General features: G+C 41.1%; 1 protein-coding gene and 2 pseudogenes across 2 annotated transcripts; all 3 read right to left on the reverse strand.

The window, feature by feature from the left end:
- Positions 1-20,156: 20,156 nt before the first annotated feature.
- On the reverse strand, positions 20,157-21,277 carry LOC110076374 (DNA mismatch repair protein Msh6 pseudogene; annotated as a pseudogene).
- Positions 20,202-26,596, reverse strand: LOC140706582 (DNA mismatch repair protein Msh6-like; annotated as a pseudogene). The gene is made up of 3 exons (XR_013544495.1): positions 26,470-26,596; positions 23,401-23,510; positions 20,202-22,069 (listed from the first exon to the last, which is right to left on the reverse strand). The product of XR_013544495.1 is annotated as a DNA mismatch repair protein Msh6-like (transcript).
- On the reverse strand, positions 25,231-54,660 carry KCNK1 (potassium two pore domain channel subfamily K member 1). Its single transcript, XM_020786865.3, has 3 exons — positions 49,921-54,660; positions 31,526-31,921; positions 25,231-29,067 (listed from the first exon to the last, which is right to left on the reverse strand). The coding sequence occupies exons 1-3, from the start codon at positions 50,273-50,275 to the stop codon at positions 28,808-28,810; spliced, it is 1,011 nt and encodes a 336-aa protein (XP_020642524.1). The 5' UTR covers positions 50,276-54,660; the 3' UTR covers positions 25,231-28,807.
- Between the last annotated feature and the right edge of the window lie 17,429 nt (positions 54,661-72,089).

A 72,089-nucleotide genomic window follows, 5' to 3' on the forward strand; every position in this document is an offset into this window, starting at 1 on the left:
ATATCTGCACTGTTACACATATGAAACAAATAAAAGCAGTAATGATGTGTCAAGAGAAAATTTTAATGCATGAAAGTAGGGTTGGCAAACCAAAGAGAAGGAGTAAGGCTCCCCTTTTTAGTCTAATATTTTGAGGGTGAAAAGGGGTTACTATTTTGCTCCTCACTTCTGTTTTTATTTCTAGCAGTTCAAAATGTTACATTTGACTACAGCTCCCATAATTCCACAGTCAGCATGACTGGTGGCCATACTGGTTAGAGAATCTGGGAAGCCATCATTCAAAGTAGTAATTTCGGCAAACCCTGCCTAATATAGCAAAATTGTGCAGGTTCCACTTGTGTGAAACAATTGTCATAGATTTGTCAACACTGATTGCTGTCTTACATAGAAAGATTGCTCTACAGATAAGTTGGAAAAGGACATAGAAAAAGAAGGAGGAGGATCTACAGTAGTGGCCAGAATCCTGTTTGCTTCCATAATTACAGAAGGACAATGACATGAAGGGTTTTCCCTTAACAGTCTCCTCTTTGCTCCCTGATTAGAAAATAAATTGCACAATGGGGGGAGGGGCTGCTGGAGAGTGAGAAAGTGGTGCACAGTTGCCTTTACACATCTGGAAAACATCAGCAGGATTCTGGTCCTGAGGCCACATATCCAGGCGATCATCAAACCACTGCAAATGTCACCCTAAAAACAAATGTGCTGCTGCTTCAGAAGAGAAACATACAGTACATGTATGTTATGAAATATTTGTGTGAAGCTTGTCTGTGTGCTGTCCTTTGACAAACCATCCTGATCACATTCAAATACAACAATCTGAAACACAATTTATTTAATAAATGATAAAAATGTGAAAATACACAACCAGGAAAATGAAGCCTGGGTTCCCGCTGCAGTGATCTCGGTAGATATGAATGCATGTAGCTATAAATCTATGGATGCCATTACCACTGAGGCAGGGAACGAGGACAGCATGAGAGTATTCCTCCAGCGTGCCTATGTTTCTAGCCAGCTCACTGGTTTTGCAGAATGACTTCGTTGTGTGAATTCTTTTGCTACACAAAAATGTAGCAAAATTCTTACCAAGCATATTCTGTTGGTGTAACTTTGCTCTAGTCAATATAAGCAATATAACCAAAGACCTGTCCGTACCCAGCATTCCTCCAACAGTGGCTAAGTAGATGTCATGGGAAACCTACAGATAGGTCACAAGGGCATAGAAATTGACTTCTACTGCTGTTTCCTAGCAACTGATATCCAGAGCTACAAGACCTTTAATCATACAGCTTTGATTGCTAGGAAACATTGATCACTTTATTTCTATGAATTGGTCTAATCTTCTTTTAAATCTAAATTGCTGCTCACTATCATATGCCAAGTGTGGTCACACCATTGTTTTGTATAAAAGCTTTGCAGTACTGGCCACTGGGTTTTTAGGCCTCATTCAGAAGGATGCTTAGCATGGAATCTGCCCTTTCCTCAGCCTTTGCACACCAGTTGAGTGGTTTCATTTAAATGGTTGTTGTGGGTTTTTTCGGGCTCTTTGGCCGTGTTCTGAAGGTTGTTCTTCCTAATGTTTTACCAGTCTCTGTGGCCGGCATCTTCAGAGGACAGCATTCTGAACCATTAGATCCCGGCCGTGAAAGCCTTCGTGAATACATTCATTTAAATGAATTACCATGACCCTAAGACTCCTTTCCTGGCCAGTCACCAACAATTCAGACTCCATCAGTGAACATGCCAAGTTGGGATTGGTTTTGCCCCACAATACCAAAATCTTGGGGTGCTCTTGGGCTTTACTGAGAAGTTCCGTTGTCACTTGTCTTCTGCTTTAATGCCAGTTTCGCAGCCAATTGTATTATTGCAGTATTGGGTTTTTCGCTTGTATGTTTGTTTTCCCTTTCTATAATTCATATTCCTGATCATTTTTTAAAAATGCTACCAATGCTGAACATGATACAAAGGATTTGTTGTGATGTCACTCCCTTCTGAGGGCAAACAGTGACTCCTTGCTCCATCCAGGAATCACTCCCAAATCACGGAGATGCAGCCAACTGCTCAGGTTCGGACAGTTGTCCAAAGTCAGTGTACATGCTGAACAGCTTGCCGCGTTTCAAGGTAATCTCTCAATTTATGACTAGCGGTGCTTTTGAAATGCTAAAAAAATGTTCATGATAATTACTCCCAACACTTCCAGCTCAGTCTTTTTTAGAATCAAAGTATACCTCCATCCTTTGACTTACCCAAATGATGGGTGCAGCTGAAAAACTGTAAATTAATACAAATACAAAAATACAAATAATTTGTATAAATTAATTACAATTAATTGTTAATAAAAGAGAAAAATAATGGTCATTTAACAAGGGCAGTACTCCTCCATAGAGCTGGAACTGAGGCATATTTTATACTTTAAAACCTCTAGTGTTTTGCCAGTAGAAGAAAAGTCAGGCATTAGATGGAACCACCAGCATGGGTGCTATAGAGGCAGTTGATTAGGAAGAGAAGCAGGGAAAAATTTGTGATGGGAACTATATTTAAAAAGAAGGCAGAAAAAAATGGGGGTGTAAAGCATCTGGCACTGAATTCTAAGTGAACAGCAAAGAAAACAGAATCATTAGCTGGAATCAGAGCAGAAATGAAATGGAAAATGACAGCAAAATAAAAGCCAATTGACAAACTGGAGACTAATTATATAGCACTTAACATCATTTTGGATGCCAAGCTAAATACTAGGCACTAGAACAGAGTGGGCAAGCTTTGGGTGTCAGGAAAGAAAGAAAAAGAAAATGGTCAGCAAATAACTGGTATACATGAGAGAAGATATGGATTAGGGCAGAAAGTATGTGTGAGTCCAGATATTGCTAGAATGCAACCTCTCGGAGCCATTTATAGCACAAGCCATGGTTTACTCCAACAACATCTGAAAGGCCACATTTTGCCCACACTGGCTGTAGATATTTAAGTTTAGGACAGCCATAAAATGGAAAGAGCTGATGATGACATTCTGACTAATAAATATATTGCTGACCTTTCACTAAGATCAAGTAGCAGCGAATAATCTATTAATGTGCTTGATATGGTTAGAATAAACTGGAAAGATCTTAGTTTTCCTGTGCAGCTGTCTGTCAAGTGGCAATCAAAAATGACACCAGCAGCTTCTCCATCAGAATGCCCAAGGCTATGTTATGCTTTCCTAGTTCGGAAGATTAGGTGAAGGGAAATTTCCCAAAATCCTCCATCAAATATTCTGAAGAACCAACAGTCTGTCATTCTGCTGCAGGGCATATTATTCATATTGCCTCTGATACTATCAGTCTTTGTGGGACAAGCAAGGAATTGGGGTACATCTAACAACAGAGCACAGATGGCTGGGCTCAAGATGATGGTTGATTGAGATTCACAACATAAGGACTATTCCAGGTTTGGGGTAACTAAAAGGACACGCATCATTGCATTACCAAGCACAAGTAATTGTTAGGTATTCTAACTAGGCAGGGTTAAGGGTCATCCCAAACCTCTAGCAGTCCACGGTCTAAGCATGGGGGTGTCTCATCCTGCCTTTTCAGGGTACATGGAAGTTGACAAAGTTAATTTTTGGACTACACCTTTCAGTGTGGCCAGGACAATGGAGGATTCTGTGAGCTGTAGTAACTTTGCCATGTTATATCTCCAGACAGTACTCCCAATGTCTTCTTCTGAGGAAGGTACCCTGAGAGCACTGTTATTTAGAAAGGTCACAGAAAAAAGGATTATAGCTGCAGAATCTCTGAACCAGCTGGTCTTGCCTTGGAGTGCCAGGAAGATAACAATGGTTACCAACCTTTGGCCCCAGATATTCTTGGACTAAAACACTTGGGCCCCTCAGAAGCACCTTCGTTATGCCTCTGAGGGGCCCAACAGTTGGTAGTGGAACTAGATGCAGGCAGGCAGCTGGGTCGTGCTGAAGATGGATGGTGACAGGGTACATGATCTGCCACTTCTCCTGATCAGTTGCCAAGGTAAATCTCAGGCTGTGCCATGAGAGCCAGTTCTGTAGCTGTTTCACATTAGTGGCAGACTCTGGAAGCAACTAGCTACAATTAGTAAGTTGCTTGTAAATTATTCATGTTTTACTGAAGCATATGAAAGTTATGCTATGATTGTTACACAGCAAGGGAGACCTTTGCCCTTTTTGCAATATAACTGTTTTAGTTTATTTTATAGTACAACTTGCAGTGCAAAACTCTCTTTATATGTTACCTTTCTCTCAGTGTCGTGCCACAAAGAAACTTACAATGTGGTTTAGAAACAGTATCACGAAGAAATATAATAAAAAGTCTGCTAAATGGGCCACTTACACCCGTTTAAGTTCTCTGTCAATCATGTATTTCGATAGAAATTCCTCCAGCATGCAGACCATGCTTCGCTTCTCCCATTTTACAGTGTTTCTTTCCTTGATTTCCCTGACCTTTTTATCCCTCCTCAAACTTCTGGTCCACTTTTGTACCTCTTTGTTCTGCAGTAGATTTCGTATCTTACCATGGTTTCTTTTACAATCTGAGGCTTGTTTTTTTTTTCTGTTTTTTTCCAAAAACAACCCTAGTTTATACCCTGTCCACCCACAGAAAGGAGCATTTAGCATGACTGCGCTTCCTCAATGGGGGAAATCAGGGAAGCAAAGGAATTGACTATCAGAGGAAAAAAGGATGACCAACAACTGCAAAATACACACACAGAGAGAGCAAGCACCTTGAAAGTGAAGAGGATCCTAGGATCTACTGCCACACTTCTCACTACTGCAGTTAACAGGGAAGATGGAACTGGCACTGACCTTCCCTTGGTATTAGACACTTTTGATTCCCCAACAAGCAGAGGTCAATCCTGATGTATTCCACAACTTCCAATAACAAAGTGGAAGGGGCGGGGACAGGACAAGATGATGCAAAAGCTTTTGTATAGTAGAGCCCAGAGTAACAATTATTTAATTATGTTTGAAAACGCAATCAAAACACTTTAAAAGCAGCTCAAATAAGGCAAGGAAGCTTCAGTGGATCCAAGGTGCAGCTGCCAGACTGATTACAGATACTAGCAGATAGGAACACACATATCCCTACCTTCATTGGCTCCCTGTTAGTTTCCATGCTCAATTTAACCTGTAAAGTCCTTAATGATTTAGAAACTCGCTATCTGATGGAATGTCTCTCCCACAAAATAAAGGTCCCACATGCTCCTTGCATAGTGGCACAGAAGGTGGTCAAAAGAGCTAACAGGAACTGTGCTTTCTCAGTCATGGCTCCTTCCTTCTCCGTTTTTAGGAAGTTAATTAAAATAGAATTACATAAAGTCACCTGTTACCAGTTGTATAACTAACTATTGACATGAGATGTTCGAATTTGTTTTAAATTTGTTTAATTCTATTTAAATGCAGATTTTATCGTTTTAGCTAGTGACAGGATTTTATTGTGTTTATTATATATTGCGGCTTAGTGCTGTATGATTTGTAATTATGCCTTGATAGGTTGTGAACCACCCAGAGAGTGTTCACATGAACGGGACAGGATGGATGAACAGACAGACAGACAGACAGACAGACAGACAGACAGACAGACAGACAGACAGACCGACAGACAGACAGATAGATAGATAGATAGATAGATAGATAGATAGATAGATAGATAGATAGATAGATAGATAGATAGATAGATAGATAGATAGATAGATAGATAGATAGATAACATTAAAACAAAAATCAGTGCATTCAATAAAATTCCTGGCCTTAGCAGGAAGGCAATTGCCCAAGTCCTGCCTGAATAGAGATATGCCTACCTGCTGGCAGAACAGCAAGTGGAAGGGGGGTGTATCCATGGGATCAGCCCCAGAGAAGGCCCTGTCTCTGTATAGGCTTGTACAGGAGGATACAGACTTTCAAGGTGTATGGGATGTGATAGTTTACAATTAGCACTTGGCACTAGCACTGGTAGCCAGTGAATGTGTTGTAGGAGAGGAATGACACTTTCCCTGTACAGTCGTGCCCTGCTTTATGATTGCCCCGAATTACGATGAAACCGCATTACGACGATGTTTGTGCAATCACTTTTGCGATCGCAAAACAATGATCTGAATGGGCTTGTTTCACTTTGCAATGATTGGTTCCCTGCTTCGGGAACCGATTCTTCACAAAACGATGATTTTCGGACAGCTGATCGGCGTTTTCAAAATGGCCACCGGGTAAATAAAATGGCTCCCCACTGGATTCCTCACTGCACAGGCACCGAAAATGGCCGCCCTATGGAGGATCTTCGCTGGACGGTGAGTTTCCAGCTCATTGGAACACATTGAAGGGGTTTCAATGCATTTCAATGGGCTTTTTAGTTTCACATTATGACGTTTTCGTTCTACAGCGATTTCGCTGGAACGAATTAACATCATAATACGAGGCACCACTGTAACTGGCTCTAGTCAGTCATCTGACCGCAATGTTTTGGACAGACTGAAGCTTCTGAGCAGTCTGCAGAAGCAGCCCCATGCAGAACATGTTACAGTAAAGTATACAGAATGTAACTAAGGCTTGTGTTACTATACCCAATTCAGACAAGCCTGCTAGAACTGCAGAGCTGGAAGGGACCTTATGGATCATCAAGTCCAGCCCTTGTCACCAATTCCTCTTGGACAACAAAGCATACAACATACAGCAAGGATCAAAGGCTAGGGTAATTGATTAAAAAGACATAAACAAGACATCGAATAATGCTATATTTGCAAATTCATTATCACATTTTTACAATTATGTGTATTTATTTATTTACAGAAATGCTCAAAAACATTACTGGAACAAGCAAAAATTCCCCAAGACCAACAACAACAAAAAAAACTTTGTCATCTTGTGGCAAGTATGGGTTTGTTTTTTGTTTTTTTGGTCAGGTGTTGTCAAGTCAGAACTTACTTACCCTGGCCCAAAGAAGGCTTTCAAGGCATGTGCAACATTTAAGGAGTGGTTTTACCTGTTCTGCACCCCTGGTGAGTATCCTTGGCTGAGTGGGATTTTGAACCGAGGCCTCCTGACTCTGAGTCCGTCACTCTATCCACTACTCTGCACTGGGTATCCCAAGGATTGGGGGGGCGGGGGATGTTTTTTTCATTTGCTATACAGTGGGGTCTTGACTTAAGAACACCTTGAGTTAAGAACATTTTGACTTAAGAACCACTCTCATAGGAAAATATTGACTTGACTTACATACTTAGATTTGAGTTAAGAATTAAAAAAACCCACGTGGGAGGCAGGGAAAGTGCATAATTTGAACTTTCAGTTAACTGTTGGCCAGTGAAAAGGGTGCCTGTGTGCTTCCTCACGCCTCCCAGCGTTTAGACAGTGGATTGGGAGACAGTCTTCGGACTGCCTGGTACTGTACTGCCTGGACTGTATTTTCCCTGCCTTCCCTGAACCTTTCTTGACCTAAGAAAAAAAAGAAACAAAATATCCCCCTCTAGTGGTCGTAGGCAGAATAGCATTTTCCCATTAGTTTCTATGGATGGAAAAGAGCAGATACGGATCAAATGGTTTTCAATGCATTCCTATGGGAAATGCAGATTGACTTGAGAACATTTTGACTTGAGAACCGCCTTCCAATACGGATTAAGTTCTCAAGTCAAGACCCCACTGTACATGGACAAACCAAGTCAAGGTGAAAATATTTTAAATAAATAAATAAATAAATCCCCAGAGTATGTCTGTGTTACACAACAGTACTTGTTTTATACCAGAAAGACAGGAGCCATGAACTGTAAAAACATTCATGAGAACCAAAAAATGGCCAGAGATAAGGATATTGTGTGCTTTCTTCCAAACCATTAAAATAAAATTCAGTCTGAATGCCTAATAAAAATGGTCAGGCTAGAATAGGCTCTGCAATAGAAAAAAAGATTGCCACTGGGCAGCAGATTGTGAGCAGTGGGCATCAATTGCCTGCCTAGTTACTTCCTCTGTGTCCTTTTATGCTGTGCTATATGGAACATTACATTGAAAACCCTATTAGGGTCACTGTAAGTTGATGTACACCCACATGAAATATCAATCCAGGCAACAGTGGTGGTTACTCAAGATTTACACAGGTATTTGTTCAAACCACTCTTTATAAAGGCTTGCTGCTTTTGAAGCTTGAGAGAGTAGGGGTGATACTAGGATAGTATTAGTACTTTTCCTCTATGGCAACTCCTCTCAAAAAAAAAAAATCTTTGTTTCGTTTTGTTTAAGGAGGTTTTTCCAGTTTTATCTGTTTTCCATAAAAAGACCATGGTAACAAATTCTCACAAGATAACACTACAGGCACTTGCGTTGTGCCCTGTTATTGCCCTTTCCCAACACACCCTTGTTTGTCACACACACACACACACACACACACACACACACACACACACACACACACACACACACACACGTGTGCGTGCGTGCGTGCGTGCGTGCGTGCGTGTGTGTGTGTGTGTGTGTGTGTGTGTGTGTGTGTATCTTTTTTTTTTAATCCAGTTACCAGAGGCTTCCTGCTTCTCCTGACAATCAGTCTCCTAGGAGGTCTAAGGTCCACTACCATAAATGGACTCTTCAACCTCTAAACCTCAGGGGAGTTGTGACTTTTTGCTCCCTCATAACTTTCATGAGTGGAGAATCGGAGGCCCTGAGGTACACAGCTGGGTTCAGCTACAATGTTTTTCTCCTGGTGGGGAGTATCTCCTGAGAGCAGCAGCCTCCTGTTTCAGTTCTAAGGGAAACTGACAGCTCTTGTTTCATCTCGCACAGATAATGTGCTGAGGTGCATATTGAGCAAGCCTGAAATATATACTTCTTCTTTTTTTTTTTAAACTACAGCTCCCTGGCCAGCATGACCATACTAGCTGGGAACTGGAGTGCAAAAAAGTAACTTTTTCCAAGTTCTAATTTGAGGCAGGGCCCAGGGTCTTTACACAGGGCTCATTTCTCCCACTTCACCACTCTTGAAGACTATATTCACCCTCATGTTTCCCCAAATTGTAATGATATATCACCTCACATCTACCTGAACTAGATCTGATGTTAATTGCTGGAATGCTACTATGGGGAAAGGGGTGAGATTTTTATTGAGATCCCAGTGGGGGAAGACAGAGACCTTCCATTTTAGTTTTGCTTACTTTTCCATCCTCGTGTGGCTGCTGTTTTATTAGTTCATTAGAGTGCTATAATTGTCATCCTATCTAAATAGGTGGGTCCTCCTTAGCCATTCTATTGCTAGATATCTCTATAGATATCCAGCAATAGAATGGCTAAGAGTGTGTCTGATTCATATTGTTTGATTACAGTATTCATTAGTAGAGAGAGGGAGAGGAGATGCTAGTATCTCTGATCCCAAGCTTCCTGTGAAATGTTCAAAACAGGAATTAATGTCTCTCTGTTTTGTGGTGAGATGTACAATTTCACCAGATGCAGCGCTCCAGGCCTAGTTTAGACCTATAGCAAGTTGTACAAATGCCAATTTTTGGCTATGTAAAAAGCAACTGCAGGGTCAGCCTGCAAGGTCTATGGGTTGTAGAGGATGTGAAAGGGGAATTTAACTCTACCTCTTGTACAAGCTTCCTTATATTTATTATTTCATTTTATTTTATTTTTATTATTGCCGCCTTTCTCCCCATAGGGAGAATGATACAACAATCACTGTTTTAAAAATAACATAAAAACAGTTTTTTTTTTTAAAAAAACAATTAAACATTTATCAATGTTTAATGCTTGTTTGCTTAATCTGGAGATATTTGGATAAGGAACAGGCAGAAAACCACTTCAAATAATGGTAAAAACCGGTAGGTGAAGAAACCAAGTCAATGTATTTAAGCAGTAAAAGGCAAACCAAAGACAACAGCCACTCCCATCAGCAGCAACTCTGCTATGAGTGAGTGGGTAGCAAATGGTTCCATGGAGCAAGTGGTTGTTGTTTGAGTCCCAGAAGGTTCTCTGCTTTCCTCAAAGTTTGGATAATAGGGGCAGCCAAGTTATCCCATCACCTGAGCTAGGATGCAAAACGCTGCGCCTGTCGTGTGGGGGCCACCCCATACCCATCACAATAGATACACAAGGAGCGGGCCTTCTCCCTCTGCACCTGCACCTGCCTGTCAGCTGAGCAGGGAGCGCATATGCAGAAGCAGTGGACTTGGCCATCACAAACTACCAGTTTTTAGCTTCCTGTCCATCTCTATTTTAGACATATGTTTCAGATTCTGCACCAGTGTTGTGTTCTTCCTGAAGCTGCCAATTGGCAAGAAAAAGCAGCAAAGGCCTGGCTTAGTCAAAGGACTGGAACAATAGTTTGATGTGTAGAAATCAGCCAGTGAATTTTTTCATGGCTTAAAATCGAACACTGTCACCTGTTCACTTGTGCAGGCATCAAACCAAAGTTACGTTCACTTGTGCAGGGATCAAACCAAAGTTACACGGAAAGCGGCAGGGACTATGTTTCAAAAGCTGTCAGTGTTACGCCACATGCTCACTTTTGCCCTCAGTCAACAGGAACAAATGAACAGGGAAAGTTAGCTGCTGCTGCTGCAAAGTGAGTTTTCTCAGGTTAAAAAGCCAACCCCTAACTATGTGCCAGCTGTAATTTCAGCTACACCCATGCCAGGCTGCTTGCTGTCTAGCAGGGAGATAACGTCAGGCTGCCATCAGCTTTACCAGCCAACAGAACTAAATCCAGAGAACTTATTGTAGTGGTAAATATGAAAACCCAACTGCTCATCACAATAGTCCACACTTCCAAGAAAGTCCAAGCATGCAGGCAATGGGAACAGTCCATATCAACACATGGGAAACAGGGTGGGTGGGTCTTGTTATGTGTTTTTAAAGTTAATGTCTTTTAACTGTCCATTTAAGAACAAATCAAAGTCAATTATTTTACATCACAACAGGGATGTTTTGCAACAAAATACTGTTGCATATACATCTGTTTTCCCACTAGTGTGAGGATTGCAGCTAAGATCAGAGGGTAAAGGGAAACCTGAGAGTATAGCCAATGGTTTCATGGTCCCTGCTAATGAAAAAACTCTTAGGGTTTTGGCTCTATGAGTCCTGGCCCCACTACTTTACTGGATTCAACATGAGACTGTAGATACAGTATTGGCTTGTGCCTGGCTACAACGGGACTTAGTGAGAGAGAGAAAAAAAAACTAAAATTACACTCCAAGCCAGCAGCAAGTGAAGCAAACCTGCTATTTAGAGCCAGTGATGAGCATGAAGTGCAGTGAGAAAGGCGCCAGCATAGGTTTATGTGCATTAGGATTTTGACTGTGGTAGAAAGAAAGACTATATCATTAGATCCAGTGGTGGGATTCAAATAAATTAACAACCGGTTCTATGTCCTAATGATAAATAAATAAATAAATAAATAAATAAATAAATAAATAAATAAATAAATAAATAAATAAATAAATAAATAAATGCCCAGGACAGTGGGATCTGATGAGGGTTTCTTCCATAGTGGTCTCCCTACTGCCTATTATCACAACTACCTCTCACATGATTAAGACATCTGGATAACTGTACTGTATCTCTTTGGGCATACCACTGCTGTTACCCTCACCATGGGCTTGTGCCAAAAACGCACACACAAACACACACACACCTCACAGTGAGTGCTTATGACCAAGTTTGACAGAGAACTGACACATCTTTCCTTTACCTCCAATTTCGCCCTATAGCTCACCAGTAAAAATTGCTTCCCTCCCCTTTCCTGCTCCTGAAATGACTGATAGCTCAGTTTGTTGTTAACTGGAGGCCACCTCTGCACACCTGCAGAAGTTGTTGCTGACAAATCCATTAAAGCTGTTAATCAAATTTCTATTCCAAAGAACTCGACCTCTCCATTTCCCCCCATATCAAAAATCAAGGAACTGTCATACCCTAGTGACGAACCCTGTCACATCTGCTCTGTGGATCTCTGTACTTCTACTGCAACACACAAAGGAATTTGACCAGAAATTTAAAACTTCAGAAGATTCCTGGTGAAAAGAATGTGAACAACTGCTCTTCCAGGTGTAGGGATTTACCTTACAAAATATCTACAGGGCCCTTTGGCATTACTGAGCATGCGCGTGCACACACACACACACAAAATAACTCTTTTTGAAAACCAGAATTAGAATTCTAGCCGCTTTGGGAAGAAGAAGGAGGTGGACTTTGCAACTTACAGACTTTGCGGCAAAAATTGAGACCAGGGGCAACAGACGTTGCTCACCCCTGCTGTACATAGATATTATATTTAAATTATTCAAGAGAATTATGCTTCTCATAAGTTTCCTTAAACTGCTGTTGTGCTACACAAAACTTTAATTTGCTAAAACCCAGTCTGTGTCTAAAATATAGAAAATTAGACACATTTTTCTCCCCATATCTGCACACATGGGAAAATAGTAAAACCGCATAAGAACCTAAGAGGAGCCCTGCTGGATTAGGCCAAGGGCCCATCTCAGTCCAGCATCCTGGATCTCTCAGTGGCCCCATCAGATGCCTCTGGGAGCAAAGAGACAACTAGACGCCTGTCTCCTGATCCCCCTTCCCTGCATCTGGAATTTGAAGGGACCTTCCTTTTAAGCCTGGAGACCTCAGCAACCACTGCCTCAGGGTCAAGCCTGTAGTTATGCAGAGTGTGACAACTACCTCATGTCATGAAATGGCAGGAAATTATTAGTAACTTAGGGTTACTTGTTGTATTTTTACTGACAGGATTGGGGAGAGATGCTTGCAGGATTTTCTGCTTCACACTACTTCACAAATTGTCTTTGGGTGGCCCTGAATGATTTCACATACCTTCATCAGTACATTATTATCTACTACAGCACTATCTAGTTATGGAAATATACAGATTGAACAAGGAACAAGACAGGGATGTAAAAACATGTTGACTCAGCAGTAGGCTGCCAGACACTTCCTCCCCCCGCCCCCCAATTCACCAACAATGTGGTTGTCGAAGTTCCTCTGGCTTTTGTTCTCTTAACTGCAGTTTAACATTATCAATGACTTGTTTCCATAAATGTTTACTGGAAGCTACCTCTAGACTGCTCCCATTTCATGCCCCAAAGCTACCACATTTGTAACGAAATTGTAGGCTGGTAGTATTAATGATGACAGTGAAGTAGAATTCTCTCCAGAGAAATTTTTCAAGAGAAATCAAATTTTTCACAGAGACAAAATAGGACATGCTTATATGCTTGCAAATAATAACATCCTGACTTTCACAACAACCCTTAACATTAAGTAATGCAATTCAGAGAGGGACAGACTGGGACTCCAGAGTCCTGCATTCGAATTCCCATTCAGGCGTGGAAACTCACTGAGGGCGTGGAACTGGTAAAACGTAAAGCCACTCCTTAGATATCTCAAATATCTTTAAATATCTCACTTGCCTTGAAAGGCCCATTAGGGTCATCTTGAATGGCACATAACACACATGTAAAGCAAAGATGAACTTGAGAATAACTCTCAAATTCTCTGACCCCTTCTGAAGAAAAAGTTCTTACCACAAAGCAACAGTAACAAAGCTTTTTCTGTAGCACAAGCAAGAGAGGGCTGCCACCCTGGGATTTGGAACTGGTCTCTGAACAACGTCACAATCATTTAATCCCTCCCCATTCCAGGTTCTGCAGAAAAGCTGGAGGCAACAGGAAAAGAGGAAAACCAAATGTGAGATGGATTGACACCATCAGAGAACCCACAGGGTTGAGTTTGCAGCAGCTGTGCAGGGCTGTTGAGGACAGCACAAAGGGGCAATGTTGATAGCATGTAACAACAACAGAAGCTTAAAACAGCTTGCTGACACAAAGAGGACTGTCCCAATTAACAAAATTACGATCATCTTTGCAGACACCCTTGGCCTGATCAGATCGTATGGCAGATACCCTGGACTGCCAAAAAAGATGAGTAAGTGGGTTCTCGATCCAATTAAGCCTAAATTATCTCCAGAGGCAAAAAGAAAAAAACCCACAAACAAACAAACCTGAGGCTGTCCTACTTCGGGCACATCATGAGAAGGCAGGCATAGATTGAAAAAGACCATAATATTTGGAAAGGTGGAAGGCAGCAGGAAAAGAGGAAGGCTAAATGCAAGATAGACCTACTCCCTAAGGAAACCACAAGCTTGAGTTTGCAACAGATGGGCAGGGCTGTTGAGGCCAGGCCATGTTGGAGATTGCTCATTCCTGGGGTCACCCTAAGTAGGGGTGGAATTTGACTAACAGAAACCACAGGCTTTGTATGGATTCCCTGCATCTAACTGCCAATTCCAAAAAAGTTGAAAGGTTATTCCCTTAATTGGTTGTTGTGAGTTTTTCGGGCTCTTTGGCCATGTTCTGAAGGTTGCTCTTCCCGAAAAACCCACAACAACCATCAGATCCCGGCCATGAAAGCCTTTGCAAATAAATGCCCTTACCAGCTTTTAAATTTTTTAATCATCATCATAATAAAATATAATGCCATCCCCTCCTCCTGACCAAGCCTGGTTCCCCATTAGTTTTTCCATAGATCCTAAATACTAGATTTCTGCATACCAATGAAAAAAGTGGCATGTTATGCCCTCCCTCCCTGAAAATCTAAACATAGTGGCCTATATCATAAATGTTCATTTTCCCTTGAAAGGACATCACTGGAGGGAGGCAAATTAACTTCATGTTAAAAAGCATTAACTCATGGTGGCAAAATTTGGTTATGTTTCTTGGGGCACCTGATGAACACAATTAAACTTAAGCATGTGTTAATCACAAATACAGGAATAGTCTGGCATATTAGGACTCTGGAGACCAGGGTTCAAATCCTCACTCAGCCATGGAAATTCACTAGGAGTGGAAATTGTAAAATCACTCTTTAAAAACATATACTTTCTTTGAAAACCTAGTTGCTGTAAGTTAATTTTGCATAACTAATTAATCACCAACAGGCTTCTGACCTTTTTTCTCCAAAGTTCAGGTATTTATTTATTTCAAAAATTAGAAGTATCAAATTTTCTAAACTCAAACACAATAACAATTACATAAATGCTAAAAGGTCCTAAAGGGAATCCTGTTGAAATAATTTTCAAAATATATTTTACATGATAAAATATCATTTCATTTTCCTCCTTCCATTTCTCAAGACTGCATGGCAAACAGCTAAGGCAGGGAAATATTTAATAAAAAGCAGCTTTATGCTCAGACATAGTCTGCTTTATGTATTATACTTACCTACTTACTTGAATAATCTTAAAAATGAAAGCTTGTGAAAGCCAGTTTGAACAGTCCTCTGAAGATGCTGGTCACAGAGACAAATGCAGCATGCATGCTTGAATTAACATGCTCTGTGTGCCCTTTCCTCCTCTTCCTGGCAGTCCCTCCGGCCCCCACCCCCACCCCCACCCTGAAGGTCTGGATAGTTCAGATTTCCCTTTGATATGTTGATCTGCTCTGCTTTAACCCTGGCCTGGTGGTAAATCTTACTAGTGTTAAAAAGCTGATAGCTGTCTTCCTGTTTTTGAATGAGCGATCAATGTGTGCCATTTGTCTCCACAGATTGTCAGAGCAACAGCCTTAGTTACGTTTAACTTGGGAAAACAAACATAGCCCCCCTCCCCCCCCGCTCCTCGCTGGTCACCTGGCCTTCAGGAAACGGTTCGGCGAACTATTATCAGATTTAGGAAACGGATCGATGGAACCGGTGCGAACCTGCTGAATCCCACCTCTGATTAGATCACTCAAAGTGCAAATGTTTATGCTGGTGGAAATTATACCAGCAGTTTGCCCCAGTGCATTTATACAAGGATGTGCACAAACAGTATTGTTTCAATCTGCTGTTTCAGGCTGATGTCTTAGCATCTGACCAGGACATCAAGATAAATATATATATATATAAAGGGAGAGGGCTTCTGTAGTGCAGAAGAGGAAATTTGAACATGTACACCTTGTCATACAAATTACACTGTTCTGCTGAACTGATAAGATGCAGGAGCCTTTTTTTGCATCTGGCCTCCCTTGGCAGACTGCATGTATTTGCACGACATCCATGCAACAACTTGTATGCACAGAAATATCTGTTCTGTGGAATTGCTGGATGACCTGGAGTCTGTGTAGAAAGGCAGGTTCTTTGGTCTTTCAGGACAGATCAGGGTTAGCTATTCTAAGGGAAAGCAAACCCCTCTGGCCAAAACACTGAGAGAGCACTGACTGGAAGGAAACGAGACAGAACTTCTGAATAAACACTGTGAAATGATGAAAATTCTTAGGATGTCAGAGCAATCAATCCAGAGGCAAAGAGCTTTGCCTGCACCGAGGCAAAAATGCACTATTGAAATGGAAATCACCTGAAGTATCCAGGGTGACTGGCATTACTTCCTTTTGTTAAGTTTCTGCTATCATGCTTCATAGGATATCCGGGGTCACAAGATATCCTTGTAGGTCCTCATGGGAACACGGAGCACAAAGCTCTCCAAAGGGGGAAGAGGATGAATTCCTCTCACCGTTAATGCAAAAGATTATGTAATTCAGAGCTCAGATTTACGGTTTGTTTCCCCACCCACCCCCTCCGAAATGCAGCTCACACCTTCCTCCTGCTTCAGTTTTTACAATGCATCCTTTTTTCCCCTGACTCCCATCTCTTAAGAAGTGCTGGCCCTTCCCGTTACCTGCACAGAGGGAGTCACCTTGGACAATAAAAGTCTTGAGTGGTTAATAGACTATTTCTTCTGGATGCCATTCAGGATCTGCATTGCCACATCACCTGGCCCTGGAAAGGGAAGCATCCAATCACTATCCATTGAAGGAGCAGCAGCACTGTTGGACATTCAGGAAGGCCTGGTGCAGGAAAGACGGAACCAAAGCTTATTCACACTTTTAGCATATGGAGACTCACAGCAGTTCACTGTTCCTCCTCCTGCACCACTTATTCTGCCAGACTGCACCCTCAGGTTAACGATCTGTTTCCTCGTTCTTGCCTTTTAAAAAGACTGCCTTGCAAAGTGTTTTGCTAGCAGCACATAGCCCTCAAAACCTGTGTTTACTCTGTGATGTGAAGCAAACATCCTGTTCCTGCCTCAGGCACTCAGCTAGGCTTCAGGTGCATAAGGGAAGGGGGAAAAGTCACATCAAAAGAGGATGTTGTGAAATGAATTCTCTCTTTTGCAAGGCTTCGCTTTGGGTTTTTTCTTTTTTTGGCTCTGGCTGTTCTGAAAATGGCAATGACTTTCTCCTACAAGTTAATTCTGTCCTATAGGCTGGTTACCTGGCACACGTTGTAGTTGTACAACAAGTTTAATTTCCCTTCTGACTTCAGCCAAGACATCTCACAACAATGGCTCAAATCACCTGAAGCACCTACACAAAGTGTCCGTGAGCTTCAGTTGAGGTTTTCTTCATCAGCCTGACTTGCAGTCTCTTCATAGGAAGCCATCGTATTGTGTCACTGGACCAGACAAACTATATGGCACCCCAACAGACTTTTGGGGACAGTGTCTGCGAAATTGACACAACTACGGGAAGTAGTGGAAGATAGGAGGGCCTGGCGTGCTCTGGTCCATGGGGTCACGAAGAGTTGGACACGACTAAACGACTAAACGAACGGGTGGAACAGAGATCTTAGTTTACCTCTAAAAAGGTAACAGAAAGAAAGAAAGAAAGAAAGAAAGAAAGAAAGAAAGAAAGAAAGAAAGAAAGAAAGAAAGAAAGAAATAAAGAAAGAAAGAGATATCGTAACTACTGAGTGACTGTAACAACCAAGGCTTGTTTTACTGATCCAAGACAATACAGTAGCTTGGAAGGGCGTTCCTATCACATTCCTATTAATGATAGGACCTTGTGTAGGTCATTCATTCATAGAACTGCCATAAATCATAGGTAACCTGATGGTACATAACAACAATGGGAAGACATTTATGGTGAACCCCATGTCAATGACATTTTATATACAATATGGACTCCATACTTATAACATCCTAGTATAGTATGTAATTTATAACATTAGAAATCTTCACCCCTTGTAATACAATAACATCATCAGGTCCTTTCATGAGGAAATTAAGGGCACTGTAGTTTTTGATGGCTCAGCATCAAATCCCTTTGATATCCGAAGATGAGTGAAACAGGGCTGTGTCCTCACGGCGACTCTGTTTGGGATCTTTTTTGCTGTCATGCTGAAGCACGCCTTTGGAACTGCAACAGAAGGTGTCTATCTCTGGACTAGATCAGATGGAAAGCTCTTTAATCTCTTGAGATTGAGAGTGAAGAAGAATACAATAGCTAGAATCCAACAACAGCACTTAAGCTGACAGGTAAAACCCTGCTGAGAAATACTGCCTTTCTCTGGAAAGAACAGAACATCTTTTGTGATCTGTATCTAATGTTAAAGATGTATGCAAAGTAAGCTTACAAAGTGTGTAATACCTGTCCTAGAAATGGCCACAATGTCCATACCAGATTGAATTGAACTGAGCTCTCCCTCTTAGACATTTGTTGTTTGAAATATTTATATATTGCTTTTTGAGACAAAGCTTCCTCAAGGTAGTTCTCAAAGCTGAAATAGTAAAATAAAAATTTAAAGATAATGAATTTAACAAGAACAACATTTTAAAACGGCCACAATGGCAACAATACAAAAGATGGACCAACACTGACTTAAAAGTAGCTAGGGATAAATCAGGCCTTTAAAGGCTGCTGTTTAGAAATACCAGAACCTTTTCTTTTTCTTGGATTTTAATGGCAATATGAGGCAGGCATGAAAAAGTTACTTTTTAAGACTACAGCAACCAGAATCACCAAGTCTGCCTGGCCACGAGCTAGCCTATTCTAAGAGTTTTAGTCTATAAAAAGTAACATTTCTATGTTCTCAGAAAGGAAAACTCACTGGGTCTCCTTCAGAAATGGAGTTACTTTCTAGACCAGTGCTTCCTAATCTTGGTTCGACAGATGTTCTTAGACTACAAATCCCAGAAATCCTGGCCAGCACAGCTACTGGTGAAGGCTTCTGGGAGTTTTAGTCCAAGAACATCTGAGGAATATGTTAACAATCTGAGGAGCCATTGCTCTAGACACTGTAGCTTCCTGACTCCCCAAGGCAGCAAGGCCAATGACCAGCTAGCTGGGAGATTTTTGAGTTTCTCCTCACATCAGCTATGGTTCAAAAAACAAAAACAAACAAACAAATAAAAAAACAAAACAAAAAGGGGGGGAATACTGTTCCCCATTGATTATCTCCTTCCACTTACACCAAAGAATGTTGGAGGAATGAGGAACAAAAATTATGTAAATATATAATTTGCAGTTTTCTGTAAAAAAAACTCCAGTTGCTGCCTTTGGTTACAATCTGAATTTACAATTGGTCAGCTTGATGTCCAATTCATTTCCACAACACACAATGCAATTCTAGTTCTTATTATTTTAATTTTATTTCTAGAGTTACCTATTCTGTTTATATTCAGACCAGTACTGGTGTGTTGATACCACATGTAGCTGCACCTTTGGTTTCAAAGGAGGATTTACACTAGTAGGAGTGCCGCATTACTATCCATTGCAATGATGATTGAAAATGGGAATTTCAGCATTCCCTCCCCTATGGCTCAGCTTTGGTGAAACATATGTCATGTTAAATCACACAGCCCTTCTGTTATTCCTAGCATCCTATTTGTTTTTGTCAGACAATTTGGAAAATTTGAATGAGACCAGTTAATAAAGGTTTGGACCGAACAATCTCCCTGCTCCCTGAAGAATTTCGGCAAGCAATTTGCTATTATGACTCTAAAGCCTCAGGTTTATTACAAACATAAACACACACAATTAATCATCCAATCACAACAACGGAGGTGGTTTTGTGGTACATCTTTGGAACCAATAAGGTTTTTATTTCATTTTTTCAAAAAAAAAGTTTATTAGATCTTTGTGTTTGCATATTGCATTTGAAAACTGCTGTAAAAACTGTTGAAATTATGGTCAAGTTCAACATGCAAATTAATACATGAGAGAAAGGAGTTGCTTGTAAACTAACCTGCTGGGTAGGTTGCATGACCCCTCCTCTTCTCCTGACCAATTAACTAACACTCTTTCTTTGATAGGCAAGGATGACCTATTGTCAATTGTTTTACTGCCTTTGTTTAGGTACAAGCTTTTGGAACACTATCCAGGAAAGGTTTTTTTTTCTTTTGAGTTCCTCCTCACATCAGTCATTTTCTGTCCCTCAGCCATGCAGTCTGAAAGAACCCACCTTTTGTTTTTACTGTTTTAACCATTTTCTTCATTCCTTCCATTAACCTCTGAAGTATCTTGTGCCTTATTGAAAATTTATGTAACCAAGTTCAAGCCTAAAACTTGCAAGATATTTGAGTAAATATCTATTTTCTTATCTTAAAAGCAATATCTGAGCAATTAATTCAGCTGGCTAAATGTGTGTTTGGGAACTTTCTACTCAATTTTAACTCCTAAAATTACCAGAAATAAAAGACATTCCTCTCTGTTGTTACTACAAAGTCCATCACTCTAATAAAAACTGTATATTGTCTCAGCCATGGAGCAGAGTTAGTTTCTCAAGATCATGTCTCGATACTAGTGCTTCTTCAGCTATCCAGAAAAGATTTCTGAACAATTTCAGCTTGGGAATGTTTCTCTCAATTTCTCTCTCTCTCTTTTTTGTGACCTTTCTAAATAATTTTTTTCTGGAAAGGATGTAGCCTTGTAGCATTAAAGTCATACATTTTAGGGCAAGATCCTTTTATGAACTTGTACAGGAATGTGATTGTTTCTTGGCTGGGATCCTCACTTTCATTTTCTACCATACACACCATGTGTATCAACTGCACAAAAGGACTGTGAGAATAATCCTCTATCAAAGAATGGTAATGTGTTGAAACATTGTTTAACATTTAATATTCTCTGAGAGTTCTTTGACAATTGCAGTAGCAATGGCAGTTCCATCTAAAGTAGCTCTACCTCTACCTTATTCATACAAAAGAACAAAAGAATGCTCTTTTGCATGCTGTAGAATACCAGAAATCGTGCTGAGTGCATCAAAGAATGTATTCTCCCCTGACATAATTGTATATGAAACTCCTAATCTGGTGAACACTCTGTCAACTAGAGCAAGTCTGCAAAATTCAGCAGGTATATAGCAGCCCCACTGGGTCATTATTACCAACAAGCTTGCCTGTATTAGTGCTAATTTATCCCCCATGTTCGGACCAGTCGCTAGAACACAAGGAGCTTTGCTCTCAGAGTATTCAACTTTTATACTGGCCAGGATATCACTAGGGATGAAGTTGTCTCCAAAGAATGTTTTTGTAATGCACTAATGGCTGTCTCATGAGAAGAGAAGACTCCCTGGAAAAGACCCTGATATTAGGAAAGTGTGAAGGCAAGAGGAGAAGGGGATGACAGATGACAAGATGGCTGGACAGTGTCATCGAAGCAACCAACATGAATTTGACCCAACTCTGGGAGGCAGTGGAAGACAGGAGGGCCTGGTGTGCTCTGGTCCGTGGGGTCACAAAGAGTCGAGCATGACTAAATGACTAAACAACAACAACAATGGCATGAGTATTTGAGCTCCAGAAATTGGTGTGTGTTGTCCTCTGGCAGCAAGATTACAGATTGGGACAATGACCCATCACATCCTTAACTATGATGTGCAAGAAACAACATCTAGAATGGCAATGCATTCTAGTCCTGTTTTCCAGTCTTTGCTGTTTCTGTCAGTCGTAGAATAACTTTTTCATACAATCTTTTTATGTGGCTTTTCTCAATTTTTCTGCATTGACAGTGTCATTCAACATCTTCTCTATGGCTTCAGTCCAGTAATGCTTCTGTTTCTTTCTGCTGGACTTCAGTGCATATTCATCAGTGAAGTCTCAAGCCACTGCAGTTTCTGCAGTCTCCATTTGCTAGCAGTTTTTTTTTTGCCTGTTCCCCAATACATCATGGCTCTGACACCCAGTCATTTGTGCTGCTCTTCCAAAGACTGGTGAAGGCATTCCTCAGCGTCACTTATATCCTCTAATGCTTTATTATAAGCAGAGTTAAAGCCAGGTTTTGGATTAACCACACCAGTCTTCCACAATGAACAAAGACTGCATTCCACGTGTTAAGTTCTGCTTTCGTGTCTGAGAAACAGAGTTCCGGATTTTCAAACTTGGCTGTTACTATCTGTTTTAATGTTTTGGATTTAAATCCACTAATAATATCTTCCAAAACAACTATGTACTTTAAATCCTTCTAATGCAGATCAGAAGTCTATTATCTTCTTCTTGCCATACCTTGCCTCTTCATATGTAACAGCCCTGAAAGATTTTAAAAAGAAAACCACCCAGACTGCTGGAGGGCCAAAGACTCTATCACGATGAGTTGTCATCAGCTTGCTGAGTACTGAGTGCAAGAATCTCTCTGTCTAGTATAGCTGTAAAATATATTATATTTATCAAGTAGACTTTGTCCTGGATCTGGCAATTAATTTGCATACAGCTGTGTCAGCAAGTCCTCCTGCTTACTGTGATAATTTGGTGCTGTGCAAAAGCTCTTTTGTTTCGCAAGCCATGGGCAGTTCTCACCCTTTATGCCATGGTTCTCAACCTTGGATAACCCAGGTGTTCTTGGATTGAAACTCCCAGAATTTCTGGGCAGCACAGCCAGTGGTGAAGGTTTCTGGGAATTGCAGTCCAAGCTCTGCTCTCTTCCTGTTAAGAATATCCTTTACTTACTTTTACTTTAATTAGATTTATACCCCGCCCCTCTAGACCAGGTCTACTCCATTCCATTCCATTGTACTAAATACTAGATATATCCACTGCCAATTGCAGCACCCAACTACATGAGAAAGAAGAGGTGTGTTCATAAACAAAGAGCATAGCTAATAATGTACACAGTTTCTTGTACTGAAGATATACAAATGTAGTAAATTCATGCTTTAAAGGGGGCTTAGAAAGGCTGTTTCTAAGCCTGAGAGGACTCCCTGGAAAAGACCTTAATGTTGGGAAAGTGTGAAGGCAAGAGGAGAAGGGGACGACAGAGGATGAGATGGTTGGACAGTGCCCCCGAAGCAACCAACATGAATCTGACCCAACTCTGGGAGGCAGTGGAAGATAGGAGGGCCTGGCGTGCTCTGGTCCATGGGGTCACAAAGAATCGGACACGACTAAATGACTAAACGAACGTAGAAAGGCTGTTGGCAAGAAAGACAGCTATGTGACAACCTCATAGCTTATTGTATATCGTTTCTACGTTGTATTGGTACAAAAGTGCAATGGCATTTTGTGCAGATGAACCCAGAGATGAGGGATCTCTCTCTACATGCTGCACAGAAAATGAAGTGGCAAATGCCTTGGGCCAACACTGCATTTCACGTTGAAATTCTGACCATGGCACTGCAAATTCTCAATATTTATTTGTCTTGTATGTAGAGTTGAGAAGTGCATTTACATCAGGCTTGCTTAACCCGCCCTCCTCCAGATATTTTGAGCTAAAGTCCACCTCATCATTAACCACTTGCTGTGTTGGCTGGGGCTCATAGGAGCTGAAGTTCAAAATATCTGGGGAGCATGAAGTTGGGGAAAACTAACGATATCATTTTCATCACGTTTTGCTTTCAGGTGAACTCTTCTTGGGTAAGGAAGGATTGTTGTGGATCCATGTATCTGTTCTCACTGTATATAACACAAGACAGGTCCTAAGTGGTAGCAACAAATAAAATGAAGCTGGGAGTCATTGTTGGACTCACTAAGGGTACTTGTAGCTGCCAGGGACATTCTGCATCAGCTAACCACTCAAGGTAGGCAACATCCTGCAAATGACCTGATAAACTGTAGGCACACATTGTAGATTTTTTAAACGTGCATAAAATTAATATTTTTCCACAGGGAAAACAGTACATTTTCCTTTGGAACATGTGTACAATGCCTGCAAGTTTAACTTTCTCTGGCAAAATAGCTTTTAAAATGTTTCTAGTTATAAAGAGAGATCATTCCTTCACATTGAGAGATGTTCTTTGGATAACTCTCCCCAACCCTGCCCACCCAAATACTTTGTTAAATTCTTTCTGCAAGTCCAGTAACCCTGATTAATGAGGCTGATGGTTCTGCACCAAACAGGTGATCGCTGCTCTTAGTTCTGCTGTTCTATTTGGAAAAAGACGGAAGGATTTACAAGCACAGCACAGAATCATAGAGTTTGTATGAAAATAAAAGGATCGAGTCCAGCCCTTTGTCAATGCAGGAAACCAGTACCATAAAGTATCCCTGACAGGTGATCATTGTATCTCTGTTTAATAATATCCACTGAAGGACAGTCCACCACCCTCTGAGGAAGTTGATTCCATTGTGAATGACTGTCAAGTTATGAAATTCTTCCTAATATCTAGTTAAAATCTGCTTTCTTGTAACTTGAATCTACTACTTCTGGTCCTATCCTCTTTAGTTGCAGAAAATAAGCCTGCTACATCTCCCACATGGCAGATCTTGAAACACTTGAAGACGGCTATTATATTGCCTCTCTGCCTTCCCTTCCCCAGGCCAAGTGCCTCGGCTTTTTCTCATAGGGCATGGTTTCCAAACCTCTTACCCATTCTGGTTCCCTTCCTCCAGATACATTCCAGCTTTGGATATTCCTCTTGCAGAGAACTAAACACAGTAATCTAGGGGAAAGCTGACTAAAGCAGAATAGAGTGATATTATTGTTTCCCTTGATCTGGGCTCTGTACCTCTGTTGATACACCTTGGTATAGTATTTTCTTTTTTCTTTTTTTGCTGCTGCATCACAGTGTTGCCACAAGTTTAGATTGTGATCTATTAAGGGCCATAGATCCTTTCCGCATGTACTACTGCCTATCCAGTTCTAACCCATTTCAATATTGTGCATCCAATTTTTCCTGTCTAAGTGCAGCACTTCACATATTACCCCATTGAAATTTGTTTTGTTTGCATTAGGCCAGTTCTCTAATTTATTAAAGTAATTTTGAGTCCTCCTTCTGTCTTCAAATATATTAGCAATCCATCCAACTTTAGTGTCATCTGCAGATTTAATGAACCTCCATGTCCTCAACCAAATTATTAATAGACATTGGACAACAATGGGCCTGGAACAGAACCCTACGACACCCCACTGGTCACTTCCCATCAGGATGAGAAGCCACTGGTGAGCACTCTTTGGGTGTGTCAGCCGGTGTGTAGCTATTGGCTGCCCTGAGATACCTTTCAGCTCTCAGGAAGCATTTTTATATATGTCATTAAAGAACTCACTCAGAAAATGGAAAAGTAGAGCCACACTTCATTTATTTCACTTTAAAAGTCTGAGATGATGATTGCTACTATACAACACAGTTATGGCATTTGCCTCTTCAGTTCTGTGCTTTAGTATCTATCTTCACTGCAACTGAGCATACAGTACTCTTTAAAACTGCTTATGTAAGTTCTACCTTTTCCCATGTAGTAAATGTCAACAGAACCTCACTGAAAAACAAAATTCCATGGTGCAGTAACAGTGAAAGCTACAACATTCAAGCTACTTTGCAGTAGCATCATGAAAAGTATAGGCTCAGCCTATCAAAAAGTTAAGAATTTAACATTGTAACTATACCAACTTATCTTTACACATTCATTTGGTCAGGATTTAAGTCATTTTTTCCAGTGCCACAGTTCAAGTAAATGATTCTCTATAAAGAGACATCTGTGGGTGAAGAAGTGTTCAGAATTTCGAATCTGGGATATTTAAGTGCTGATAATCTACAACATATACACAATCGATAAATATATTTGTATATTTATGTATACAAAGGATAAACATTATGAACGGAACAAACACAGTCTGTACAAAAATAGCCACTTTGATGAGAACATGCAAATATGCCATACTTGAAATCAAGTTTAAGAAGCATCTCTGAGTTGTTTTCTTGAATATAAATTTCTGCTCTCACAGATTTCAAAGTAGGTTTATCAAGAAAGTCAATTGTCCTATTAAAGGTACAAAATCTATTAATAAATATTAACTAAAGTCATATGTAGAGCTTTTAGATGATACAGTTTCAAGTATTTTTGTCTTCTCACAAAAGTCTAGATATTTCTACATTTGGCTCATCTACTACTTTATATGGATAAGGACCCATGATTCTGAAACCATTTGGCAACAAATAGCTTGAGAATCAAAGCCTATTGGATAAAGACAGAGCCAAAAATGTGTGGATAAATGCTAAGGAAGATGGCTTTCCCCTGTGTTGTGCCTGCAGTGCTGTATTTGCTGGTGTTCATGGGTCCTTTATCCTGTATATCTACTTAAATCAGTTGCAAAATGCCCTTCTAATATTTGTTTGTTTGTTTGTTTAAGGCCAGAAGGAAAGCACCCAGATATAGAAGTCTTGCTCACTAATGGCTACAGAGAGGAATAATGTTTAATGAATGAAATCAGACATACATTCACAGTGCGCTTGGCATAAAGCAAGTTAAGTGTTCGATCTACATTCTGTCACACATTAGAATGTCTGTCTGTGTTTGTCCATACCAAGATGCATATCCAAGATGAGCAGCTGTACTCCAGCATCACAGTGAGAGAGGCCACCCAGAAATGATACAATGCACTTGGCTGGAATCTTTAAGCTCTTTAAGGTGTGAGTATAGGCACAACTCATGGTGCATTGACCCCTATATAACATTAAGTAACCTCACTGAAAGGCAACTGGCAAAATTGTACTATTGTTCTTCATGAAGGAAAACTACAACAGTATTTCCTCCCAACTCAACACTGCCTGGAAAGCATGATGATTTCTTTCAAACATTTCTTAAAAACTCTTCAGTTTCTGCTCATGTACCTGAACCATCACAAGGCTCATTATATATTGATGAGTCATGAACCTTGGAGGATGAAAAAAGGGAGTAGGGCTGTGATCCCCAACGTGACATCTCTGTGTGCCATGGTACCCACAAACATATTTCGTGGTTGGGGTATATGTGTGTGTTTCAGCCTTGCATAACTGTAAGAGATGTAACCAGACAACACCTTTCTTACCTTTCTCCAGAATATCTCTGAACCTGACATGGGCCCAGAAGCATATCTGAGGAATGAAGATAGTAGACAGAAAACAGGCGCTTTGCTTTACAACTGAAACCTAGCACACAATAAAAGAGAGGGAGGAGAAATGGGCCCTGTTGCTTCTTGCTTGTCTCATAAGCCTGGGGTGCTGCATACCAGAGAACGGTGCAAGGTGATGGGGGGATGAAAAATTCAGCTATGAGGTAAACTGGGGACTAGCAGAGAATAGAGATCATGGGCTTCCATAATAAATAAATAGGGTACAAGATTATGCATCTGAATGTATGATTAAAGAGTACCTATGCCAGCCTAGCAGTTCGAAAGCATGTAAATGCAAGTAGATAAATAGGTACCATCATGGTGGGAAGGTAACAGCGTTCTGTGTCTAGTCGCTCTGGCTGCGTGACCACAGAAATTGTCTTTGGACAAATGCTGGCTCTATGGCTTGGAGATGGGGATGAGCACCGCACCCTAGAATCGGACACAACTGGACGAAATGTCAAGGGGAACCTTTACCTTTACCTATGCAAGAAAGAAAAAAATGTACTTGGGGAGATGTAGAGGGGGAGGGAAGTTGAGGGTGGTAATTCTGTGAGAGAAGATCTGTTCAGGCATTATGCATGTAAGCCCTATTCTCTTACAAGAACTTTTTGTTTAATATAAATATCTACAAAGGAGCCTGGAAGCATTTTCAGTAATTACAGCACACCTATAATTGGGAGCCCTACCTTTTCAAAGTTCCTGGTCATAGGAGCATCGTAACCTTGTTCAGTTGAACACAGTTACAGACTCCTTTTCAGACTTCATATAAACAAGAAAAATATCCTGCTGGCATCTGGATAGGTTGCGGACATGGGAGTGAGGCTTATTTGTTTACTTTATTTATATTCTGCCATTCTCCCAGGGAAGTGACTTATGTACATAAGCCCATGCTCACTAGCCATTTAGTCTTCCATTTCAGGCATACTACCCGATTAGGGCTACAGAATAGCTCTCTTCAGGTAACTGCCCAGGAGGGAATCAGTTATAATGGTAAACCAGGGGTACATGCTTGGGTTTTGCCTCTAACTCCCAATATTGATGAGGAAGATCTGAAAGACAGTGTAACATTTACAGTGCTCCACAGAATTGGGAACCCTGCCCAAAAAGAGCTTGTGCATGAACACATTTGAACTGAGAATCAACAGAATCCTGTGTGTTTGCTCTGTGAAGTTGGAGAATAAGTGACCTATGGCAGAATGATGCCAAAGGAGAAAAGATGACAAGGGAATTAGAGATTCAACAGATAGGATTGTTTCTTTTGAAAATTACACTCCATCTCTGTCTTGTATTCAAATTCTTGGGCAAGATGTTTAGTCCCATCAGTGTGCCTTTCTATGAAACTGGTGTTTCGTGCCCATCAGAACAATCATTTTAAATATGGGTACCCCCCCACCCCCATGATAGCCTTTTGGTGATGGCACCCCTTTAGTTCCAAATCTGTTTCACCACTTCATAAAGACTGAGGATCCCTGAGAAAGGGAAATGATAATGGAGCTATTTTTCAAATCTACCCCTACCTATTTTACATCCTAAATGTACACCATGGATTCAGGGCTCCCAAGCTGCACACTATGTTTCAGTGAACATTCCCAGAATGTAGATCCAGCTAAAGAAAACTCTATTTAGCCATTACACTGTAAGACATCGTCAAACGATGGATACTTAATAATATAGCACAGCCTTCCTGCCTCTATAGTTTCATTAATGGTACTAGTTCTAACTGCAAGAATGCTCAATGCACTATTGATATTAGGACAGACACCTTCTGTTAATTGTTTATACAGCCATCACAATTAACCATAGACTGAGGAGTCACAAAAGGCTCATTTACTTTCTGATCTTCCTTCATGGAAGCTGCTTGGTCAGAAATTGAAGAGAAGGACAATTGGTCATGTTCCATTATATGCACTTGGTCCTCTTCTTTGTCTTTTTTCACATAGAACATTTTCCTAAATTTTTTGAGTTCATGAAGTTCACAGAAAGTTTCAAGAACCACCAACATTGCAATGAGACCCAGCAACAGGTAACCTAGGAAGGAATGAGAAGAATGCTTAAAATACGATTTGGTGGTAATAAAAATAATAAAAATAATAAAAAATAACAATAACAACAATAACAACAATAACAACAATAACAACAATAACAACAATAACAACAATAACAACAACAACAAGAAGTCAATTCTGACTTATGGAGACCCTTTTCGGGGGTTTTGGGGAGAGAATACTCAGACTTTGCAGCTTGCCCAGGGTCACACGGTCTGGCTCTTCTGAGATACACAACATGGAACTCCCAACCTCTGGCTCCACAGCCTGACAACTAACTCAGTGAGCAATCTATAAAATGTGCAATCTATTTGAGTTTATATCTTGCCTTTTTCTTCAAAGAGATTAGAATAGTATTTTATACTGACAGTTTGCATTAAAGCCTAAAATCACCTAGTGATTTTTTAATTAAGATTATCTACACCCCCAAAATTTTACTCCAATTGCCACATTGCACTGGATCAGTCAAAAATACCTCTGAGACTCATGATCATGTTTTCTGCACATTTTTAAAAATAAAATTGCAATTGCTCAGTTTATTATATATTCAAATCCTGGCGAAAAGCCTACCCAAGGTCAAAGGTTTAAAATACTGTACATAATAAGCATAAATGCATGTGATGAACAATTCAAAACAATGAGGGCTGAAATTAGCTGTATGTGTCATGAGTTCTTTCTCTTGCTAACCTCTCATATCTTTGTAAATCATGCATTTGCAGCCCCACAAAGGAAAAAATCACCTAGTGTGGAGAATTCTCAGTACGAGTTAAAGAGAATCTAAGAAAAGAGATGTGCACTTTGTTGCTTCCTGCTTTTATTCTTTGCAAAACTGCAGCCTACTATGGCTGCTTTTCATTAAAAACAACAACCCCGTTTGACATTAGTCATATACCTGCATTTAACATGGCACACCACCTGTTGGGCAGATGACAAGAGAAAGAGCAGGTTACTGTTGAAAATAAAGAGGGAGGGTCTAAAGGCTGCAGCCTATCTTAAAATGCTAGGAATCTTTCTACTGGTGGCAGACCCATTTTAACAATGAGCATGGAGCACAGTAGGTCAGCAAGAGCCAGAAGTGTTTTAGCCTCTTTTGGCCAGCAAAGGAAGTGAGCCTATTTCAGTCTTAGTGAGGTTTGTGCATAAAAATAAGGGTTGCACGTATATGGTGCCTCTGGCTAATGGCAGAACCAAAGAATCATAGAAGCAGCTCTGTGGTCCATCTAGGTCAGCATGCTACATCCTACAGTGGCTAACTAGATACTTCCAAAAAACCTACATGTAGGGCATGAAGGCAGTGCCTTGAGTTCTTTAACCACAGCAGCTGCTATTCAGAGGTATAGTACCTTTGAACATGGATATTCTATTTCATTCAAATGGCAAGCAGCCATTAACATAGCCCATCTCAATTTGTCTCCATGTTTTTTTAAAAAAAAATGCTGCTAAAACACATGGTCATCACTACATCTTGAGGCAAAGAATTCCACAATATTTTGTGTGAAATAGTTCTTCTATTGGTCTGTTCTGAATTGAAGGCTGTTCATTTTCACTAGTGAGCCTGAACTTTGCTGTTGCGGGAGAGATGAAGGAGGGGGAAATTATGTTCTCCTCTCTCCATACTATCCAAACTTAAAGAAAAAACGTGTTCATGCTCCCTCTTTAGGTGACCTTTCTCTAAATTAAGAGCTCCATTAAAAACACACACACAAACTTTTTTGTGCAGAAAAAGTATTCCCATCTTTTCATTTCAGTTACATTTCAGTTTTCTTTCCATTGCTATAATATCCTCCCTAAAGCTGGGCAACCAGAAGCTTTCCCAGAATCCCCCACCATATGGGACCTCAAATGGCCATGAGCCTGAGTACAGTGGTTCCATGTACCTATCCTGGAGCCTATATTTTCTAACAGTCTATATATTTTCTAACAGCCATTGATAGAACCATCCTTCATTGATTTGCCTAATCACTGAGTAGGGAACACACAACTCTCCAGATGTTGCTCGAATGCCACATCACTAGGGCCTTATCGGAGCTAGGGCCAATCGCAGTGGTACAGCCAAATGATATAAGCCAATGCCCATCATAAGTAACCTTAAATTGCCTAGTTGTGCTATGATTTATTGATTAATTGGTTACAGTAGATTAACAGGAAGGCAGGTGGATCTTAAAAATTTGTGCCAGAGTCCAATAAACTGATTGACTAACAGGGTTCTATCAAAACTGATACAGCTCTTTCTACACCATTCTGGAGTTACATTTGAAGAAGTAATTCTATTCAACGTTGCATGAAGGTGCACATGCACACATTCCTAACACAGTTTGATAACCATTTTGAAAATCACTTTTGGATTGTTCTTTATCTGCTGCTATACAAGTAACTGAAGTCAATAAGAAGGGAAATGTGCCAGCTAAGTCTCAGTCTTTACCCAGTCATTTGATACTCACATGTAATTCCTAATTTATACAGCTCTCTGAATTTTTGGTTATAGCCTTCTCCTGGAACATAGTCACCAAGGCCAATGGTACTCAAGGAAATGAAGCAAAAGTAAAAGGATTCCAGGAAGTTCCAATCATCTTCAAGGACAGAAAATATCGCTGCCGGGATAAAGAAAAAGCAGGAGACCATCACAAAGCCCAAGGTCACAGCATGGATGATGGCAACGATTTGTTTTGAGAAACCCCAACGAATGTGGAAATATAGAACAGGCCGCCTGGTCACATAGACTATCATGCGTTGTACGACTGCAGTCAGGAAAAGCAGTGTGAAGGGGATTCCAATGACAGAATAGATGATGCAGAAAGCCTTTCCTCCATCTGACAAAGGCACTGTGTGGCCATAACCTATAAAATGATAAAGAAGCATAGGAGTGAGACTTCAGGGGAAAATTAGACACCTCAAATACAGCTTACTTTTTCCATCTTCTGTAATTCAATAGTACGGCTGACTACATGGATTTGTAATTCAAAGTTTGGAGTGTCTATAATATGCATTAACAGCATTTTACTCTGCTAACTATATTCTAGATGATTATTTGTGACACAAAATAATGAAGATCAAAGACAGTGCATCTTGAAATCTGAGGAACTGTTTCTACCCCTTTTTCTGTTGCTGAATATGGATGGCTTGTAGTCTAAGCAGAAAGAGGAGCCTCCTCTTTATTACAGGGTGATGCCCTTCCCACAACCAGATGAACCTCTGCAGTTTCTAAACCAGACATTAGACACCAGCAAAGGGCAAGCCACATTTGAAAGGGATGAGCATTTTATCTCCTCTGGAATGGGAACAGCTATAATGCAAACGGATACCAGATCATCATATTGCAGCTATTATTTCAAAGACAGCTACTTAACACCTCTTAAGTTCCACATATATTAATTCTGTAATTTCACTCGGAAATAACAGAATGACACAGGAATGACCCTTCCAAAAATGGTAACAGAGTAAGTCCAGCTTTCTTTTGCCATGTCCTCATCCAAAAGGGATTCTCAAAACTGTTTTCCAAAAGGAGATCTGCAAAGTTATTACAATGCTTGATAATTTATGACTGTAAAGTTCAAAATGAACTGTAACATTAGTTCTCCTAAAATTTGATTAAAGCTATTTTCTTCTTAAACTGAATTGAAACAGAAAAGGTGGAATGAAAGTGGGTTTGTTTTTTAAAAAAAACATATGTACTTCCTGGCCCTGGGTACTGATACTTGCTTTCAACTACATGTCAAGACTGCTCCAGCAGTGCCTTTTCACGTGCAGTCTTCTAAGCTTTAACTCGTTTATCTCTCTTATTAGACTGTGGGCTTGTTCAAACGGGCATTTGACCCACTGTTTGGTGTGTTGATGGGGTGGATTGGTTTGCTCTTTTTTCTGGCAACCACACGACATAATGACTAGAGCAGACCATTTCAAATTGAACATTTTCCCTGGTCCTCTGAGGAGGGGCAGAGGAAAGGAAATTGTTTTGGCTCTACTAGTCATTGCTGTTGCACTGAATCACTTAAAAGTAATTTTTTTAAAAAAATGTTTTATTTGCTTTTGTGTGAAATGCCAGCTGTGGCAAGTGTCTTCATTGGTGTTACACACAAAGCAAAGAGGGGAAAAAGTAGTTTTGAGTTATTCAGTGCATCAAGGATGGTCTAGCACAGGCAAAAATAAGAATTTCACTTCCACTGCACCTCCACAGAGGATCAATGGAAGTGTTCAATGACAGTGGAAGGAGACAGAGGGCTGCTTGAGGTTGATAGGCCATTTGCATGTGAGGATCATGCCTAATGGCATATTGCTTCTCCCCCTGACCTCAAGCGACCCAGCCCCCACTAAAAGGGCCAGTGCAGTCGCACCTTGACTCGTTTCAACACTCATTTGAAGCTATTATGATTTTTCCTATTCAGGCCACTTTCTAGCATATAACTAAACATGCTGCATTCCATTTCAGAAATGGCTCCTTGGGAAATCTATCAAATATTCTGAGGTAGTAAGACTATTTAAGGTGGAATTCTATGACCTGCTAAGAGTTTAAGCTATCTGGATTTCTCCCCCATGACAAGTTTCTTGGATGATTTTCCTTTTCTTTCCTGAAATTTTATGTAAGCGATAACAACACTGCATTGCAACAACCTCTCTTTGATCTCTCCCATGCCCCATCTAGTAAGTCTTGATGCTTCAGCAGGAATTGTATGACTGGCTGTCCGTTGCCGGTGGCATGCCAGAACAACTGAAGAGTAGAGAAGTTTCATGAATTAAATCACTGCTTCCCAAAACATCACATTCCTTTTTAATGTCCAACAAATGTTTATGCATCCTTATCTCTCCTTTAACCATCACCCTACTCTATTTTTAAAAACAACACTGCACTCTAAATTAAAAATTAAAAATAAGCACAGCAAGAATTATTTTACTTTAATTTTGTGTTGGAAAATTTGAAAATAAAAAAATTCTTTGGAGCTGGTGAAAATATTTTTCATTATGCAAATCTCACAATCCCACAAACCCCTTGTAATTTCTTCACATTCCTTAAGAGGATTCCCTCCCCACAAGTCTGGGAACGGATTGAAAATCCAGTAAATGCAATATTGCACATATTTCTCTTTAACATGTGTTCACAAATATGTAAGGAACAGCTCACTCAACTGGGTGTTTTTAGCCTGAAGAAAGGAAGACATTGGAATGACATGATGTTGTTATGTGCTGTCAAGTCACTTCCAACTTGACAGCAACTCTGTGAATTAGCGACAGCTCCTCAAAAGTCCTATTATTAACGGTCTTGCTGCTCTCTTACAAACTGAAGGCTGTAGGTTCCTGTACTAAGTCAATCATTTTTTTTCTGCTCCCTTCAACTCTCTTCTCAACTTTTGTTTCTAGAGAAAATCCAGACTTGATTTATCATTCTTTCAGGTGGTTCATAGTAACATGTAAAACTTTCATCCAATATGGCACATCAGATGAAGTGGTGTTTTTTTTCACTGACAGCTTTCTTCAGTGTCCAGCCTTCACATTTGTACACATTAGTTAGGAATACAATTAATGGAATACAATTCCAACTGGTAATTAGTAATTCCTAATTACAATTAGGAATACAATTAATGGTATGGATTATCTTGGTCTTGGCTGACACGACCTTATTCTTAAGGATAACCTTTCCCATAAGGATAGTGATATTGTAGCCCTCTTCAAAGGACTTTCATGTGGAAGATGAGACAAGCTTGTTTTCTGCAGCTCCAGAGGGCAGGACCTGACACAATGGATCCAAATTATGAGAAAGTAGATTCCTAAACACTAGGAAGTACTTCTTGACAGTACAAGCTATTCAACAATGGAATGGCCTTCTTAAATGGGTAATGAACTCTCCTTCTTTGGAGGTTTTTAGAATACTCTATTAAAATTCTAATATTATAATTCTATTATAATTCTAATTTTGACAGAAAATAGAAATGCACATCCCTCCTTGTACAGAACAAGCTTAAGTGAGGGAAGGAGAAACGAGCCTAGTCCTAATATGCTATGCCCGTGATCAGATGAGCATTTAGCCTGCTCTTTGGTTCACTGAGGGATCCGGCTGGTTTGCTCCTTTTTCTGGTGATCACACAACATAACTCAACATACAATATCAGCACTCAGGGTACTCTATTAAACAACTGTAATATGGACATCTAATTAACAAGTCTGGCTGAAAAGAAGCACTGCAGCTGAACAGATAAAAACCTGAAGAGGAAAGAACTCAATGGAGTTTCTGTGACTACAGCTGTTTTTTTAAGGACATAAGATAAGAGTCTAAATTTTGGATTCTGTACCAATGAATGGGGCTGTGTATGCTACATTCTATAAAACAAACATATTATTGTTCACTTGTGCAATTGTTCCATGTAAGCCTAATATATATACTGTATTGCAAAGATTTCCTGCAGGTATGATTTTTGCTTTTCTAACAAGTAATTTCTCTTAAGGCGCAGGACTGTGGTGCAAAATTGTAGATCTGAAAACTGCTCATATCAAAATCATGGCAAAATCTTGCTGGTGCAAAGTTATAATAGCATAAACCAGATCTGATGCAGGAAATAATTTAAACTAACGGAACACTTTGTATGCCCCTTTAAGGTTCTGCGATTCCCTAGGGCTCCTTTTTGTCATCCAGCAGTGGTTTTTGACAACTGCTTCCTGTGAGTCACACAAAAGGGACTCTTAGGGAGCCTTGGAACCTGAAAAGGGTGTGTGTGAGGGGAGATAGGAAGCTTTCGATTAATTTGATTTAATTATTTACTGCACCATGCCCAGTTTATGCTGACATAACTTTATGCAACAGGATTTTGCCCAATAAAAATCTTTTGAAGAACTGTTTTGATTCTTTCCTTAACATGCAATCCTAAATATTTTTAAGAATGCCAAATATGTATCACAGTCCAACAAATTGTGAACTCCAAACAGGACACACAGAGTTAAAGAAACCGAAAGACGTGGACACTTTTACAAACCAAAAGGCGAATATGAGGAACTGTGTCTTTTTCATTGTGTCACATAGTTTCTGGAATAAAGTGCCAACAGAGATATGTCAGGCCCCTTCCATCCTTGCATGTAGAAGGATAGTAAAGACTGAATTATTTAAGGCTACTTTTAACAACTACATTCCAGAATACTGACAATAATAAATTTTATAATAACAGAAAGCTTTGTCAAAATCAAAAAGGGAGGCTCTGGTTTTCAAAAATATAGTAATCACTTTCCAGACTATGAAAAGTAATGGCACGCACACAAGCACACTCACAAAGACACAAACTATGTAGGATACAAGGAAGCAAGAATGCAGTGTGAGTTATTTACTTTTGACCTTGATCAAATTTATTCCTCCAGGTATTTCAAAACTATGGGTTCAACTGTTGAAGAGTTAGTATTAAATGGTGTGGACACTTTTGCAAAATTTATTTATTATTATTTATTTATTTAACTTATAAGCCGCCCACACTATCCAAAGGTCTCTGGGCGGCTTACAGCATTTAAAATACAATAAAAAGCCAAAATAAAAGGGCAAAATAATTAAAATGCAATTAAAAATATATATTCTAAAAATTGCCATCACACCCACAGCTGATATTATTTCAAAAGCACAGAAACAGTAGGTAAATTTAAAATATATAGAATTTATAGAAACATAAAGTGTGTAACAGGTTTTTTCATTACATATTTTCCTGGTGTAGGACCATTATAGCTAAACAAGGCATACTGCAATGGGACAATACATTTTTGGGTATCAGCCTTTCCAGTAAGGCTTTAACAAACATAAATTAAAGGGAAATTATGCCAACCCATTTTCACACTACTTTTAAAACGCATCATAAATAGTATACAGATAGGAGTGTACTAAAACACTAGGACTATAAATCACAGTAAAGAAAACCCCCCTATAACCACTATCTGCATGCAACAGCCAATTAAAACCTATTAAAATGCAATTGCCCATTTTAATTCCTTCTTTAGTCTGATAGTTTCCTTCTGGAGCAATTTAAAAAAATCCTTTGGAGGTCTAATTCAACTGCTGCTACTTCTACACCTTTGAAATAACAGGTTTTTAATTTCAACATTTAATTTTTCCAGAACTAAGTATATCAAGAAAATTTTCATCTATTTGCATTTCTGCAGCCCAACTATGGGGACTCACTAATAAAACTAATCTTATACTATGAAGTCCAAATTTTACTTTCTGAAAGCATGAAAGGGTTTTATATATCTTGGACCTAATTCAGGAATTAAAAAAAAAAAGAATTCTTCCTGATTGTGTTTTCTAAAAGCAGAAAGACAGAAGGATACTAACATTTATTAACCTTGTTGCTGTGCATCACAATTTCTATTACAGAACCATGTCTTGGTAAATGAATGTAAATTGCTTGCAAATATAGCATTTTTTAACCAAACAAGTCAAGTGTATCTTCCAAAATCAGTGTTAAATACAGAGGGGAAAATTCATTTCTTCACAGAAAAGAATGGATAGAAGATTTCTGAATACTCCTTTGAGAATATGGACTAGACAAGTCATAATTTACTAATTTACTGGTTCACCTACCTGCTAGGCAACAAACAATCAAAAACTTTTTATCTGGGTGAGGTTCTCACTAACAAAGCAGGGTGTAGCTTTGCATGGCTGAATCAATAAAGAGAAGGTAACTACAACTTTACAAGGAGTATAAAAAGTGCTCTGGAGAGAAGGAGAACAACATGACAAATACAGATTGAGCTGCTACAATAGTTTAATGTAAAAAATATTACAAGTAATCCCAATAAAATTTACACCAGAAGCAGTGTAAATGAGAAAGGAAAATTTGGAAAATTGTTCTGGATCTTCAAGGTGTTCTTACATCATGACTCATCATCCTAGGGCTCCCCAAAAAATCTTCTGTTTTGTACAGGTGATGAAAATAACACATATGTGTTACTACAAAGCTATTAACCAGCAGCAATTTCCTCATCTGCTATATAATATAAAGGAATATGGAGTGTCGAGTGTCTTTTTGAGGGAGTAAGATAAGTTTAATGCTATGCTTTTTCATCTCCTGCAGCAGCTTATGCAAATATACATCAATTTTTAATGTTCATCCTAATTAAACTAAACTCTCAAAAAACACTGTTTATTCCTAATGTACTGGGGGTTTTGCCAGCTTGTGGAGATAGCTGCTGCTGAGTGAAGCACCTGTGCAGGATGGTGACTCTGTTGGGGATAAGAACAAATGTCAGGTGCAATTAATCCAGAACAGCTTCTAACATTGCTATATGACATCTGTCACCAGCCCTCATTCAATATGATTCGCTCAACAGCTTGATATTAATACATTGCCATCTACTGATATATTTAACAATTCAAGCATCTAACAAGTTATGAATTAATTATGTAACCTGGGTAAATTATTTTTTCCTGTAATACAGGCAGCATAAAACCTGCAATAAATAAGCTGTATAAACAGTACAGGGGATGGGATGGAAAACAGAATACAAGAGGTGTTACATGCTTCCTTCTCCAAATCAGAGAGAACACAGGTTGTAATATTTTCTAAACGGAGCAACACATTACCCCTTAGTTGGCATTCTTGAGGAGTAATATGCAACCCATTACTCATTTGTACTGCGTAATGTAATGTAACACATAACTGCAACATGATTTGAAATGCTACTGTTTAAATTGTGTACCGAAAGAAAGAACCCTACTTTAAAAGGTCAAAAGAAGCTCAATCCTCCCCCTCCATTAAAGTTTATGAAATGAGTTAACATTACTCATGGAGAGGGTAATGTTAATATAATTGTTCAAGTATTTAACAATAATAATGGTACCCCTTGTTGTTACAAAAAGAAAGAAGGAAAAGAGGAATGATGTCACTTTAAAGACTACTTCCAAGCTCTGAGTCAGAATACTTGAATTTAATTTCAAGCAGAGGAAACAAATAAGACAAAATCTGGTACTAGTGATGGTGAGCAACATATAAGCAAATTCAGGAATGACACAATGAAATCCTGTTGTGTACCTATACAGATGTAACTAGATTTCATGCCCGCAGTAGCTACAATTATGCCAAGACAAAATGCTATGCATGAAGCACTTCCATCGTTGCATTGTGCAATTTATCACAATTGGAACCCCACAAGCAATCATGCAACTGAATTGCACAACTTATTTTGCCTGGGAAAGTTACACCAGCGTAATTGCAATGAATTGGATTCCAGCTGTAAGAAGGCCAGTTCAAGTTCCTTTTGTGCTTTGTATGCAACAACAAATGAGGAATCCTAGATCAAATCAAGCCTGAATTCCATTTAGAAGAAAAATTATAAAATAACAAGACTATAGTACTTCAGGCACATGATGACAAGACACATTGGAAAAGGCAATATTAGGAAAAGTTGAGGGAAGTAGGAAAAACAGAAGATCAAATAAGAGACAGATCGACTCCATAAGGGAAGGCACAACCTTTCAAGAGCTAAGCAGGGCTGTTAATAACAGGACATTGTCATGGAGAGGAGAAGGGGAGGTATGGCCAGCCTACCTCATACTTCCTTTTGCCTCTTCTACCTGCATGCTTCTCTATGACTACAGCCTTTCCTTGACATTCAACTATTTGTATTTATTTAAAAAAATAACTAAAATGTAAAGAAAGACAATATATTAGTAACAGGTTACTAACATGCTACTCTTTATGAGTAACTTTAAAGATAATGGCCATAATGCCAATGGCATAAATTTCAATAGCAAATTACCACTAGTTAAGAAGTCAATGTTTGCATTTCTTGTCATGTGCCAAGTCTCACGGCTGGCGGCAATCACTGACTTCTTGATGAGTAGCAATTTGGCATGAAAATTTATGTTGCTGCACCTCTGCCAGTAAGCATATGTTGTAAGATTCTGGCCAAAGAAATTAATAAGGAAAAAACTATGTTCCTACAATTCAAAGGAGAGAAATTCAATGAGGCATTCATGTTTGAAAAGTCTGTTTGATCAGAATGCACTATGGCAGGGAGGAGATGCAGTAAATAAATAGACTGGCTAAGGTCAGCACTTTGAAAACCTCAAATACATTATTTCCTGTATACTGCTTCATCTGAGAAATCAAACTCCCAATACGTAGTTGCAAAAGTTCTTGTGTAATATCTGCAGCATTCAGCAGCTGACACCTAGCCAGCTATGAGGCAGCAAGATCCACCTGCATTGAGAACATTACATTTTTTAACTCCTAAGGTTCATTAACATTGTTCCATGCTTAAAATTATATTTTATCGAAACAATCAACAACAACATTAGATGCAAAAAATATTGCAGTATAAACATATTTTTAGGAATGTGGGTAAAAACAAAGTCATTTCAGTGTGTTCAAAGACTGTATTTTTCCCACATTCCTTTTCTTTCTGGGTTCAGGTTAGACACACATGCTTAGCCATAGCTAAAACAAAATCTTTATATATCTCCAGTGATGTCTATCACTTCTGCCCCAGGGACATTTTAAAATAGTTTTTCAGTGCATACCAGGAAACGAGATAGACAATTAGACTGTTCTGTCCATGCTTTTTAATATCCACACATTTCCTCTTCACTCCTCTTCACCCAACCACTCTGTTCCCTTCCCATCCAGTTTTCATTTTTTCCTACACATTCTTTTCCATCACCCCTCCAACTACTTTGGCCGAAGATTTCTCTACCAAGCTTCTATCCTATACTAATTTAATCAGCAAAAAGCCCTAGGTAAGCCTCTATAGTCAACTCCTTATTAGAGATGGGGGTATTCATATATGAATATCTCCACACAGCTGGAGTTAATGAGGGTCTGGCCTCTGGGGCTGGACCATCCACTCAACACATTTCCTGGCGCCCCCATCTTCCTTCCAATTGCTCTGGAGAGCCACTTAGCTAGCCACTCAACAGCCTTGCAGGGAGACTCATCCTCCCTTCCGCTGCCAGGAGTGGCTAGATGACCGGGAAGAGAACGGGGTTCGGGAGTGATTGGAAGGATGACATATGAGTAGATGGTCCGGTCCCAGGGGCCCGACCCTTGTTAACCCCAGCTGCATGGGGATATTCATATTCATATATGAATACCCCCATCTCTACTCCTTATCCCAAGTTGGTAGCCAGAGTGATCAAAAATCCAGCTCTGGAGTCATTCAGATGGGTACTGGACTGCTGTTTGGTTCACTGTGAGGACAGACTAGTTCACTCTTTTTTCTGGTAACTACACAATGTAACTGCTAGAGCAGACCAATTTGCCCCAGAGCACACCTACCTGCTCTGGGCCTTTTTGAGCCCTTTTCAGGGGTTTCTACTGTTTGATGTGGGCTGGTGCACTCTAGTTTAGTCTGTCCCAGTATGTGCTATCACTGGGAACAGACTAAAATTGAGACTTGCAGCTGTCAAGGCTCCTTCCACTGCCAATTTCCAGTATTGTGAAGTGGCTTAATAACCAAGCTAATTTCAGATATTGACAAATTAAACACTCCCCTGCTCTTCTGCAGCAGGGCAGGTGAAGTATTATTATTATTATTATTATTATTATTATTATTATTATTATTATTATTATTATTATTATTATTATTATTATTATTATTATTATTATTACTACTACTACTACTACTACTACTACTACTACTACTACTACTACTACTCTGTGAGACTATCACTGTTGCAATGAATCGCTTAGATTAAATTTTTTAAAGAAAAATTTTTGCCTTTGTGTGCAGTGCTGATTGAAACTGCAGCTGCAGGCAGTTTCTTGATCAGCACTACACACATGGCAAGAAAAAAATTAATTTAAGTGATTCAATGCAATGGTCTAGCACAGGCAAAAATAATAAAAATTGGATGGTTTAGTGAGATCTTGAGCAATGTGATGCCTTTTCGCAGTACCTTCCTCTGATGGAAGTTCACCCTCTTCCCACTTTGTGCATTCTCTCACCTGGCATGCACAAGGGCAGACACAGAGACACACACACAGGTGCACACAACAGTCAGGAGGAGGGGGAATCCACCTGACTCCTTTAGGCTGTTTTCCCACTCTCCTCTCCCACTTGTCTTCCCTCTCTTCCTTTTTCTGCTCCCTTCTTCCTTTCCTGACACAGGAGAGATAGGGCTCTGAACTTATCCATTTGGACCCAATATGGACCAATCTAATCTGATTCAGACTCCATCCAAACCAGTCCAATTCAGTTTGGGAAGCAGCCTAATAATTTGCACAGCTGCAAAGTACTACTTCTGGTTTATGCTTTCATAACTTTACACTAAGAGTGTAGTAATTAGCAAACCTAGGTTCTATTCTCTACTGAGCCATGAAACTCAGTGGGTGAACTTGGGCCAATCACATTGACTTCTGCCTCACAAGCTGGTCATTGTGAGGATAAAGTGGCCATTTGAGCTCAGTGGGAAAGATAGATAAATGTAGCAAATAAAATAAAGTCTGCACAATTAGTTTGTAGTTCAGTGTTTTTTAAAACATAATTCTTGTCATTGCTTGTGGTGTATATGAAAATGTGAAGTGCTTTCTAACAAAGTTGTACCACAGAGCCTTGACAATTATAATTCAGAATTAACTTTTCATTTGAAGTATTCATACTTTGTGAGTCATATTTTTAAAACCATTTTGTATTCTTCATTCAAACCTTGTTAAACTGTTTCGATGACTCATTCTCCTGCACATTTAATTAGCACTCCAATTTTTCCCTCCATTTTTTTGGTCAACATTTATACTTTGTCCAAAGATCTGTCTTAAAAAAATTATATTGTTCAATATATCTTTATTTTTAATAGTGATTTTCTTCATTTCCGTATTTCTTTTACTATTTTAAACTCACAAAACAGTAATCAGACAAACCAGCTGAAGTTTCAAAGTTGTTAAACTATTCATGATAGCTGGAAAAGTGTAAGTGATACAGATGTGAAGCAGAATGAAGCAAAGCCAAAACTTTCCCTTGGTTGCCTCTAAAAAGCTCCTTGAATTCCACTTTATTCACTGGTCTCCACTTCTATGAACAACACAGCATATTCAGATCTATTCTTGCTATCCACTAGGGCTTAGAATATCTATAAGCTTCCTGCTTACTGGGGAAAAAAGCCTTTTGGGTAGGCCTTTTGATGATACTACCACAACTCTAGTAAAGAACAGTAAAGTAGGGGGTATCTTCCCAAGTAGGGGATTGTCTTTTCTAATGGCTATCAGAGATTACCATAAATGGAAACCTTTGATCTGCTAACTCTGTTCTTAGTTCACTATCTTTGAGGATGCCTGAAATAGTATAGTGTATATGCCTTGTCTATGCTTTGTATAGTGCAAAGTACTTGCCCTTTATAGTGCAAAGTATTAAAGCAAAGTATTTCAATATCACTGCCATCAAACATGTGTAAAACATAACAATTATGTGTAATCAGGACAATTTGGACCCATTATGACTTTTGTCAGGGTTTCCTGACAAAAGGAACTGACTCACCAGTTTCTCCTTCTGATGGTGCTCCAGGACCATGCAGCTTGCCCAAGCCTATGCAATCCTGGCTCTTCCCACAAGAAAATCAGTGGAGAACTGAACCTCTGATTCTGCAGGCAAGTGCTCTAAAGCAATGACATAGCCAGTCAGCTACACACACACTAGAGGTAAGTGGGTACCATCAAACCCAACTGGGGGAATTGGAAAAGTCACAGCTAATGCTGTCATCAGCCTGACATAGTCACTAATAACCAATTTCAGCCACCAAATACCAATTCAGGTGCAGAGTTACCTATCAGTCTGAAACTGGGCTGCTCAACATTAAACAATGGTGTCCCCCTTACTCAAGGAAGCTCCTTCATGCATAAATCAGAAAGGATCCTACTTTCCCCCTATAGTCGGGAACATAACATATTTTCAGCATTTCTAATGAAGTAGAAAATATACTTCAATCTGTACAACTTTTGAATCCTTAACAGTGTTGCCACATTATAATACTTCTAAAAACACAAACACAAAGAAAGCAGGCCATAGGCTAAACTGGTACAGTAATGGAGCACCCTAAATTGCCATGTGGCAGGAAGCCTTTGATGTTCATGTGAACATAAATTACTGCATCCAAAAAAGGGATGAACAATGAATGATGCAGCTGGCATAGGTGGTTTGCAACCAGAGTATGGGGTACCCACCTCAAACTTTGGGGTGAGCCTCCCAGGAGTACAAGGATATCAACACTTCTGTGTAAATAAAAATCAATGCTGCCAAGAGGACAAATTCAACCATGGCAATTTCCCACAAACTTACATTTTAGGGGAAAAATTCAAAAATTTGATATTTAGATAGAATAAAATTGTTTTTTTAAATGTGGGGTTCAAATGTAACTGGACTGTTTAATTCAATTAAAAACAGAAAGTTCTTTCAAGCACTGAAATTCATAGCACAATGTAAAAAAAAAGTAGCTAAAAGACCAAAGCTATTCAGATTGCAAGTATGTGATGAATTAGTTATGGTTGTGCTTTTCAGCCACCCACGGTGAGCAATCGGTTTTTCCACTGTAACAGGAAATACAATACCCATGTCGTCACCAGGTCACCTTATTCAGAAGCAAGAGAAACAAACTAGCTGGCATGCATCCTCTTAGACATTCATCCAATTAGCATTGCAATGTAGTCTCTGCTTTTGAGAATACTTGCAAAACTTCTGGCTTCATTCTGTAGAAACAGAGGCTTCTGAACTTTCCAGTTCTTCCAGTTAGCAAGATTGAAAGCATTTAAACTAAACAGACTCTTATCAATTTATCAGTTGGCACAAAACAACTCCAGATGTTTTGCTTTTCTGCACAGGGTGGAATGGATGGCAAGTTTGCTGTTTTCAAAGACAAATATGATTACTGACAGAGTGTAAACAGTTTAAATGAAAATCAGAAGCATGAGGTAGTAGGGACAAGTGTTTATGCTCCTCAATCAACATCGCTCTGATTTGCAGAACTACAAAAGGAAGTGTATTGTCTACCAGGTGAATTTGAAAAGAAAGAAAGAAAGAAAGAAAGAAAGAAAGAAAGAAAGAAAGAAAGAAAGAAAGAAAGAAAGAAAGAAAGAAAGAAAGAGCTCATTGCAGTGTAGAACCTGTGTTTGCCTGTTGTACAAATAACATTTTAGACATCTTTAATGTCACAAAAGTCTTTTCCTTCATCTCTTTTTAGTAACAGAATTTATTTCACACGCAGCTTTCATTCAATCATTGTTAGAACAAGAGCCACACATTCTCCACTTCTGTTCAAGATAAACATGCACAGAACTGCACTGCAAATTTCAGTACAGATTCAAACCTTCCCAATCCAAAGGAGTCTTAAATTTCTTATGTAAGTAGAAATGAACTGTGATAAATTCTAAATACATGACTTTAGTATTGGGGTGTACATTTCTGAAAGTATTTCAAGATGCAAACCTGCAGCTCTGGTTTTCTAGGCATAGGCATCCTTCAGTCTCGAGAGACTATGGTAACATGCTCTGAATCGAGGAGTGTCCTCTCCAGAACATGAAGCCCGGGTAAGGTAATATGGAGGATAGGCTGTTACCCAAGCAGCAGATCCCCCCTCTCCACATTGCTGAAATGGTCCAATGGAAAGGCAAGAGCCAATACGACTGGTTCCAGCAATGTCGCAGGAGTTGGCAGAACGACACATGCTGCCTTCGGGACTCCAGCTCCGGAGTTTGCCTCGAGGTTAACTCCTGAAGCCTTCCTGAAGCCTTTTCCATGAGTGGATATAGCCACAAGGCAGTGGAGGTTTGAAATCGGAGTTTTCCTTCTCCTAGATGGGCTGCCTTCCATGGCTGACGAGCCCCACCTACCCGGCTTGGTTTTCTAACAATATGTTTATAGCATAATGAGAAAGCTAGTAACAGAGAGATTGTGGCTGCTAAATCTTTTATCAAGAGGAACATCAACAGAATTGTTCAAGCTCCAGGTCTTCAGTTCAAATGACTGAGTAAAAAAACAAAACAAAACAAAAAACAAAACAAAAAACACACAGTTGTACAAAATATATTATCCAAACTTACATACAGCAATTAGCCCTGAATTTCTTGATAACTATTTATTGCTCCTCAAATGCTGCAGACCAATCTAGATGAACAGTAAGCTGTCACTGCAAAGTTATTTTTCTGACTGAACACTGAAATCGAAGAGCTGAACACAACAAAAGTTTGCTTTAAAATATTAAACTCTGTGTGTGTGTTTAGTCGTTTAGTCGTGTCCGACTCTTCGTGACCCCATGGACCAGAGCACGCCAGGCCCTCCTGTCTTCTACTGCCTCCCGGAGTTGTGTCAGGTTCATGTTGGTTGCTTCGCAGACACTGTCCAGCCATCTCATCCTCGGTCGTCCCCTTCTCCTCTTGCCATCACACTTTCCCAACATCAGGGTCTTTTCCAGGGAGTCTTTTCTTCTCATTAGATGGCCAAAATACTGGAGCCTCAGCTTCAGGATCTGTCCTTCCAGTGAGCACTCAGGGTTGATTTCCTTTAGAACTGATAGGTTTGTTCTCCTTGCAGTCCAGGGGATTCTCAAGAGCCTCCTCCAGCACCACAATTCAAAGGCATCAATTCTTTGGCGGTCTGCTTTCTTTATGGTCCAGCTCTCACTTCCATACATCACGACAGGAAAAACCATAGCTTTGACTATTCGGACTTTTGTTGGCAAGGTGATGTCTCTGCTTTTCAAGATGCTGTCCAGATTTGTCATCGCTTTCCTCCCAAGAAGAAGGCGCCTTTTAATTTCAGGGCTGCTGTCTCCATCTGCAGTGAGCATGGAGCCCAGGAAGATAAAATTTGACACTGCCTCCATATCTTCCCCTTCTATTTCCCAGGAGGTGACGGGACCAGTGGCCATGAGCTTAGTTTTTTTGATGTTGAGTTTCAGACCGTTTTTTGCACTCTCCTCTTTCACTCTCATTACAAGGTTCTTTAATTCCTCCTCACTTTCTGCCATCAGAGTGGTATCATCTGCATATCGGAGGTTGTTGATATTTCTTCCGGCAATCTTAATTCCGGCTTGGGTTTCTTCCAGTCCAGCCTTCCGCATGATGTATTCTGCATATAAGTTAAATAAGCTGGGGGACAATATACAGCCTTGCCGTACTCCTTTCCCAATTTTGAACCACTCAGTTGTTCCATGACCAGTTCTAACTGTTGCTTCCTGTCCCACATATAGGTTTCTCAGGAGACAGATAAAGTGGTCAGGCACTCCCATTTCTTTAAGAACTTGCCATAGTTTGCTGTGGTCCACACAGTCAAAGGCTTTCGCATAGTCAATGAAGCAGAAGTAGATATTTTTCTGGAACTCTCTGGCTTTCTCCATAATCCAGCGCAAGTTAGCAATTTGGTCTCGAGTTCCTCTGCCTCTTCGGAATCCAGCTTGTACTTCTGGGAGTTCTCGGTCCACATACTGCTGAAGCCTGCCTTGGAGGATTTTGAGCATAACCTTGCTAGCGTGCAAAATGAGTGCAATTGTACGGTAGTTGGAGCATTCTTTGGCACTGCCTTTCTTTGGGATTGGGATGTAGACTGATCTTTTCCAATCCTCTGGCCACTGTTGAGTTTTCCAAACTTGCTGGCATATTGAATGTAGCACCTTAACAGCATCATCTTTCAAGATTTTAAATAGTTCAACTGGAATGCCATCACCTCCACTGGCCTTGTTGTTAGCCAGGCTTTCTAAGGCCCACTTGACTTCGCTCTCCAGGATGTCTGGCTCAAGGTCAGCAACTACATTGTCTGGGTTGTCCGGGATATCCACATCTTTCTGATATAATTCCTCTGTGTATTCTTGCCACCTCTTCTTGACGTCTTCTGCTTCTGTTAAGTCCCTCCCATTTTTGTCTTTTATCATGTTCATCTTTGCGCAAAATGTTCCTCTAATATCTCCAATTTTCCTGAACAGATCTCTGGTCTTTCCTTTTCTGTTATCTGCCTCTATTTCTTTGCATTGTTCATTTAAGAAGGCCCTCTTGTCTCTCCTTGCTATTCTTTGGAAGTCTGAATTCAAGTTTCTGTAACTTTCCCTATCTCCCTTGCATTTTGCTTCCCTTCTCCTCTCTGCTATTTCTAAGGCCTCGTTGGACAGCCACTTTGCTTTCTTGCATTTCCTTTTCTTTGGGATGGTTTTCGTTGCTGCCTCCTGGACAATGTTACGAGCCTCTATCCAAAGTTCTTCAGGCACTCTGTCCACCAGATCTAGTTCCTTAAATCTGTTCTTTACTTCCACTGTGTATTCATAAGGGATTTGGTTTAGATTATACCTGAGTGGCCCAGTGGTTTTTCCTACTCTCTTCAGTCTAAGCTTGAATTTTGCTATGAGAAGCTGATGATCAGAACCGCAGTCAGCTCCAGGTCTTGTTTTTGCTGACTGTATAGAGCTTCTCCATCTTTGGCTGCAGAGAATATAATCAATCTGATTTCGATATTGCCCATCTGGTGATTTCCATGTATAGAGTCGCCTCTTGTGTTGTTGGAAAAGAGTGTTTGTGATGACCAGCTTATTCTCTTGACAAAACTCTATTAGCCTTTGTCCTGCTTCGTTCTGAACTCCAAGGCCAAACTTCCCTGTTGTTCCTCTACTGAATTAAAAATGTCTATCCTTATGACCTACTTTGCATTTCTTATTCTACATGGTGCCCCAGTTCTCCAAAGTACTTTATAAAGGCATCTTCACAAGCAATGCACCTTTCACTTTGAAATGTCCTATCTTACGAATGCTGTTAATGTGGGCCATAGAGGAGAAGAGATTCGGTTTTAAAATCAAATACTGTACAAACACTTGTCAATGCAGAGATCAGATCTGAATTACAGATGGGGGAAATATATAAACCTTTGTGCTAAGCACAGTTTGTAAGACACTAGGGATACAAACAAGGCAAGACCATTTCCACTGCTGATACTAACAGTGAAAATATGTTTACTTAGAAGTAAGATCCTCTGTCATTCACTGGAGTTCACTCTTGGTTAAACATATTTAGCTGAAAACCACTTTTGAACGCTTTCATGGGGCATATCAAAACACAGAACAGAAATTGTTAGTTTTAAAGTATAACAGCACTGCATTTTAAGGTATACAGAACTCTTGAAAGAAAATCCCATTTAAAATGCTCCTTCCCACACTGTTATATGCATTATCAAGGTTGTTCCGGCTATTATTTTAAAACTGGATGTAGAGCCTAATCAAGACAGATGTTATTATTTGCATAATTGAAGTACATGCCCATTTAAACATTAGGTATCAATCAACCCTAGCATCTTGTGCCTTGCTTCTTTGTAAATTACTCCCAGGATGAAGCTGGACCCTTAAATGCCTGAACTGTTTGCTCCTTAAACCAAAGGGGCTGGGAAGCAACCTGAGAGAACTCTGCGATGAAGCTGACACTTTGCTCTGTTTGTTATTGTTCCACATAGGCTTTAAACAGGTGCTCAGAACACGATCCAGGAGACCCCGCAAGCCCTAGTGCAGATTAAACCCAGCCCTACTCTGCAGTTTCCTACGCTCCGGGCAGGCCCAGCGCCGTTCTGCGAACCGAGAACCAAGAGGGATGGAAAAAAACACCCCTAAGGACTGGACGCGGAGGATTGGGGGAAGGAGGGCGAAAGAGGCCGGGGCTGAGCCCTGCCTGGCAGTCACCCTTGGACTCGACCCTGGGAGCCACTATCCCTCGCGAGTGGGTCTTCCACGGCACTCCGAAGAGGCCGGCCGGCCCTCACTTCCTTCACGAGCTTCCCGGGCTTAATTCGCGCCTCCAAAGGCTCTAAGCAGGAGTCACCGCGAAGGAACGAGAGAGAGGGCCGGCTGAAAGAGAAGCCATTCAAACGCGTGGCGAGGCCTGAGCGAAGGCCGCCGCCGCCGCCGCCACGCACCGCTCCTTACCGGTGGTGGAGAGCACGGTGCTGGCGAAGAAAAGGGCCGAGGTGAAGTCCCAGTTCCAGTTGCCGGAGGCGTTGCTCAGGACGGACACGCCGTAATTGCTGGCTTCCAGGACGCGCGCCAAGAAGCTCTCGAGCTGCTGCTCCGACAGGCACTCGTGCTCCTCCACGAAACGCCGCTTGAGTTTATGCAGCTCCTGGCGCAGCAGGTCCTCGTAAGGCAGCTCCACCGAAGAGAAGACCACGGCGCCGAAGACCAAGTAGAGCAGGTAGCCCAGCACCAGCAAGGCGAAGCACCAGGCGGAGCGGTGCTTCTCCACCAGCCTCACGCAGGAGCTGCCCGCCAGCGACTGCAGCATCTTCCCCCGCCAGAGCCTCAAGGTCTCGTCCAGCGCCAGCCCGCCGCCGCCGCCGCCCTCAGCTTTCCGACGTCTGCGGCCCCTGAGTGAGCCGGGGAGGGGAGCTGCGCGCGGGAATCCTGGCGGCCCTGAGCGCGCGGGCTGAAGCGAAGGAGCTCGAGGGCGGGAAGGCCCGGTCCGGGCGCTCGCCCAGCCACTCGCAACTCGAGGGAAAGGAGGCTCCGAAAGCTCTCCTGGACCTCCGTCTCCGCCCGACCCCTCCCGGAGCCTCAAGCTCTGCCCTAAAGGGACACGCGCCCTCCCGTCGCCTTGGAAGGGGCTCCACTTCGCTCGTTCCCCGGTTTCCTCTTGTCTGTGGCTCTCAGTATGGAAAGCCTCGATGATGTGGCGGCGCTCACGTGGCTTCTCTGCTCAGGTAACCGGCGGTGGGCCGCGCGTCAGCAGGAGCTGCTGAACTGGTTCCAGCCGAGAAGCCACCGTGCGTAACAGACGGAGGACACACTCACCTCCCCACACCCATGGGGCGGGAAAGGGGGAACTAAAGGGCGCAGAAAGGGATAGCTGCTGGTGCAGGAAACAAACAAATTATAATTACACTATGAATTCATGGAAGGCAGCCCATCTAGGAGAAGGAAAACTCCGATTTCAAACCTCCACTGCCTTGTGGCTATATCCACTCATGGAAAAGGCTTCAGGAGTTAACCTCGAGGCAGAATCCAGAGCCGGAGTCCCGGAGGCAGTTTGTGTCGTTCTGGCAACTCCTGCCACGTTGCTGGAACCAGTCGTATTGTTTCTTCCCTTTCCATTGGACCATTTCAGCAACGGGGAGAGGGGGGGATCTGCTGCTTGGGTAACAGCCTATTCTCCATACAGTATTACTTTACCCAGGCTTCATGCTCTGGAGAGGACATGCCTCGATTCAGAGCATGTTACCATAGTCTCCGGAGACTGAAGGATGCCTATGCTATGAATTCTGCATTCCACCCCAGGCTTTAATTTTTGTGTGTAATGATTCTGGGCTGTTTGGTCCCAACTTTTTTGCATTTGAAGGTACACCTTGCCATTTTATCTATATAGGGCTGCTCTGTTTCAGGATTCCTGTGTGGACTGTAGACTTTTGTGTGGACTGTACTCTTCAGAACACAAAATAGGGCTGTTGAGAATAGAAGGCTACCCAGGAAGGAGGAGAGAGAGACCCACAAGGTAGTTAGCCATCTCTGGGTAATAGTTGGATGGATGGATAGAACGACAGATATCTCCTTAGGGGGCTCGAGATGACGCACAACAAAATCATACAACTATGACAAGTCGAAAAGACTATTCAGAACTATATATTAAAAAACAAATAAACATTGGCCAATGTTAAAAACAATTTTAAAAGCAAATACGAGTAGAGTGCTCCCTAAAACACTACTTATTGCTTGAAAGCCTGTCTGGAAAAGAAGATCTTTGCCTGAAGATAGAAGAAGAGAGAAGGCCAGTTTGGTTTCTTGGGGCAGGGCATTCCAAAAACTCAGAGCAGCGCCTGAGAAGGCTCTCTCTTGTAGCCTCACTTCACAAGATTGGGAAGGTGGTGGGGCTGAGAGAACCCCTCCCCACACACACACACACACCAGATCATCTTAAAAGCCTGGTAGGCTCATAAGGGTTAATACGATGCTTCAAATAGCCTGAACCCAAGCTATATAGGGCTTCATACATAATAACCAGCATTTTGAATTGAACGCGGAACAGACTGGTAACCGGTTAAGCTGTCATAATGAAGTTACATGCTCCCTGTAGCCAGTGCCAATCAACAGTCTGGCTAAAGCATTTTGAACCTGCTGATGTTTCTGCATACTTTTCAAAGACAGCCCCATGTAGAGCACATTGCAGTAATCCAAATGGGATGTAAATAAGGCATGTGTCACCATGGCAAGATCTGACATCTCCAAGAATGGATGCAGCTGGCACACCAGTTTTAACTGTGGAAAGGCATTCCTGGCCACTACTAAGGCTTGTGTATCCCATGTCAGGGTTGGACTATATGTGTATCATTAGTTCGTGTTTATATTTCCTGTTGCAGTCATTAGCATGTAGGCCAGTGAGATTTTGGCACCAGCATCTGTATAATGGGAATCAAATGTTTACATTCAGATGTTTACATTCAAGTAAACATTCAGGACATTTTCCTGACTAAGGACTATTGTTAAGATATTGAAAATAGGTTATCTTAGAAGTGGACAGACTGTCTTTGATTGGATGGTGTTTTTTTAACAAAGGTTGGAGGACTGTCTGTTAGGGATGCTTTAGTTATAGATTTCCTGTTTTGTCAGACCTTTGGGAGTCTCTTCTACCTCTACACTTTCATGGTTCTATGATTCTATACCCTGAATTAGAGACAAGTAAACATGCCCTTTAGTCAACAGCACTGCCCATAGATTTTAAAGAGCTCCCTTTCTCTCTAGTTGTAGAACACACAGTCATAGAAAGCTGCACTGAGGTGAACCAATAACTGCTGTGGAATCTGCACAAGTGGATGTGCAGGCTTGTTATGCTGCCATAATAGAAATGGTAAATTGCTACAATGTTAAAGATTTGAAATGTTGTGTTTAGTTGGGTGTAGGTGACTGCTCTGTACAGTATCTGTATTTTTTCTGTGCTACATAATGGATCATTAGCATTTAACAGACTTGCACTGGATTGTGTTGCTGGCACAATGGCACAATATGATGTATAAGGTCCTCATATGTTTTCCAATGACCAATGAAAACTATCCAGTCCCTCAGTGCCACACATGACTCATCTCTACTCTCAGCGTGTAAGTAAATGTATCAAATAATATGGAGGGAAGGAGGAAGGGAGGGAAGGAAGTAAAAAGAGAGAGAGAGGGAGGGAGGAAGAATTGTAGAACTATCCTACCATATGCTAAGAAATAAAGTACAGTACCTGGGGAAATTTGCCATTGATGAGAAAGGACATAACCACCTATGTTGCACTGTGTCAACAGATGATCGCTATACACATTATTAACAAGGGGCAGAAAAGTGTTGTATCTTCTGTAACACTATTCAATATGTCTGTCACATAATTTGAGGAAGCAATGCTATGGTCTTTTGATGTCTAGGGAAATGAAGTTACAATGAGCCTCGTGGCGCAGTGGTTCAAACACTGTACTGCAGCTAAAACTGTGCTCACGACCTGGGGTTCAAATCCCAGGTAGCCGGCTCAAGGTTGACTCAGCCTTCCATCCTTCCGAGGTCGGTAAAATGAGTACCCAGCTTGCTGGGGGGGCAATGTGTAGCCTGTATAATTAAAATTGTAAACCGCCCGGAGAGTGCTTGTAGCGCTATGGGGCAGTATATAAGTCAAAAAAATAAATAAATAAAATAAATAAATTCACACCAAAGGCATAATTTAATTATGTCAAACCAGACTTTTGCTTTCAGAACAGGGTCGTAAAAGTCCCTGTCTACACATGTTCCCATCTGGCCCCAAACAGAGCCCAACTCTAGAGTAGATCTGGTAGGTGAACCCAAGGCTGCAGGGAAGAAAGGAAATACATTCCACCAGTGGTTTATGTTCTGTTGATTGAGCCAAAGGTAAGTGAGCTTTATCTTGTGAAAAATCTTTCACAAAAAAAATGTCAAATGGGGGTTGCAGGGTCCATTTGCATCAGTCAAAGAAAGATTTTGTTTAACATTGCCGATCAGACCACAGTGTCTGAAATCTGAAGGTGCACACAGTGCAGAAAGATATATGTAGGACATATTTACATTAAAATATCAGAATACCTGATCTTGCATTTTGCCTTTATCTTTACATAATGACAGCCAACGATAAATGGAAGTAATCTGATAATGACTGCCAGTTTCTGAAGCAATGGTACCATGGTACTTTTCACCATATATACTATCCTCCCATGATAAGGTAGCTTTGGATGAGGGGGAACAAAGAAGAAAGGCAGGTCTAGCTTTCTGTAACCTTTGGACCATCAGCCATTTTGGGCTATATCTCTCATAATCTCTTATCCTTATGCAGCTGTTGCATGGGGCTGCCATGGCCACAACATCTGGAGGGCCGAAGGTTTCTCAACCATACCTTATATCATACAGGTGCTGGCAAAGAAGGAAACAATTGGAAAATTAACAAAATAATAGGTATTTTGAAGGGGATCCACTATTGTTGGCAGGCCTTTTCTGCTCCTGTGGTTGAGATGAGCAAATTAATGTAAAATGAAAGAGAAAGCTGAATCACACTTCTGCACTAACGCTGCCTCTCTAGCAGCTGTTTTGTAGAAGCAGAGTTAGCACAGTGGACAGTTAAGTTAGGAAACTAAATGCTATGTATATAAACAGATGTAAAACGTTACAGCAAATTTTAAATAAATGTTGTAGATGTATTTTTTAAAACTCCTTCATGGATTGCTGCCTTGTTGTGGCGAAGGGGCTTGAGTAACTCAGAGAAGGTATGGGCTATGCCGTGCGGGGACACCCAAGACGGACAGGACGTAGTGGAGAGTTCCGACTAAACGCAATCCACCTGGACTAGGAAATGGCAAGCCACTCCAGTATCTTTGCCAAGAACGCCCCATGATCAGAAAGAAAAGGCTAAAAGATATGACGCTGGAAGATGGGACCCTCAGGTCAAAAGGCGTCCAACATGCTACTGAGGAAGAGTGGAGGACAAGTACAAGTAGCTCCAGAGCTAATGAAGTGGCTGGGCCAAAGCCGAAAGGACGCTCAGCTGTGGACGTGCCTGGAAGTGAAAGGAAAGTCCAATGCTGTAAAGAAAAATACTGCATAGGAACCTGGAATGTAAGATCTATGAACCTTGGGAAGCTGGAGGTGGTCAAACAGGAGATGGCAAGAATAAACATCGACATCCTGGGCATCAGTGAACTAAAATGGACAGGAATGGGCGAATTCAGCTCAGATGATGATCATATCTACTACTGTGGGCAAGAATCCCGTAGAAGGAATGGAGTAGCCCTCATAGTCAACAAAAGAGTGGGAAAAGCTGTAATGGGATACAATCTCAAAAATTATAGAATGATGTCAATACGAATCCAAGGCAGACCATTCAACATCACAATAATCCAAGTTTATGCACCAACCAGCATTGCTGAGGAGACTGAAATTGAACAATTCTATGAAGATTTACAACACCTTCTAGAACTGACACCAAAGAAAGATGTTCTTCTCATTCTAGGGGACTGGAATGCTAAAGTAGGGAGTCAAGAGATAAAAGGAACAACAGGGATGTTTGGCCTTGGAGTTCAGAACGAAGCAGGACAAAGGCTAATAGAGTTTTGTCAAGAGAATAAGCTGGTCATCACAAACACTCTTTTCCAGCAACACAAGAGGTGACTCTATACATGGAAATCACCAGATGGGCAATATCAAAATCAGATTGATTATATTTTCTGCAGCCAAAGATGGAGAAGCTCTATACAGTCAGCAAAAACAAGACCTGGAGCTGACTGCGGTTCTGATCATCAGCTTCTCATAGCAAAATTCAAGCTTAGACTGAAGAGAGTAGGAAAAACCACTGGGCCACTCAGGTATAATCTAAACCAAATCCCTTATGAATACACAGTGGAAGTAAAGAACAGATTTAAGGAACTCGATTTGGTGGACAGAGTGCCTGAAGAACTTTGGATAGAGGCTCGTAACATTGTCCAGGAGGCAGCAACGAAAACCATCCCAAAGAAAAGGAAATGCAAGAAAGCAAAGTGGCTGTCCAACGAGGCCTTAGAAATAGCAGAGAGGAGAAGGGAAGCAAAATGCAAGGGAGATAGGGAAAATTACAGAAAATTGAATGCAGACTTCCAAAGAATAGCAAGGAGAGACAAGAGGGCCTTCTTAAATGAACAATGCAAAGAAATAGAGGCAGATAACAGAAAAGGAAAGACCAGAGATCTGTTCAGGAAAATTGGAGATATTAGAGGAACATTTTGCGCAAAGATGAACATGATAAAAGACAAAAATGGGAGGGACCTAACAGAAACAGAAGACGTCAACAAGAGGTGGCAAGAATACACAGAGGAATTATATCAGAAAGATTTGGATATCCCGGACAACCCAGACAATGTAGTTGCTGACCTTGAGCCAGACATCCTGGAGAGTGAAGTCAAGTGGGCCTTAGAAAGCCTGGCTAACAACAAGGCCACTGGGGGTGATGGCATTCCAGTTGAACTATTTAAAATCTTGAAAGATGATGCTGTTAAGGTGCTACATTCAATATGCCAGCAAGTTTGGAAAACTCAAGAGTGGCCAGAGGATTGGAAAAGATCACTCTACATCCCAATCCCAAAGAAAGGCAGTGCCAAAGAATGCTCCAACTACCGTACAATTGCACTCATTTCACACGCTAGCAAGGTTATGCTCAAAATCCTGCAAGGTAGGCTTCAGCAGTATGTGGACCGAGAACTCCCAGAAGTACAAGCTGGATTCCGAAGAGGCAGAGGAACTCGAGACCAAATTGCTAACTTGCGCTGGATTATGGAGAAAGCCAGAGAGTTCCAGAAAAATATCTACTTCTGCTTCATTGACTATGCAAAAGCCTTTGACTGTGTGGACCACAGCAAACTATGGCAAGTTCTTAAAGAAATGGGAGTGCCTGACCACTTTATCTGTCTCCTGAGAAACCTATATGTGGGACAGGAAGCAACAGTTAGAACTGGTCATGGAACAACTGAGTGGTTCAAAATTGGGAAAGGAGTACGGCAAGGCTGTATATTGTCCCCCAGCTTATTTAACTTATATGCAGAATACATCATGCGGAAGGCTGGACTGGAAGAAACCCAAGCCGGAATTAAGATTGCCGGAAGAAATATCAACAACCTCCGATATGCAGATGATACCACTCTGATGGCAGAAAGTGAGGAGGAATTAAAGAACCTTGTAATGAGAGTGAAAGAGGAGAGTGCAAAAAACGGTCTGAAACTCAACATCAAAAAAACTAAGCTCATGGCCACTGGTCCCATCACCTCCTGGGAAATAGAAGGGGAAGATATGGAGGCAGTGTCAAATTTTATCTTCCTGGGCTCCATGATCACTGCAGATGGAGACAGCAGCCCTGAAATTAAAAGACGCCTTCTTCTTGGGAGGAAAGCGATGACAAATCTTGACAGCATCTTGAAAAGCAGAGACATCACCTTGCCAACAGAAGTCCGAATAGTCAAAGCTATGGTTTTTCCTGTAGTGATGTATGGAAGTGAGAGCTGGACCATAAAGAAAGCAGACCGCCGAATAATTGATACCTTTGAATTGTGGTGCTGGAGGAGGCTCTTGAGAATCCCCTGGACTGCAAGGAGAACAAACCTATCAGTTCTAAAGGAAATCAACCCTGAGTGCTCACTGGAAGGACAGATCCTGAAGCTGAGGCTCCAGTACTTTGGCCATCTCATGAGAAGAGAAGACTCCTTGGAAAAGACCCTGATGTTAGGAAGGTGTGACGGCAAGAGGAGAAGGGGATGACCGAGAATGAGATGGCTGGACAGTGTCTGCGAAGCAACCAACATGAATTTGACACAACTCCGGGAGGCAGTAGAAGACAGGAGGGCCTGGCGTGCTCTGGTCCATGGGGTCACGAAGAGTCGGACACGACTAAACGACTAAACACACACACACATTTTTAAAAAATCATTGTTGATGCCATTAATGTGTAATAGCCATAAATATGCAGTGTGCATTTCAGGTCACCTTAACGTAGAGAGTACGTCTGGTTGCTTACAGTCTGAGTGGACAATGGTAGAAGGAACTGATAGAGGGGAGGGATGAAAGAGTAATATCTTTTATTACCTAGATATCATAATTGTGATAATGAAGTTTTGTGGTGAGAAATGACATTTGAATCCAGACGTCTTTATGAAAGCCTTATGAAACTCACAAAAGGCATTGCCCTAATCTGGATTGATCAACCTAGTTATCATCCTTAAAACAAATCCTGATGAGAATTAGCATTATTCTTTATGGACTTCTCTCCAGAAAACACCTTGATTCAAAGTGCGGTTAGTAATGATTTCTTCAACTTTCACCTACAATATTACTGCGAATTATATCTTCAAACTGGTTTAGCATCTAGTAAATGTTTTCAAGTCCATCAAGGGAGATTCCTCCAAAGAATCTGATGGAACAACAGGGGCATTCTACCATGTAATTATTATCCACTCTCTGTTGAACTGACCAGGTGCGTCTTTGGATGTGAGAGTTACTGATCCAGGCCATGACTATTGGCCTAGCCATTTTGTTAATTCAACAAAGAATCCACATCTCTGATATGCATAGTTAGAACTGGATAGTCTTTGGTGATGAGATTAAATTGGTAGCCATACGAAATCATGATGATCAGAAACACAGTTGTGAACAACAAATTTTAATGTGACAGATGTTGATAAAATAAGTGTTAATACTCAGCATCATGCAAAATTCTATGTAGTATTTACAGACTGAAGTTTGGTTTAGCACTGAACAGTGAGACAACAAAAAATACAGTGTGTATTCATTGTTGATTTTACAATATTGTTAAATAAGGATGTGTTTTGGTTTTTTTACATGCAGCATGTGTGATTCATAAAACAAAATTACAACAATCTAATTTGGTTTAATAGGGCACTTATGGAGAAACAGTTCAGAAAAATTATACTTAAGAAGGCAAGTTGCTAACTAGATGCTTACAGAGTCAGTCTTTCCCGTCCTCTCCACTGCATGATAATAATACCACCATTCTACTCTGTGTCAAAATGACTCTAATTTGTCTTCCATCTTCAAGCAAAAGGGCATCCTATGACCAGGGTGTTGGGGCAGAGAGGTATCTTGGAGTGATCAGCCCATCAGACCGAGCCCAAACAGTTGATTTTCCCTTTTGGAAAAAAAGCTTAATTTTGGCTTGCTTTATTTTGAGGGGCATTAGAGGATCTCTCTGGCAAAAAAAATACTGCTCCTGAAGGAATGGAAATAGGCTATTTTGCAAAACCAAATGGGATAGAGGAATTCAGCATTTTCAAATTTGGAGATCCCTGGTGGCTGCAATGATGCCCATTTCTAGCATATAATGAATTGCTGTCATTGGCAACACACAGAGGAGGGCCTTTCCAGCAGATCTTAATGCTCAAACAGAGATATGTAGAGAGAGGCACTCCTTCATGCATTGAGGCCCCAGGGCATTTAAGGCTTTAGATATTATCACCAGCACCTCGAATTCAGACCACATTTATATTAGCAGCCAGTGTAATTCTTTTAAAATTTTATGACTTTAAAATTAATGTACTACATGGTTCACTTACACTCTGTGTCTCTGTGGCTACAGAATGTTAATATGGCCAATAGATTAAGAGAAAAATCCAGTGTTCCTTGGAAATATAGGCTACAGAATGATGATGCAGATATCTGTCTCCATGAGTGGAGGCTTCCCGCATATGACAATGGGAAGGTCCTCCATGATTAGTGTTCCACCCTTGCCATTCCAAGGTTAATGGATTAAGAAATGCAGTGTTCTGTGGACAGATCAAGTAAGGCCATGGATCCTTAGAATCCTGTACTCATCCTTTTCCTGATATGCCCAAAACAAGAACCAAAAGCTATGGAAACCTTGAAGCTGACATAGTCAAGTTCCATTTGTGTCAGCAGAAAGAATGAAAAGGAAAGACCTCAAAATGGTAGGGAACTAGAACAGAACCTCCATTGGCCGGTATGAATCACCAGGATTTAGGAAGTAGTAGTTTCTCTGCCGTGAATTCTATCCTCCCTGCCCCACCACTCCTCCAGGATTTTCCTCCCTGGCTGCAACCTTATACTGGATTTCCTAAAACTATGCCCCATTTAACTCTGTGGGAATTGATTCTGAACGGACATTTATAGGGCAGTGCCCTAAACCAGTTGCAATACTGGAGTGATCAGTTTATGGCCTTCCAGATGAAGTTGCCCTGCAACACCCATCAGAGCCAGCATAGTCAATGGTGAGAGGCAGTGGAAACATGTTCAGCATCAGTCTGGAGGGCCACAGATTCCCCACAAATTCGCCATTGACCCTGAGTGAGTTAATCTCCACATTAAGTTCTCAATGTGTGTTACGAGTAGATGTGCTTATTTCTTTCACATTCTTAAATGCACGCTCCTTCAAGATAAGTCATGATTAAATTCCCCCACCATATTAGATAAATAAGTGGCCTAGTTCTGCTAGTACTTGGGAAGTTCATTTTCTAGCCTAGCATGCTAGAAAATCAATAGTAGTAACAAAGAAAAAGAAGGGAGTAGTATGAGCAAACATCCTGCAGGTTTTTTTTTTTTAAAAAATTATGCTGACATGGTTGTACATTATTTGGTGTATAGAGACAAAGTACACTCAATTGAATCGCCTTGCAAAAGGACAGGAAGTAGTAATTCTTTTAAAGCTTCCAACAAACAATTTGTTCTTCTGAAAAGAAAAGTAGTCGATACACCTATTAGAATTACCTATTGTGAAAGCACATCAGTTCAATTGATATTTTTGCACTCCAAGAATTTTGAAGAGAAATGAGAATAAAATGCCACAATATTAAAAGAAAAACATTTTTCTTGACAAAATTAATACAGCCTATTATTCCGTTCATTATGTCTGTTAATCCAAGAATCATCCTCTTTGTCCATTGCAGTTCCACTGTGAATTCTGTATACCTTAGGGCAGGGTTCCCGGTCTATGGCCTGGTGCTGATGCATGGCCTTGGCAGGACTGGGCTGTGGACAGATGTCCCACACACCCGCAAACACACACCCCTCCATGCATGCACGGGCCCACTGGCATGCACAGATGCACGCCCCTGCGAGCATGCCCTGCGCCTTGCACACATGCATGCAAGTGCCCCTGCAAGCATGCCCAAGCGCCCTCCATGCATGCACCCTCTCGCCCCTGTGAGCACATCCTGTGCCAGGCATGCAAGCGCACCCTACCTGCACAAGCACACCCCATGCCATCCATGCATGGACCAGTTGGGCATGCGGGATCCATGTGCCCCCGCCTTCCACACATGGACCCCACATGCCCAACCCATCCATGGGGTGAAAAAAGTTGGGGACCACTGCCTTAGGGCACTGTTTTTCAATATCTCGGTCTTGGATTGTTTTCATTCTATTATTTTCATGCTTAGAATGTTAACCTTATTATTGTCTGCACAGTACCATTGTGTTTCCACACTCTTGTAACCAGTCATCTGTCACATTACACATTGTAGTGTTTCAAGTTGTCACCATTATCAAGTTAGAGATATACAGTATAGGAAAATATTATCTGCTTCCCTCTAGTGGCTGATTCTCAGATTACAGTCGGAAAATTCTGATATTTCATGCTGACTTAATACAGTGGGGTCTCGACTTACGAACTTAATCCGTATTGGAAGGCAGTTCTCAGGTCGAAAAGTTCTTAAATTGAATCTGCATTTCCCATAGGAATGCATTGAAAACCATTTAATCCGTATCTGCTCTTTTCGTCCATAGAAACTAATGGGAAACTGCTATTCCGCCTTCTGCCACTAGAGGGGGATATTTTTTCTTTTTTCCTTTTAACCTAAGATGACTTAGCTTTTAAAAAAAGGAAAAAAAAGAGTTCATAACTCGAATCTAAGTTCATAAGTCGAGTCCATATATTCCTATGAGAGCGGTTCGTAAGTCGAAACGTTCGTATGTCGAGCCGTTCGTAAGTCGAGACCCCACTGTAATGGAAGCCACTATCTTGAGTTTCCAAGAACTGTTAATGATAGGATGTTTTGGAGGTCACTCATTTATAAGGTATCCATAAGTTGGAGGTGACATTATATAACTTGGAAATATCCTGTCAACATACCTTAAAATGACCTTTTAAAATAGTATTCTGGAGTAACTAGGTTTCAATTGCTTCATCTAATTGACCTGCTATACCTAAAAGTAATGTTGCAGCTACTAGGTCCAAATTGCTTACTACTCCCCAGTTAACTAGTCACAAGTAACTACATTGTTTGTAACTATTGGTAACTAGTTACTTACAAGCTCTGCTTGGAAGCTCCATTGGCACTAATGCCTGATGTGTCTTACTGGTCAATGTGCACGCTTTAAAAATAAATAAAGTGGAGAACTAACCAACTGCATGGTACACCCATTCTACATTCTCTGCAGAGTCCACTACCTCTGCTTCTGGTGCCTTATCCCATTCATTGTCATATTGATTATTTCATGGACTGTTAAGAAGGGAAAATAGAATTACAGATGCCTAAAAATGCTGGTCAAATGTATCCATTCTGAAGGAAATCAACCCTGAGTGCTCACTGGAAGGACAGATCCTGAAGCTGAGGCTCCAATACTTTGGCCATCTCATGAGAAGAGAAGACTCCCTGGACAAGACCCTGATGTTAGGAAAGAGTGAAGGCAAGAGGAGAAGGGGACGACAGAGGATGAGATGGTTGGATAGTGTCATCGAAGCTACCAACATGAATTTGACCCAACTCCAGGAGGCAGTGGAAGATAGGAGGGCCTGGCATGCTCTGGTCCATGGGGTCACGAAGAGTCAGACACGACTAAATGACTAAACAACAACAATACTTGACAAGTTCTGCATCCATCACATGGCCATTCTAGGAGTTATGGTGGAATGAAAATTGTCATTGGAAACAGAGGTCCAAATTGGACAATGTCCTTACTGCGTCACTAAACAGTTACAAACAAGGGAGGTTTTTGAGTTTTACCAGAGTTCTACCATAATGCATAGGTGGAGTAAAATTTAGGAATGGGGAGAAAGCAAACAGCTTTTTAAAATGGTTCAGATGCTACACCTTTGGTTCTTGACCACTGGCAAGGCAATGTGGAGTTTGTAATTTCAGCTGAGATGGAAACACATGTGGCTTTTCTTTGTGCATGACAGTCACTGTTGTGTAGCGGGCAGGGCAGCTTCCTAGGACAGGAGACCTGAGTTCAAATCTCTGCTTGGTCATGGAAACTCACTGGGGGTGGGGATGGCACTGATGAAACCACTCCTTAAATATCTCAGATAAAGCCCTACTAAGGTTGCCATAAATTGGATAAAACATGATGCACAGAATACACAACTTCTTTGTGCAGACAAAAGCTTGGCTTGGATCTCTTATGGATCTGTCTGTAGATTTGGGGAGGAAGGCCGTCACCTTGGTTAGCTTGGAGCAGAAATACATGGAGCAAATAGCAATTTTTAAACTATTTGCTTCCTTTCTTGTCCCCAAGTTTTATACTGAATCTGCCTGATGAAGAGTTCTGGTGGAACTCAAAACTTTCCTTGTTTCTAACTTTCCAGTAATAAAAAAAGAGGACTGAGGTCTGTCCCACCAAAGTCCCACCCATGGCGAGTGCAGTCTTCTATGGTGCCAGTAGCCAGTGGCCTTGTGAAAGCATAATCTATACCCCCTGAGAGTGGAAAGGAGGACAGTCCCATGTCTGAGGAGTAAGAGAAAAAGCATGATCCTGATGGAATCAAAGCAAGGGCAATGCCTGGAGGAATTGGGTGATGGAGCAGACCCTGGCAAGGGATTCATAAAAGGTGGCCCACATCCAGGAAAGGGGAGGAAGCGGAAGGTGAGGTGGAGTGGGCCAGCATGAAGAACTTACTGGGGCCCTATTGGAATTCTTGGGGAATGGCTCTCAGGGGAATTACCTGAGTTCCTTCTTAGTGAGAGGGCTGAACCCGCCCAGGTATGCAACTGTCCCTGGCCAAGGATGCATCTGGCTCTGTCCAAAAAGATCACAACTGGGCCTGACCCCTACCTACTCCGCATCCAGTCAAAGACAGTGGTGGTGACATAAGTGCCAGCTCAGGAGGCTGATGAAACTGGAACAAGTTCTCTGGGTGGAGGAGCCAAAAATCAATCCAGGGAGCCAGCCAACTATAGGATATTATGAGCCCTCTAGCAATGCTGACCTAAGGGACATTTCTGAGGGAGTGAAGAACTTATCTTCAGGGTTGAAAGACCAGTCCAGAAGTCCCAGAGCCTTGTCATCCCTCTCGAGAGTGAACATAACCATTCAGGGGGTTAGTGACAGAAAACTGTGGTTTCCCCAAGGTGGTGATGAATGAAATAAAATGGAATTGAACACACCAGTTCAGTGTTCTATGTCATTATAACAGCTTCTATGTACCTGTTCAACACATCCTTACCCATGGAACTCTTGGAGTCATGCACATATACCTACACATGCATTTGAAATGGATGAATAAAAATGTGAAGAGAGAACAATACTTTATCCTCACCATGGCCAACAACTTTCCTCAGCTAGTTGTTTATGTGGGTGACGCTTACTGCTTCAATGAAGAACATGATGAGCAAAATCGTGTTGTGTAACTTTGTGTCTGGTGTCACCTGAATCTGGTGCCAGAAGCATTTGATGTGCACTACCTAAAAGCTTCATATCCTCACATTTTAGGTTCCAACCCTCCCCCCCCCTGCTCCTATTTGCAGTAGAAAAGATTTTGGGAGGCTGCATTTAAAAGTAAACAAAATTGCCATTAAATCACTGCTGCTGGAATTGGGAGAGCTGTCAGTGGTCCAGCAGTGATCTTTGACTTTTAAAAGTGCCCCTCAACTTTTCTCAGCATGGTTGTATATTTCATTGAGCCTGTCTTTCAGTGTATCTTCTTATGATAGTCCCAAATATAATAGCCTTGTTTTCATTTCTAGGGGAGCTTGATTTGATCTAACACGCACTCATATTTCTCTTCCTGGCAGCTCATCTGCAGCTAAGAAATCAAAGGAAGACTGAAAGTATAAGTAGACGGGGAGCAGACCCATCCACTTCCCATCTACTTGTGTTTTCAATCTTCTTCTGATTTCTTTGCTTCAGTCTCCTTATGGATTGATGATTGTACCAAGGTGTAAAAAATCTTTGACAAGTTAAATTCCCTCATTGCCTGCATTATGTTAAGTTGCATAGTTCTTATGTAATGATTTTGATTTTCTTAATTCTTGATTTTGATTTCTTAGCTGCAGATGGGTCTGGTTTGCTTCTTTTTCTTGTGATCACATGATGTACCAGCCATTGTAAACCAACCTGTCCCTGATCTATCTTTATCTGCACCCTGTCAGGGGATACTGGTGTTTTTTTTTAAGCGGAAGTAAGATCTCCCCATTTTGGTTTGTTTCCAGCATGTGTGGTTGTTGGGATTGAACCAAGGCAAATAGCTTAAGCTGCTTCATGATCTTAGGGAATTAATTACTTCATCCTGCTCCCCATGAAGGGGAAGAGACAGGAAGCAAAACAAACAAAAAACAGCACTGACATGCTATAACACTTACAATTTTTTAAAAAAAAAAATCAAAAGCTTCCTCCTGCTCACCCACAGAAAAGGAGAGAGGAGTGAACAAGAAGGGGCATTTTATGTTATTTTTTCTTTCTTATCTTTCCTTTTCAAGGGAGGAAGGGCTAAATAGGATCACTTGAGGTGCAGTCTTGTTTCCTGCCCTGAAACCACCTGATCCTTGTGTGTGGATGCAAGGTTTATCTCAAATGATTTACTTCACCTCAAAGTGTCCCTGTGTAGCATGATCCAGGCTCTGATAATTTGGCCCTTTAGTTGCACCTGAGACTCGGAAGAGCAGCTATGAAGAAATTAGAAAAAAATCCACAAATGTAAGGATGTTTTGCCAAAGACTGTGATTATTCATATTATAGTATTACCAGTTACCATACATGACTTTGAAAGCTGGAGGGGATGTACTCACTTCTGTGATATACTGTCGTTATTGCAATGTTAGGCATTTCATTTATTTATGACAGGAATGCATATTGAACATTTCCAGTCTTTGAACCATTGTTTTCTTTTCTATGTTGGCATGTTCTTGTTTAGCATGTTGATAGAGGCAGTCGCTATATCTTCAGATAGCTCTATTAGTATCCCATTCATTCCTGCTGGCCTATTTCTTCCAAATGTTTTCATAGAATAGTGAAGTTGGAAGGATCCCTATGAGGCCATCAAGTCCAACCCCCCGCTTGATGCAGGAATACAAATCAAAGGATTTCTGCCAGGTGGTTGTCTAAGTTTCTCTTGAATGCCTCCAGGGTTGGAGAACTCACCACCTCTTGAGGTAATTAGTTCCACTGTCTTATTGCTCTAACAGTTAGGATGTTTTCCTGATATTAAACCAAAATTTGGTTTTGTACTTTCATTTCCCTTTGGTTAATTCCCTTTTTTTGTTAGGGCTTTCAGTTTAGAAATGTGTTTATAACCCAATGTCTTTATAACCAAATGCAATACTATAGGTACATGCCTTTTACTGCATTGGCTCTTTCAGTTCTGGATTGCAGTTCCTACCTGACCTTTGTTTCGGAGGCTGCACAACATACTTCTCAAAATTTCAGGAATTAACCCCAACTTCACTCTACCTTGAATCATAAAACTGAAAGGATCTTGACCATGGTTCAGTATCTGAGCTGATAAACTGATGAACTGATAACTGCAAAATTGCTGGACAGCTCAGTGGTTTAGCTATCTGGCTACAGATCCAGAGGCTGGGAGTTCAATTCCCCATTGTGCCTCCTTGACAGGAGCTGGATTTGGTGATCCATAGGGTTCCTTACAGGTCTGCAGTTCAAAGATGGTGATGATTATGATGTTTGCATTGGGACCAAAAAAAGAGAGATGCCTTTGCAAAGGAGAAGCAAATACAAGGGGGTACTGATAAATGCTGAGCCTTTCCCAGAAAAAAATTGAGCTAGGAAGCTGTAACTGCCACGCTATTCTACATATTCCCTGAGGAAGTCAATGCAGTTGTGACATCTGTCCTGCAGCTTTTTAAGTCCCTGCAAATAAAAATCTTCCGACGGCTGGTGTAACCACTCATTTGCAGCATTAGTTGCCTCCAGAACACTCCCAAATCGTTGTCCCTTTAGGTGTTTTTTTTGAGTTTGAGGAACAGATAATAGTTAGAAGGAGCCAGGTTGGGAGAATAGGGTGGATGGGGCATCACTTGAAAGCCTAAGGAGGTCAGTTTTGCCATTATTTCACCTGCAGTGTGTCACGAGGTGTTGTCATGCAACAGGATGACACCTTTGGAGAGCTTTCCTCAACGTTTTTACCTTAATGTTTTGCCTCATCTTCATCAATAAAGCACATTAATATTTTGCACTGATGATTGAACTCTGTTGGAAGTAGTCCACCAGCAGAACTCCCTTCTTATCCCCAAAAACCTGTTGCCATTTGCTTCTGCACCAACCTTTGCACTCGAAACTTCTTTGGCTTGGGGGAACCACTGTGCCTCCATTCCTTAGACCAGTGGTTCTTAATCTTGGGTTACTCAGATGTTTTTGAACTGCAACTCCCAGAAACCTCAGCCAGCACAGCTGGTGGTGAAAGCTGGGAATTGCAGTCCAAAAACACCTGAGTAACCCAAGGTTAAGAACCACTGCCTTAGACTGTTCCTTTGTCTGAGGATCATAACAGTAGATCCATGTCTCATCACCAGTTACCAGTTTCCCCAGGAAATCTGACTCATTATTTGCAAAATGTTCCAAAACAGCCACCGATGACTCCACACGTTTCTTCTTTTGTTTGGTTGTCAAAATTTGGGGAACCACTTTGCTGCCAGCTTTCTCCTTTTCAAATCATTGTGGATAACGGTACCAAGTCTCTCACATGATATTCTCAGATATACAGCAATATATTTTGCTGAAATTCGGCGATCCTCCATGATCATGTCATGGATGGCTTTCACATTTGAAGGCACAGAGACAGAAACAGGCCTTCCACTGGATTTCTCACTTTCAACATCGAAATGGCCAGCTTAAAAATTGACAACCAAATGTTTAACTGTTGCATATGAAGGGCCACTGTCACCCATAGTTTGTGACATTTCATCATGGATCTGCTTTGTACATTTCCCTTGGAGAAACAGGAACTCGATTATGGTCCTATGCTCTTCCACACTGAACTTTTCTGGAGGTGCCGCCATGTTCACTTTGGACTAGAAAATGAAAGTTAAGTTAAAATCATAGGTAGTTGATTTTTGCGCCACTGAATATAGACAAATTGGCCAATACAGCCTGCAATTTATAGCTTCCAAGCTCAATTTTTTTCTGGGTAAGGCTCAATACTTATCAGCACCCCCTTGTAGTAACAGAGGCAACTTGCGATATGGATGAGCACTGTCTTCAGACAAATGTCTACACGTGAACAGAATCAGAGGTATATATGCATTTCCAAGGTGACATGAAGTGGAGCAAATATTCCAAAAGGATGGAGTGGCACCCTATGGATCACTTGTGTAAAGTCTGGCATTCACACATCACAATTAGAAGTGTGCTTGGGAAGAGATAATTTGAGGAAGACACTGAGTTGTTGGCAACAGAAGAGAGTACACTTTGTAGTTTCTTGCATTTCCTGCCGCAAAGTCACTGATGAAATGTTTAACGCAGGCTTGTCCAACCTGCGGCCCGAGGGCCGCATGCAGCCCAGGTCAGCTCGTAACGCGGCCCAGTGCAATTTTTTATGTTTAAAGAAATTCCAAAGTTTCAAGTTACACTGCCGGCGCTTGCGGCCGGGGCATGTCACAACAGTAGAGGGGGAGAGAGGGAAGGAAGGAAGGAGTGGGAGGGGAGGGGACAGGGGGCTGCGTGACTGCATTGTGCCATCCCCATCAATAGGTGGACCCCCTCCCGACCCCATAAAGCCACCAGAGTCGAAGCTGGCAGCCTCTGCTGTCTGAGATCACAGCTGCTGGTAAGCACGCTTGGAGCAGGGCTGCGGAGGACGGCTAGGGCTGCCCCCCCCCGCGGCCCAAACCAAATTTATGTGCGGCCCAAACCAAATTTCATCTTCTAATGTGGCCCAGGGAAGGTGAAAGGTTGTTCACCCCTGGTTTAACGTATGTGGCCACAACACCACTAATTTCAAATCCAGGGAACAGTAAGGGTGGAAAAGGGGTGAAAGGACAGAAAATATAGGAAAATATGCTCCCTTCATTGCTGCCTGCATCTGATTCCTTTCAAGAAGAAATCAAAGCTCACTGTCCTTCAAAATCCCTTAGTCAACCACCTTTTCCGTGGCTGCTTTAGGAAGCCATTTGGGGCTTTCTGTTACTGGCTAGATAAAGGACAGAAGTGCCTTTCTGTCCTGCTTCCACCAGTCAGTTTATGAGCCAGTCTTGCCATGCTCATTTCTACATCCACCAGAAAGCATCTTCATGGAGAATTGGAAGTGCCCAAATCTGTCGTTGACCCAAACAAGGATGGGTTAGTCTATCACCAAAAGGATCCAAGGCAAGTCAGCCCTGGTCTGTGTACACTTTATGGAGGCATAGACTGGATCAGCTGACCTGCAGAAATCCCGTTGCTGTTGTTATGCGCCTTCAAGTTGGAACTAATTCACAGTGACCCTAGTGAAATTTTCAAGGTATATGAGATATTTAAGGAGTGTTTTTAAAACTTCTACATTCTCAGTGAGTTTCCCCTGCTGAGAGGAGATTCAAACCTACGCCTCCTGAGTCCTAGTACATCACTCTATCCACTGTACCATACTAGGCATCCTGCAGATATGCTTTTGGATTATATATATAACAGCTGATATGGTATCAGGTGATATATTGTTATTAGCACTACTAATACAGCTACTGATCAGGAAGGGTATTAAATCTGTTTCCTGTTTTTCTTAAATTATACAGATCCAGTTATTCCCAAACTGGAAAGAAGCAACTAACAGAAATCTGCACATGTGCCATGTTATCAAAACAAGCGTCCATGACCCAGAATCCTTAATGTTCTACACTCTACACAGCATTTTAGAACCCCTATAATCTCTCAAGATTGGACTGGTATCAAGCGGCATCAGAGTTCTTCTACATATGATGGAACCTACCCTTCAAACAGAATATATTTCAATACGCCAGCAAGTTTGGAAAACTCAGCAGTGGTCAGAGGACTGGAAAAGATCAGTCTACCTCCCAATCCCAAAGAAGGGCAGTGCCAAAGAATGCCCCAACTACCGTACAATTGCACTTATTTCACACGCTAGCAAGGTTATGCTCAAAATCCTCCAAAGTAGGCTTCAGCAGTGTGTGGACCGAGAACTCCCAGAAGTACAAGCTGGATTCCAAAGGGGCAGAGGAACTAGAGACCAACTTGCTAACATGTAATGGATTATGGAGAAAGCCAGAGAGTTCCAGAAAAACATCTACTTCTGCTTCATTGAGTAGGCAAAAGCCTTTAACTGTGTGGACCACAGCAAACTATGGCAAGTCCTTAAAGAAATGGGAGTGCCTGACCACCTTATCTATCTCCTGAGAAACCTATATGGAGAAACCTATATGTGGGACAGGAAGCAACAGTTAGAACTGGATATGGAACAACTGATTGGTTCAAAATTGGGAAAGGAGTACAACAAGGCTGTATATTGTCTCTCTGCTTAATTAACTTATATGCATCATGTGAAAGGCTGGACTGGAGAAATCCCAAGACGGAATTAAGATTGCTGGAAAAAATATCAAGAACCTCAGATATGCAGATGATACCGCTCTGATGGCAGAAAGTGAGGAGGAATTAAAGAACCTCTTAATGAGGGTGAAAGAGGAGAGCACAAAAATGGTCTGAAGCTCAACATCAAAAAAAAACTAAGATCATGGCCACTGGTCCCATCACCTCCTGGCAAATAGAAGGGGAAGGTAAGGAGGCAGTGACAGATTTTATCTTTTTGGGCTTCGTGATCACTGCAGATGGTGACAGCAGCCACGAAATTAAAAGATGCATGCTTCTTGGGTGGAAAGCGATGACATACCTAGACAGCATCTTAAAAAACAGAGACATCACTTTGCCAAAAAAGGTCTGCATAGTCAAAGCTATGGTTTTTCCAGTAGCCATGAATGGAAATGAGAGCCAGACCATAAAGATGGCTGACCACCGAAGAATTGATGCTTTTGAATTGTGGTGCTGGAGGAGATTCTTGAGAGTCCCCTGGACTGCAAAGAGAACAAACCTATCCATTTTGAAGGAAATCAACCCTGAGTGCTCATTGGAAGGACAGATCCTGAAACTGAAGCTCCAGTACTTTGGCCATCATGAGAAGACTCCCTGGAAAAGATCCTAATGTTGGGAAAGTATTAAGGCAAGAGGAGAAGGGGACGTCAGAGGACGAGATGGATGGACAGTGTCATTGAAGCTACCAACCTGAATTTGACCCAACTCCGGGAGGCTGTGGAAGATAGGAGGGCCTGGCGTGCTCTGGTCCATGGGGTCACGAAGAGTCAGACATGATTTAACGACTAAACAACAACATTCTTGAAACAGAGTGTAAGCATTGGAAGACATTTGTAATGGGACATATATATATATTGCCTTTATTTGTTTGTTTGTTTGTTTGTTTGATTGATTTATATCCCGCCCATCTGGGCCTATTTGTCAGGACGTCTCTTAAAGTTGAGTCAGTCCAACTGGTTGAGGGGATTACAAATTATAAAACAATGCTAGAAGCTCTAAAACCAATTTCAGTAGGACTGAAGTGGATGAGAAATCATTGGCCGTTGAGCAGATGAGCTCCGGGTTTTGTGTCTCAAATCTGAGTCAAAGAAACATGTTCTTCATGGATATAGAACTATCACTCCAGCAGAGATAAGACAAGGCATACTAAAAAAACACACAAAACCGAATGAACTTTACCATGATATCACCAAATGCCAACAGCACACAACACTGTCTAGTGGCTGTGACTAAGGGTGCAATCAGACAGGTAATCAGGTTGCTTTTCAGACTGCCTGTGGCCAATCTATTTTGATCTGTTTTCTATGACCAGATGACATATAGGAGATAATGAACTAGCCAAAGACTGCTGTGTGCCTAATTCAGTCCTTTTTGGTCCATCCAAAGAGCTAGTCTTTTCT

This window comes from Pogona vitticeps, chromosome 1 (genome assembly GCF_051106095.1).
Source record: "Pogona vitticeps strain Pit_001003342236 chromosome 1, PviZW2.1, whole genome shotgun sequence".
NCBI lineage: Eukaryota > Metazoa > Chordata > Lepidosauria > Squamata > Agamidae > Pogona > Pogona vitticeps.

What these genes read in the sequence shown, in the direction of transcription:
- KCNK1 (XM_020786865.3), bottom strand. Translation starts at nt 50,275, where the DNA reads ATGCTGCAGTCGCTGGCGGGCAGCTCCTGCGTGAGGCTGGTGGAGAAG. An exon ending in CACCGTGCTCTCCACCACCG is followed by an intron (nt 31,922 to 49,920) that starts GTAAGGAGCGGT and finishes ATCATTTTATAG; the next exon opens with GTTATGGCCACACAGTGCCT. An exon ending in GTATAAATTAGGAATTACAT is followed by an intron (nt 29,068 to 31,525) that starts GTGAGTATCAAA and finishes ATTCCTTCCTAG; the next exon opens with GTTACCTGTTGCTGGGTCTC.